The sequence below is a fragment of the Carettochelys insculpta genome, chromosome 15 (genome assembly GCF_033958435.1).
Source record: "Carettochelys insculpta isolate YL-2023 chromosome 15, ASM3395843v1, whole genome shotgun sequence".
Taxonomy (NCBI): domain Eukaryota; kingdom Metazoa; phylum Chordata; order Testudines; family Carettochelyidae; genus Carettochelys; species Carettochelys insculpta.
The window spans coordinates 19740281-19805330 of NC_134151.1; the positions used below are offsets into that span (position 1 = coordinate 19740281).

Here is a 65050-nt window from a genome sequence, read left to right on the forward strand (position 1 = left end):
GGAACTCTCAGAAAATATCAGCCTTCTATAACTTACTACACACTCAGTGAACCATTAACAGCATGCCAACTCACCGAACCATAACACATGAAAAAGTACACTTCAGGCAGTGTGCAGTATTTTATTTTAAAACAGTATTTGTAAAGTACTGGGAGAGGGGGACAGAGGGTCCCTGTCTGAATGCAGATGAAATACAAGCAATAAATTATCAGCATTGGCACTTGTCTTTCATAAGCAGTATTATCACTAGTTGTGCAAACTTTTCTTCTGTTCAAAGGGGAACTAACAGGGAATGGAGGTGAGGGACTCCTTTTTCTGGCTAGCTACGAGCTGAATACATGCAGAAGTGTGTCCCAGCAGAAGCCACACATCATATACCAAAGAAATTTGACTTCTTTAAGAAGCCTGTTTAACTGGGATATGTCCCAAGGAGCAGCATTTACCTCTAGCAACACATGGCATTCAGTAATACCATGTGTTCAGATGATTTAGCAAGATTTAGAGGGTGCCACTTTTGCAGGGACTGGGCATGGAGCAACAACAGTTCTTTATTCAGCAGAAACAAAAATCCACCCTAATTCTGTGGCTGCTCTTGACAAGATTAGCTCTTCTGCTTGCAGGAAAAAAGCATTGCAATTGAAACTATCCACCAATAACAGGAACTTCTCTTGATGGAAAAGGATAGTAGGATTCTAATTATCTGCTCTCTCCTTTTGCTCTGAAAAAACGAGAAGTCCTATGACACCTTACAGACTGACAGACACTTTGGAGCATAAGCTTTCGTGGGCAGAGACCACGAATGCTCAACAATCAGTGCATCTGATAAAGCAGGTCTTTGCCCATGAAAGCTTATGCTCCAAAAAATCTGTTCGTCTATATGGTACCACAGGATTTCTCATTGTTTTTGCTGATAGAGACTAACACAGTTCTCTCTTTGATACTTTTGCTCTGAGTTTCACAAAGAAGCAATTTTATACTAAACACTGGTGATTACATAATCCACGATGAAGAACTGAGGCTCATTTTTGCAGTCAGTTTGGACTTAAGTTATACACCATTAGAGATGCATAAAAGCTTTGGGTTACCAAAAGGTGAAAATCAGCACAGCTATGCCTGGAGCAAAGAAACCTGTACTCATCAATCTGGGATAGACACAGTAACTTTTGCTGCCATTGACGAGTTCTTCTCTGTTTGACTTACAGGAATGAAATGAACCATCAGTTTCAAATTAGTATCACAGATTCATGAAAAGTCGTGTACTCTCCGTACCCAGAGGCAAAAACATCATGTCAGTAAACATACTTCATAGAACACTATTATTCGCTAAAATTACATTTAGATTTGGTAAGAAGTTTCTCTTAGTTAAGTCAATCCTCCTGTATGCCGGGTATAACTTCCATTATAAATACACAAATAAAGCCAAACAAGCCTTTAAGACCCTATAATGTTAGGCAAAATAAAGAAGTACAGTATATGTAGTATTATGAAAACAAGTTCTATCCACCTTTAATATACTGCATTTCAATGTTTAAGAAATGCTCAGTTCCTCATTTTTTTCTGACCTACGGATAACCCAAAGTCACTTTAAAATGTGAATCTGAAGAGTGGATGAAATTGTTGTTTGACATATTTTTGGCCACAAGAGACCACACAGAAGTACATTATATTGAGCTGACTCCAAATAATTTTCACATGAATTACTAAAGTGCCAGAAATGTATAATTTATTAACATTTAAATAAATCACATGGAATAGAAGTGCTTTAAGGTTATCAGTATGAGATGCACAGAATACCAAATTGTAACTAGCAAAAATGGTTATCAAATACAATAGACCAATTGTGTCAGAATTTTACATGAATAAGGCAAGACAGATTTAACAGAAAAGGGGCTCTATCTTCTAAACATATTGAATGACCATAAATACCTTGATTTAAAATATGCTAGTGAAAGAACTGATGTCATAACTGGTCCAGTTCATTTGGATCCATTGCTCTGCGACACTTTTAATTGGAAATAATTCTCTCTGGGGGTCTAACACCACATTTTTCTTCTCATGCACGTACATTTCAGCAGCTTCCACAGACAATGTTTTCTGTCAATTAGCAACCAATTAGTTTACAGTGCACAGCTAAAATAACCTCTTTAGGAGAAATTCTAACAGATCACACATATTCAACTTACTGCTTTCATCTGTGGCTTTTGAATCTTGTAAACAATAAGTGAAGCTTGCAACGAATGGGCTGCCACAAACTGCGTTACAATTATTCCGTTTTGACAGTTCCTATTTCTTACTTTCAATAGAATCAGATACTTAGAAGGGAGACATATCTGCAATTACTTCCATCAACTACTGGATAAACATATGTACAATGTAAATAAAGCCATAACACACCAGTTTCAGGAGTTCAAAATCTAAAATCTACTTTCTTAACAAAAAAAGATGACTTTCTCCAGAAACCTCCAGGAAATGGTAAAGAAAAGAGATACATGGAAAGGCATGAATATAGGATGAGAGAAAGTACTGAGAAAATTTAAAGGACTGCAGATAAATGTTGATACACTATTTGACTGTATGGTGTTAAAACAGGCCTATGAAAATAACGTTAAATTGCAGTTTTCAAATTATTTTTGACATTTAAAAAAGTTTGAGATATAAGTTTATTCCAGAGGAAACATGGACAGTCTTCTCCAGGAAAATATGTCCCAAAAGCAAATAGGATTTAATTCAAATATCTAATAAAATGCAAATTTTTTATTTTACCTCTTTAAAAACATAACCATTTAATCCCTTAATGGTTGTGTGAACTCAATTATAAATTAGCTCAAGACAATGTTCTGCAAAAACATTACCCCACCTACAATGTATTTTGTGTATTTTACCCACAAACATACAACACCCCAGATGTGGCCACAACCACAATTCAGAAAGCCACACTGATGTTTTTCCATGTTTGGCTTTCTCACCTGATGTCTGCCCTATGATCTAACTTCTCTAGAGTGATATAAATCATCCAAATTCTTTCACTTCTTTCCTCAACTACCTTCTAAAACAAAACCACACCTGCTTCCCTCATATCTAACATACACATTTACAATACTGGCCTCACCATGGGTTTAATCACTATACACACAATTTAAACAGTCTAAAAAGATCCCACTCCCATTCCACCACTGATTTAGCAGCTTCAGCAGGTTCTTGTTTGCTACCAGCCAGAAGTGTTCACTTGGTGGTGGTTGGATGAATATCTGTGAAAACACTTGTCTTGCAGGTTTGGCTCATCTGGATGTCCTGAGGAAGAAATTGGAAGAACTGCTAGAACACATGTCCAGCCTGAAACGGGCTGAAGAAAGCACAAATCAACTGATTTAGATCCACATCTAGCAATGGGTGCTGCCTTACCACCTGGATCAGGTAAGAGCAGAGATTGAAAATCACAATGAAACTGGATAGTAACAGAGAGGGAGCCGTGTTAGTCTATATTCTATCAAAACAAAAAAGCAGTCCAGTAGCATTTTAAAGACTAACAAAATAACGTATTAGGTGATGAGCTTCTGTGGGAAAGACCCACTTCTCCAGACCATAGCCATACCAGAACAGACTCAATATTTAAAGGCAACAATAAGAGTGGGCTGTTACAGTTAGTCCTAGCCACTGCCAAAAAAGGCACTGCTATTCTTCTAGACCACTGCAAGATTTACACTGTTCCTTATTTTTTTGATTTGTCAGTGCTAAATACACATTTCACATCACTGGTGTTCTAGGAATCCTGGTTATTCAAAACTAACAGAAAATCCTGACTTGCCTGTAATTAATAGATTTGTCTCAATTTTAAAATTTAGAAGAACTAACTGGCACTCATTTTTCCATTCTGCAATGAGTGTAACTTTTTTGTTTCTATATTTTACAGAGGAGAACAACTGCAGTTTACAGGGGAGTGATGCACAGAATAGAAACAAAAAATTAAGCCAGCTACCCTATAGTGTCAATATAAACCATATTTTTATGCATTGGACTTTTATTGGTATTTTGTGATGATCCGCAGAACCTATAAATGGCAACGCCTTGAGTTACTTATCTCATACTCTTGCTAGTTAGCTGCACATCACAGATCCATCCACCCAAAGTTTTATGGTCATGGTATCTACTTTATATTTAAGAGAGTTTGTCCATCTGTTTAAGAACTCCTCCTAAACAGTACAAGCTAGGACCACCAAATTTGGTATACAGCTTTCTCTTACAACTTAAAGCAAGGCAAGGGTTTGGTTGTGCCACGACAAAGGGATGTACCTGGAACAGGTTTACTTCACAGAAAACAATATAGAAAAGAGACAATCACCAGGCATGTGAAAGGGGCTGGCTGGAGACATGACCCTGCTTCCCTGTCCAGAACTGCCCTTGCCCCGAGCCTCCCACCTCCCCAACTTGTACAGGGATGTTGCTGGCTGTTTGCTTTTGTCAGGGAGCCAGGGAAAAGCACACAACTTCATGAAAAATCTCACACAGATACAGACATCGTCATCCTCTCCAAGTCCAAATGGATGAACATAATGGATTCAAAGTGAAAAATCCATTACAATCACTGTTCTACAGTGAGATTGTGCCACATACTCTCAAAGAAACCCGCTAATCAAGAATGATCTCTCCCAACTAGAGACTCTCATCAATAACCAAGCTTCCGCATAAAGTGCCACATGGTGGGACTTTACTAACACAAGACAAGCTATTTACAATCCTCATTTCACCTCCCTACAGAAGAAAAAGGACAAATTATCTGAATGCCTTCATTCCACAGGCAACGATGCCTGTCTCAACCCACCAGAAAACATTGTTAATCTTTCCAATTATTGACTTAGCTTGGCAGAAGAGACTGTCCTATCTTGGGGACTCTCTTTCTGCCCCACCAACCCTACGTACATGATACAATTCTGTGGTGACCTGGGAGCCTATTTTTGCTGTCTCCATCTGAAAGAATACTTCCAACACATCAATGAACATCGTACTGACCCACTGGATCCTTCCTACCAACACCACAAGAAACATTCTCTGTGGACCCCCTCCCCAGTGGTCATAGTGAGAGTCTGGACTTCTACATTGAATGGTTCTGCAAACGTGCACAGGCTGACATTGCACACGAACACTATGTGACACATAACTTCAGCTGTGCTGAATGCAGCGCTATCCACAGCCTCAAAAACAACTTTTAGAGGGGTAGCTGAGTTAGTCTGTATCTTCAAAAACAACAAGAAGTCCTGTGATACCTTATAGACTAACAGATATTTTGAAACAGAAGTTTTCATGGGCAAAGACCCGCTTCGTCAGATGAAGTGAAAGCTTATGCTCCAAACTATCTGTTAGTTTATAAGGTGCCACAGGACTTCTTGTTTTTAAAAACAATTCGGACATTATACTCAGAAGCTGACAAAGAGGGCACTGTAGCCATGAATAAGTCACAGTAGGAACTGCAGGCAGCCGGGTAACTCTCCAACAGCACATTCTACGGGCCTCTCTTCTCTGATGCCATTGAGGAATACCAAAAGAAACTAGATCATCTATTCAAGAAACTCCCTGCTTTAGCTCAGGACCAAATACACACAGACATGCCCACAGAGCTCCAGCCAGGAGCACTCTATTTGCTACCCAAGATCCATAAACCTGGGCACCCTGGATGTCCTATTATTTCAGGTATTGGAACACTTACAGCAGGACTATCCTGCTATGATGACTCGCTCCTCAAACCCTATGCTACCAGCATTTCTAGCTATCTCCGAGACACCACTGACTACCTGAGAAAACCACAGAATATTCGTAATCTTCTGAAAACACCATCCTTGCCACCATGGACGTATATGCTCTCTACACCAATATTCCACATCAGAGTGGACTATCAGCTATCAGGAACCATCCGCGATGATGCCACAGCACAAACGGTGGCTGAGCTACGTGACTTTGTTCTCACTCACAACTATTTTCAATGTGGAGACAATTTATACCTCCAAGTCCATGGCACTGCTGTGGATACCTGTACGGCCCCCCAATATGCTAAACATTTTTATGGCTGACCTAGAACATTTCCTCAGCTCCATCCCCTAGCAACCTTCTACTTATGCTACACCGATTACCTCTTCACCATATGAACCCAGGGTAAAGAGATCCCCTTGAAGGATTCCACAAGGATTCCCCTTGAAGGATTCAACAATTTGCACCCCACCACCAATCTCTGCCTTGATCACTGCACACAAGAGATCCATTTCCTGGACAACACAGTACAAATCAACAATGGTCAAATTAATACCACACTATTCTGGAAACCAACTGTCTGCTATTCTTACCTACATGTCTCCTGCTTCAATCTAAGACACATCACATGATCCACGGACTACAACCAAATCCTAAAATACACCTGTATCTGCTCCAATCCCACTGACAGGATCAAAAGAACTACAAAATCTTTATCAAGCATTTGTAAAACTTCCCACTGGGGGAAGTAAAGAAACAAAATTGAAAGGGACAGATGAGTACCCAGAAGCCAGCTACTTCATGATAGGCCCAACAAGGAAAACAACAGAACACCACTTTTCATCACCTATAGCCCTCAGCTTAACCCCCTACATCACATCACTGGAAATCTACAACCTATAATGGAACACAATCCCTCACTCTAACAGGCCTGTCCTCTCCTACAGACAGCCACCCAACCTCAAGAAAATACACATCAGCAACCACACACCACACCACAGAAACACTAATCGAGGAATGTATCCCTGCAACAAACCCCATTGCCAGCTCTGTCCACATATCTTTACTAGAGATAACATCACTGTATCAACCACATCATCATATACCTGCACATCCACTAATGGATATATGCCATCATGCACTAGCAATGCCGCTAGGAATTAGAACACACATAAACCTATAGGGGAACACTTTAATTTGAAAGTAGTCCTTCTCCCACAAAAGGCTTTTACCTCAAGATTAGAGAGGGAGATATCTGAATTGTAATTCATTTGCAAATTTAACACATTTAACCTTGGTCTTAACAGATCTCAGTTATGCATTACAAGGGCAATTCTCCTACCTTTGATATTAGCAGGAATGGCACACATCCCACTTAATTTATTTCTTCCACTGGTCCTATTAGTGACAGGTAACACCTTCCCTTTCTTCCCCTCCTTCCTCCCCTTTCCCCACGATATAAACCCTGAATTCTAATTATCTACTCCAAATCTGAAATGGGTCTTACCCACGAAGGCTCATTAAAGATGAACATTTATTTATTAGGTAAGGTGCTATAGGACTCCATTTAAAAAAAAAAAAAAAAGTTTGCTGCATTCCTAACTCTGGTTGGTGAGTACAGGCGAAGGTGAACCTGGACCTCACTCATCTGGGGGACATGCACCCCTGGCTGTGCCCACTGGAGCTGCACTGGCCATGAAGAGGTGCTTCTTACTTAGCCCCGAGCTGCTTCTGCGTGAGAGAGATGGGATTGTCCCCTCTCTCAGTGGCAGCCTGCATATCGAACCTCTCATCCCCAGACCCATACCACAGAGCAATGATTTAAATGAAACATGCACATTTTCATTTTACTTTCCAAAAACCAAAAATGAATTGACTTAAGAACCTGAGCAACACTGGGTACTGAATAAGAGTGGAAAATTCCAAAAGTTTAATATGCAATCAAAAAATATATAAAATGGTATCATTGTTGGAAGAACGAGGATAATTTCTTACACTGACAAGATGATCCTACTTCATGCAGGCAATCACAAACTAAAATTACTACATCAGCTCTTTTTATCAATACAATTTATAAGACAAAAACTGCAAGAACCCAGCTAAATAAGTTCATAAACTTTCATTTTACGCTAACGTTAAAAGAAAAGGCTTCAAACACATTAAAATATTGAAAAAAAATACGGAGGCACCATATAAAAACTGAAAGATCATCATAACCCAGTTTGCTCCTGTGAAGGCATTTTTAAGATTAAATTTAAAATAAAATAAGAAGTGAAATTACTGCAAAGTGCATTATATTTCCTGGATGAACACTGCTAGGGTCACAGAAGATACTGCTTTAAAATATGTTTATCTACTGATAAACATAATCCTATTCTATACGGTTTCCAATAAACTTTTCTGTGCTGTTCCCCTGGGAATAGAATGCTCAAATCCAATTTACAGATGGAGACAGATGAAGCTAAGACACTGACACTTGACAGACACAAATAAAAAGGCTCACTGACAGTGACACTACACTTACCTATGCACAAGCCTACAGTAAGCCAAATGGAGGGAAAAGTCAAATGTATTTGCATATTTTTTAAAGCACGCTCATTCAACGTTCTGTGACCGGACAAGAAGTTAGTCTAACGTGACATACATTACAAGGGAGACATTTACATAATTTGTCATAATTGTGATGCTGGCAAACAAGATGCCAGCTAATGCCAAAATCCCTAGGCCTCAACTGATCATTGACCAATGCATAGCTTGAAACCAGTCTGGCTCAGCTGTGTGTCAGTATTTTTAAAACAGATGCTAAATTTATACAAATTGGTTAGGGTTAAGGCTTTACGACATGCCTTAGAATGCTGAATGCAGTAATCTCATAACTCTGTACCTCATGTTAAAAGGTTATATTGAGTGTTTGTGTTACTTGGTCTTTGCTACAGTTAGGTTGATGAAAAGCAGCTGTCATTCTTGTCAATTTTACAGCTCCCCTTTGCAGCAGGGGGCTCACAGATGGAGCTCTGAGAACACTACTGAAGATAGGATACCCACTACAGGCATGACCTGGTAAGGCAAGTATTTTGTACATACTCCTCATCTTGTGCTCTAAACATACTAGTCACACAGCAAACATGGTGGGATCTTGTCAGAAACATTTTCTAGGTGCAGAGAGGGGCGTGTTCAGTAGGTTTTATGATGACTATTCAGTCATTTACTACCATAACTTCCAATAGTATGTCATTTTTCATTACTACTGTGTCTTATAATGCAGGCAAAAAGCCTGCAAACACTATCTGTTGGGCCTTAATGGCACTTTACTTGGACTCAAGAATGGAAACTAGAAACTCAAGTTATTCAACTTGCCTTTTCCATTACAGAAAAGGTGAAGTACTGGCATGCAAATGTGTAGACTGGTATCCATCTTAAAATGCCAAGTTATTTCTTAAAAAACAAATTGGCGTGGATGAAAGTCAGTGCAAAGCTACAGAGCAGGAATTTCTCTACTGAAACTGTATCTACTCTATGGACCTCACAGCAACACAGTGGTACGGCGATGGGAGAGAGCTCTCCTGCCAGCATAAATCAATCATTCTTAGTATCAATCATTCTTGTCCAGTGCTGGAATAATGGTAGCAAGAGCCAACATCCTGAAATGTCTCTAAAAGACATACTTGTTGAGTCACTGAGGTCCAAAAATTGGTCTCCATCCCCCGCTCTTCTTCTGAGGGAAGAAGTAAGTGGAGTAGAACCCCCTGCCATGGGGTACCTCAGGAACAGGCTCGACTGCCCCCAAACGGAAAAAGTGTTGGACCTTCTGGTCAGGGAGAGTCTTGTGATAAGGGTCTCTGAAGAGGGACGGGGTAGTGGGGTGCATAGGGGGTGGAGTATCCATGTGCCACCAGTTCCAATGCCCATCCATGTGTGGTGATGGCTTTGATACAGATGCAGAAAGGGGCAGAGACGGTGGCGAAACAGTTGCATGGTACTCTACTGGAAACGATGGGTCAGATGCTCAACCACAGCTTCAAAATTGCTTAGAGGGTTGAGAGTAGGACACTGAGACCTGTTGGCTTTGATCATATCTGCCAGAATGTTAGCATTGCAGCTTGTGCCTCTGTTGTTGCTAAAAATCGAGGTTGCTGCTGGGACTAGTCTTCAGGGCGTTGGAATGGAGACTATTGACCCTATTTAGCCAGGGGCATACGCATCCCCAAAGTGCATAACGTTGTACTAGAATCTTTCAAGGCGTGAAGGACATCATCAATCTTGCCCACAAAGATAATGATAATGGTTGAAAGGTAGGTCTTCGATTTTGTGTTAAAGCTCCTTTGGTACCCCCAAAGGGATGAACCACGAGGTATGGTACATGACTACCACCAGGCGGTGATGTGTGGCACTGTCAGTTGTGTCCATGGCCGATTGTACAGCCATACTGGCAATGGCAGGGCCCTCTTTGATAATACTAGAGAGTGTCTGGTGCTGATGTTCAAGTGGCACTGGAACCAGTTCCTGAGGCTTAGAATAATTTTGAAAAAGTCATAATCTGCCAGCAGAAGAATGCCAGAAGAATACACTTTGCAGACCATAATGTCCCATTTCTGGTTATTTTTGTCTTGAGGCATGGAGCAGAAATTTTGTTATGGACCGCAGCCACTACTAATGAGTTAGGTGGGCGAGTAAACAAAAATTCAGCATCTTTGGACACAACATAATATTTTTTATTGGCATGTTTACTGTTGGGGGGCAATGGATGCTGGGGTTTGCCACAGGACTGCTGTCGGATCCAGATGGCCTCATCCATAGACACCACCACCCTGAAGATGGACAGAGGCTGTACCCTATGCAGGAGCTGTTACTGCATTACTGGGACTTCCTGAGTGTCCTTATCCAGAGATTGTGCTACATGGTGGAAAAGGTCCTGGAAAAACCAGGTGTCATCTGTCGAAGGCAGTGACAAGGAGAACACCGCATCATCTGGCAAAGAGGAAGAAGGATGCAGGGGAGAGGCTCCTTCCCCTTCGGAGAGTGACTCCTTGGTGCTGGGGAGCACTGATGGTGGAAAATGTGATGTGAACAGCCATGGTGAAGGCAGCTGTGGTTCCTACACAATTGACAATGCCATGGGTACATCGGGGCTGCAACAGCTCATGCCATGAGGACCACTGATGTTTCAGTTGGGAAGAAAGGTGGGCAAACCATGGAGAAGCTGGTACTGCATGGCGACCAGCACCGGACATCCTGCCAAGGGTGTATAGCGCTGTAATGTTGAGAAGAAAACACATTGGCACCATCAGGCCTGGCACCCAGTGCTGGAAGCCTAGCATCAGAGGTGAATGACAACGCTGAACTGTGGAAACGGCACGGCAAAGCCCGCAGCCTTGGTGACAAGCGGTGCCACCCCAGGCTTCTGCCCCATCAGCACCGGGTCTCTCAGTGCCCATTGGTGCAGCATAGAGGATGTTTATGATGCACTGAGCTTGTGACAATGCCATGCTGCATCCCCGGGTGCCTGAGAACACGGAAGGGTGTCCACAGTGGTCTTATGAGAATGGCACAAGTGGTGTCATTTTCAAGGGGGTGCGGCTGGAGATGCAGACACTGGAGTGGTCTGTCACACCTTAGTTGACAATGGGCTTGCCAGTGCTAAGGGCATCTCTGGTGCTGCTGAAGTTAACGTTGCGTGCTTTTGCTTTGGCAATGCGCCTGTTGGGTTGGTGCTGGTGGGGATGGTTTTCCCTTCTAGTGTGGCCCATACAGACGGCCCTGGAGGCCAGGAATGGGCAGGAGAAGGAGCCAGTACAACAACAGGAGACCCTTTTGAGGCTGGGGAATGATTGAAGTCCTCATCCTTGGCTGCAGCCTGAACCGCTGGCTTATCTGGGACCAGAGGCTGCAAGGGTTTCTCACAGAGGAAAATCTTAAACCTGTTAGCCTGATCTTTATGGGCTCTTATGGTCAGGCTGGAACAACACATGCAAGACTGCATCCGCTGGCCTTCTCCAAGGCATTTTATGCAAGACACATGGCCATCTGAAGCGGGCCTGGCATTGTTGCACATGGTGCACTGCTTGAATCCCGCAGAGCCTGGCATAGCAGTGACACAGCACATAAAAAAAAAAAAAAAAAAAGTTTAAGTTTAAACAACATAGAACAAGTGTAAGTAACTTGGATTAGGGAATGGCTAAGAACAAACTAACTAACAAGCCTTCAACTCTCTTGCAGAGACTAGTGATGCTCTGTCTGCAGCTGTGGATGTTAGAGAAGGAACTAAGGAGCCCACATTGTGCACGGATACAAGAGAGCACATGCAGGTGCTTCTGCGCGTGCGTGAGAAACTACAGCTATAGAAAAATCTCTGAGCACCAGCATGAGGATGCACCGACACCCAGAGTGGAGCACCCACGGGGATACGACTCGAATAAGAAACAGTATTCCAGCAGTCGTCACACTAGTGCCAAATAGGAGGTAAAATAAACTTTCTACTGCTACTTAAGATTTTCAATTAAGCATCTAAAAATCACATCTGGTTCTTTTGGCCACAGCTCTGCACTGGGAGCTCAAGTTCAACTGAATTATCTATGAGGCCCTTCATATATATATATATTTTTTTTTTTAAAAGAGTGTCTTCCCAAGACAGAATGCCCCATCCTATAAGTATGGGTTACGTTCTGTGTTCCTAGATTTGACCTTACATTTGGCTGTGTTAAAATGGAACAAATCAGCAGTTCATGTAGCACTTTAAAGACTAACAAAATAATTTATTAGGTGATGAGCTTTGTGGGACAGACCCATTTCATCTAAAGAAGTAGGTCTTTCCCATGAAAGCTCATCACCTAATAAATTATTTTGTTAGCCTTTGAAGTGCTACATTACTGCTGGTTTATTTTGTTAGACTACAGACTAACATGGCTCTCTTTCTGTTACTGTGGATAAGGCAAGCTTGTGCAGAGAATCCCAGATCGACTAAATTACTCTGTGTTAATGGCCTGTCTACTTCATTTACCACTTATCAATTTTGTAAACTTCAGTGATATGTTTTTTTTTCCAGATCATGGATGTGAAAAAAGACATGGGGCCAAGAACTAACCCCTGTGGAACCTGACATTACACACACGTTTTATGATGATTCCCCATTTACAATTATCCTTTTGGGCCTAGCAGTTAGCCTGACATTAATTTAATGTGTGTCATGTTAAATTTATACTTTTTAAAAATCAAAACATCAGGCAGTATGAAGACTAATGTACTAAAGAAAATGTTATATTTATCAGAGACTTGTCAAACTTTATCAAACTTGTCATAAAAAATAGGGTGACCCATTCTACACGTGATCTAGATAAGACCACATGACTAAGTTATATGATGGCATAATATTCTCCCTATTTTCCACTTCTCCTTTATAGGTCCTAACATCCTGTTCGCTAGACAAATACAAGCCTACCAAACTGGGTGTAGCTACAATATATTTCTTAAGAAAGTGGAGAATACAACTAAAGAAAATAAATTTTACTTTAAGGAACTTCACATTATCAGACCGCATACTTCAGTCAACAATGTGTACATTGGTAACCAGTACCAAGAATTTGACTGATTTCCTTGTACATATTTCATTAATTACCCGAGCTACAATCTGATTGTGTATATTTCAAAAGTAAAAAAAGAACCAATAATTTATTAGCAAAGTTCTAGTCCCACCTTTGAAGAACTTCAAGGCAAAGAAATGCCAATGAACTTAACAGGAGTCCTGCATACATATAAAACAGGTGTGTTTGTCTTTTAATCAGCAATGGTTGAGATATAATGTAAAAAGAGTTAAATGCATTTACCTTCACATTTGTTCCGTGAATAGATTCCTGCATACATCTTGCTTTTACCATAAAGGTTTTAAAGAATACTTCCCTCTTCACCATTAAGTATAGCTGCCACATACTAGAAAGGGCGTTTCTAAAACCCAGGGGTGAGACAGCTATAGATCTGTAAGACAAAAGATCTGTAAAAACACGAGAAAGAGAGGGAAAAAAAAGATTCCTGAAATACGTGCAAGATGATTTCTATTTTTTTTTTTTTTTGCTTAGGGGAAAAAAAACCACCTTTTTTTTTGGCACAACTATTATTTGTTCCAAATCTCATGTCCTAAACATTTCCTTTTCAAGGCCTTTTAATGGAAAGAGGCTCACTCTGTCAAGGCAAAACAAAAGAGCTGAATAGTAAGAGAAGTAGCCGTGTTAGTCTGTTCTCCAACAAAACAGCAGACGTGTAGCACTTTAAAGACTAACAAAATGATTTGTTCGGTGATGAGCTTTCGTGGCACAGACCCACTTCATTAGATCAATATCTGGTAAGGCTCTAAGACTCAATGTTTGAAGCAGTACAAACTAACTCCATAAAACAAAAGGCTTTTTTATTTCTATTATGATAGTGCCTTAAGTCCTGAGCTAGGGTTGGGACCCAGTGTGCAGAATACTATAAAATTGCAGAAAACAAATCCTGCCTTGAAGTACAAGATGAACCTCTCTCATCTGGCACCCTCGGAACCTGACCAGTGCCAGAAGAGATAATTTGACGGATTATCGGAAGTCAATATTTTATAGCACATTACCAACACTTCCACCATTTACTGGGCTCTTAGAAAACATGTAGGGGTAAATTACATCTAAACAGCAGCACAAAAAACAGAGCCAGGACTGGTAGCTGGAAACAAACTTTATGGGACCATGGGAAACTTGGCCACATCCATAAGTGAAAACAATGCTGGATTACGGACGTGGCCAGATGAGAGTTCTGGATTAGAGAGGTTCAACCTGTACTTAAAACCCAATCACAGATGAATGATAGGGTAACTGGAACACAATACAATACACCAGTGAATAAGCATGTGACATGTTTTTGTTTAAACATCTGTCATTGGGGTAAATTACAGCTAAATAACAGCACAAAATACTGAGAAGGAATGGTGGCTGTAAACAATCTTTATGGGATCACAGGAAAGTTGGCCACACCTACGATAAGTGGACATGTGGCTAACTAAAATCCTGCTGGATTACGGATGTTGTTGGGCACAAGAGTGCTGGACTAGAGAGCTTCAATCTGTAGAAATAAAAAGAGAGAAGAGAAAAAGTCATAGCTTGTCACTTGCATGGCCATAGTTGGTAAGTAAGGTTTTGTATGCATGACAGAGCAAATTCTGAGGAGTAATTTGAAGAAGGATAAGAGGAATCCAATTTTTTTTTTTTTGGCCCATGTATAAGGGACAACACGGAAGAAAATGCAGAGGCATTTAATGAAGCTGGCTGATGAGCATTAAAGGCTAGGGTTCGTGGTGGAGACATAAGCTCTGATTAACAGAATGGATCAATAGGGTGAGGTTACTTTGTGACACACTTCTGTTTTATTTATACCGTATTAGTTCACTGATACCATCCCAACTTAGTGATCATCAGGTTATATGCATTTGCTCTAATAGGCTGTGGGGTGTGTCACTCATTCTTAGAATAAAATAATTCTCTACTCACTTCTACTATTAAACCCAACTTCGGGAGCTTCTCTATCCCTTCTAAAGATTTAATACAAATATGAGACCAACAATGATTCTCACTTGGTATTAGACCACTCTTACATTGGTTTTACAATTGGCACGTTTTATCTGTTGTATTTTCAATTGTTTAAGATCAATGGATTTGAATTCACTTTGTTCAGTGCACTGGCACAGGAACATTAAAATAATCAGTTTACCCTTTATATAAAGATGAAATGAAATGCTGTTTTCTGCAAAATGCATATATACTGACAATTTGTTGAACACATTACTTCATACTAGTTCTTACAGAATTGTACCTTCTCTCCAGCTGCTTCAACGACATTTAACTTAGGCTATAAGGCAATCAAAAGCCTGCACAAATAATCACACACACAGACACACATTTTCCAGAATAAAAGTGATATAGCTCTTTTTGTGATGGTTGTAATTTTTTGGAATGGTTCTTCAGTTTTCCAATTTTTTTTTTTAAAGTTAGAGTTATTTGTAGTTCTTTTCTTTTTTGTTTTTGTAAATCTTGAACCATTCCATATTATATCTTTATTGCAAAAAGCCAACATGCATCTTAGAAATTCAGATTGTAATCAATAAAACAAACATTACATATATGAATTTAAATGTATAAACAGTTAGAAATTCAACAATATCTCCTATCTTACTATTACACAAGTTCACAATTTTGTAAAAACTATAGTACAAGTTTACTATACATCAAGAGGAACTTATATTCCTTTTCACATGATTTTGTTAAAAACTGTTGAAACATTTCATCATAAATGGGCAATAGTTTTCAAATCAATCTTTTCACCTTGAGGGCGGTTATGCTTCAGAACTTAATTTGATGATAAAGAAATGAAGAATAATTCTTCATTCCAAGTATTAATGTTTAGCATATACAGTTGTATTGTCTGTAAACCAGGCTTTAGTTCGGCAACATTTTATTTTAAGTTTCCTATGAGTTGCTTGGCATACATATATAGGGTACTGATTATGAATTATGTCAGTTATACTTTCTGAAGGTGTATATTATAATTTCAAAACAAAAAGTTACCATAAAAATGTTCACACTCAGTTACTTAAAAATAAACAATTTAGTATTACCTACTAAGCCCTAAAACACAAGGAGATCCTCTAACTTTGGCATAATGAACATCATTTTCAAACAGCTTTCCTACTCCTTAAATACCAAAAGTAAGCCAGTCACTGTCATGTTGCCCATTACTTGTATTTCCAATAATAGCATGTTTTTAACACACAAGCTAAGTTCAGAGGCACAACTCACTGTTATGATTTAATGCTTATAAATCATGTTTGGGATGTCACTTGAGGATTTATGTAAGGCTAGTAAAGTATATATCAAAGGAAAATTTTATATAAATCTTTCCAAGGCCCATTAAATAAATCTTCCACTCTTGCCTATCTCACTCAACTTAAAAAGCCAATACATATGGGCAAGGCCAAAAGTTTATCTGAACAAAATGTGTCACTCAGGTGTGTCATTTTAGAGCTAAATCATATGAAAAGGAAACCCCATACTATTTAACTGCATCAAAGGCTACTGAAATTTCTCTTACAGCTTCATTCATTCACTGTAATCTTCAGCTTCCAAATACAAAAATACAACAACTCTTATTGAAATCTATCCGCTGGTAGTTTTCAGTACACAAAAAGCAAAATATTTACAAAATTATACAGTTTAAGAAAAAACTCTGTACAAAAAATATATATAAATCCTTTGTTCCCTCTATCAGTTTTTAAACCGTCAGAACTCAAACATTTGCTGTAATGGATCTTTCAAAATATACAATGAGCCACAAACCTTAAGAAAATATGAGAGGTAGTGGGAGAAGAGCAAGGATTATTTTTGTAGGTTCAATATTTTTCATCATTCCTTCATAAATTAAATTTAGACAGCATTAGTAGGAATGCAGTATTTAACTCCAAAGCAGAGGTCTTAATATAAAGGGGAGAAAATACTGAAGGACATATTCCCTTCAAATGACACAAACTTTAAATAACCACATTTTTCCCTCTTATACATATTACCACAGCCAAAGGATACTGAAATAGAGAAGAAGAATAAAAGCGGCAATCTGAAATAACTTGAGTTCATACAGCTAGCTACACTCAGCCTAAATTAAAATTTCTGGTGTATATTTTGTTTATTTTGAATGAGCAACCAGTTGCTTAATACTCTGGGGTACTAAACATGGGAAAGCAATATATGATTTTTAAAGCCAAGAATGCATTCATTTGGTATGTGTACATAACAAAGCTCTTCAGTATCCCAGCAGCTGGTAGAGTATGTCTGCTCTGCTCCTCCAAATTGACATTCAGAATGCAAAGACATTATTTTACACGGACATTTACCTAATAGACAACTCCTACTATACAGAATGTACTGTTCAGCTGCATACAGAATGAAGGAAAAATCTTACTGGACAACTTATTTACGTTCATGAGCAAGATGACCTGCATAACAGAGTAACAAAGATCTCTGGCTCCTGGGTATAAACTTATTAGCCCCATTTCTACCACAATCACCACCATTCTTTGGTGTTTGTTTTGTCTTCAACTAGTATAAAGACCACACCAATTGAAAATTTCATAGTGTCTGTCTTAACTGCTTTTAAACTAAATTGCATATTAAGATATAACTAAAAATAATTTTCCTAAAGTGTGTTTTAAACACTAGTCTTAAAAATATCACTTAAAGTGCTGGTTTAGTATAAACGTCTCAGAGTAGGACATTTACTTTCAATATCCAAGAAAAACTCACCCAACTTTATTTCGAACACTGTGTGGGTTTGGTCTGATTATTAATAAAAGTTAGAGATCTGGTCACATTGTGGAAGGATGGGGAGGGTGAAGGAAGACTGTTTTCATGAGTGATTATTTCAGAACGCTATACAGTTTTACAGGATCAATACTGACAATGCAATAAATCAACAGCCTGGATTAAGCTTGAACCTTGTATTCAAACCGTAGGAAGGAACTGACACTGATAGTGAAAGAATGGAAACAATATGCTAGTGACCTAGATATCAGTGTCACTGCTACTGTTTCACAGTGAAACAGGATTTAAAGCAATTTACAGTGAACTAGTACCAGATAGTATCATATTAATACCCTGTTAAGTATGCAAGAGGAAACCGAAGACAAAACAGTAGAATACAGAAAACTAAGGGTCTTCTACACTGAAGGTTTGTGTGGCTCTCAAAAGAGGTCTTGAAGCAAAAATGAACTCAGACAAATATTTCCTATAATAGCTGACTCCACATGTAATAAAATGCTACTCTTTTGGAGTTTGCAAACATGAAACAATTGACATTTAAAGAAAATGTGTCTGCAGCTCTCTCCTGCATCCTTATAATATCACTAAATAAAACTTGTAACATCTTTTCATTTATATCTAATAAATCAAAACATTAAAAAAAGATAATACAGATGGCATGAAAATAGGGCTTGTCAATATCGATAAGCTTTTTCTTTATAGGAAGACCACCACCTTTGATGATCTTTATAATGCTGTAAAAAGTCACTGGGCCTTTGGCTAACCTAGTACCACAGCTAAGAATCTGACATGTTTTATCATGAACTTGTTGTCAATTTAAATCTACTGTATATTTTGAAAAGAAAGAAAAGTAAAACTTTTTGGCTCATCAACTTTCTTAAATAATTTTTAAAAGTTGTAATTCAAACTATATTCCTAAAACTATACAATTCCAAATCATGTTTCATCTTCTCCAAGAACGCGATTCATTTTCATCTTCATCATCGTCGTCGTCATCTTCATGTAAAAATAAATCCGAGGTTTCAGTCTCCTGGATGAAGACAAAATTGTAGTCTGGTTTAGAGATGACACCAGTGTACTTCTATATGCAAGAAGCAACATATGACAAAACAGGAGCAGCAGCAGGGTCTTAATATTATTTTAGGGTTTGGTTTACACAATTGCTTCTAGATCCTGCTGGAAAGAACTGCCCATACAACATGCATACACAATGCACTGATTCTAAAAGAAGGAGCTACATCCCCTTCTCAATGGCATCAACATGTTGCAAAAAGAACTGTAGCACCCTTTTCATTTACGTGAAATAAAATGCTTTAAGGGTGGAATAATTATGACACGTCTATAAAATTTCTGATTAGTAATATATCAATAGTCCAGCATGCCAAGGGTCAGAAACAGTTATCCAACTTAACCATTGCTTAGTTCAGGACAGCATCCTGGCCTGAGGAAACACTAGATAGATTAAATTTAAAGATTATGTATAACCTTTAAAATTAACATAAAGGTACCTTGCATTGTTTGGCCAGGATGAATACAAAAATTTAACAGAAACTAATAATCAAGAGTAATTATTTCACCTTCTTACTACACTGACTATTAATACTGAATTATAGTCCCTTGCAAATATCTAGTAATTTACAAGTCAAAGAGATAAGATTATCTACATAAATTTTGGTAGAAATAATTGTTGAAGAATATTAGCTCACCTCCCCCATTGTAAGGGAAGAAAAAAGGCAGGAAGGAAACAACCATCATTCATAAATCAAATATCATGCTGCTTCTGAGCAGCCTTTATTAACTATACTTGGTTCTAGGAAATGAGTAGAGGTCGAACCTCTCTAATCCAGCTCCCTTGGGACCTGACGGGTGCCAGAGGAGAGAATTTGATGAATCACAGAAGGTCAATGTTGTCTAGCACATTACCAACTCTTCTATTGCTTACTGGGCTCTTATAAGACATTTTCAATTAAACAGTATAGAACACAGAGCCAGAACTGGTGGCTGGAAACAAACAATGGGACCACAGGAAACTTGGCCATAACCACGATAAAAGGTCATCCTGCTAACTAAAATCATGCCAGATTACGGATGTTGCCAGACAAGCGAGTTCCGGATTAGAGGGGTTTGACCTGTCCTTTAATTTGAAGATCGGGTAAGGCAGGTTTATCTAAAAACAATTTTTTAAGTGCCACGATCAGGCAAAAATAAATAAACCAATAAGCCAATCAAATACTAGCAATAAAGTAATTTATCTTATATTAGAACCTGTGACCGGTAGCTAACAATCAGGACACAGAGAATTCAAATGTTTGGTCCTGATAGTTTACATAGGTGTGCATATTTTACTGCAAAATACAAACTGCTCCCTCAAGAATGCACGTGAAAGTATAATATACAAATAAGGTCTCAATATTTCTGTCTTGTAAGAATCACTGTGAACTTTGGAATAATGGCTTATCCATCTTCAGAGGATTGCTAATATTGTGGGTTTTTTAAAAAAATTTGCTGTGTAAGTTGTCTCAAGAGATTATCACACAGTGCTACAGTACCTCTTCTTTGGACTCCTCTTCCTCAATTTCTGTGGACACAGAAGGTACCTTAGGTTTGTGCCATGATATCTGTAGTCTTCGGTCTTTGAATCTTGATCCCTGGTTAGCAGCCTAAGTTTTATTTTAGAATTTATTTAAGGGAATTAAAAACATATGGTTCATAAAAGTAAAGAAAGAAGGTAAGCAACAGTGAGCTAGCTACTTCAGTCAGAATGGGTGATACGCTTCAGGAGTGTCAGAGTACACCTCCAAAATCTATGCTACATAACTAACTAACTAACTAACTAACTCCTCACTCCCACAAGGGAGCTTCTGAGCAGCAACTTCAGCACAGCTCCTAATTGGGTGAGTCATGTATGCACAGGGGCACACTGGGAACAGCAACACGGCTGACAGATTGCTTGGTTGGAAGATTGTGTGGAAGCTCTGTCAATATTGAGTTCACCCACCATTAACAAATGGCAATAAATATCCACATTGTCCATTACTGTATTTGTCTTTAAACTGACATGGAACACAGCACCCACATAAGTTCAACAAGTATATTTTAGGAGAGAATAAGACTCTTACCCTAAAACCACAGTAAGAGAACCCTTACTGAACTTACATTTTCAGCCTCTGAACGGGACTTAAAAGTCAGAACTACACTTAAAGGAGAATCCTCTTCTTGGAGGTCTTCAATATCTCCAAATTTCTGTGAAACAGATATAAAATAAGAAAAAGCACCATTAAACTCATGTCTTAATAGGATAAACCTACATATTAATACCTACTGAAATCTAAAACTTAAATATGGCTTGATTTGGTGTAAAGGAAGAGATAGCCTGAGGCTAGAATGGGGCCATTGCTTGTACTATTCAAATGTGCTTTATAGCCTGCATCCTGTCTCCCAAAAAAACAGACAAAATTACTTGCAGTTAAAATTCACTGCTCAACTATGGGCATCCCCACTTCACACACAATAAAGGGTCTTTCACCTACCAGACAGTTCCTTCTTCCCCTTAAAATCTATCTCCCATATACATACATCCCTCCCCCTTCACACAACTTCTTCTAATCCCATGAAGTAGTTCCTTTTGGAGCTCATTAATTTGCACAAGGAAATTGTTCAACAACAGAAAGCATAAGTTAAGCATTCTACCACCACAGCACTTTGCTAGAAAACAGAAGCTTGATCAATCATTAACAACAAAATCAATCAGATATTTTCATTTTATAACCAATCCACTCCCTTTAATATGACTATTAAAGTGGAAATTACACTGGATCACAATACCGGAGAACTTGATCGGCTTTAATGTACAATACTGCTCAAATGAAATCAATGTACAAAAACTTTCATACTGTGTCTTCAGGAAGGATATGTAGTGAGTAAGCATTTCTTGAATCTTAGAATGAGCAGGAGAGTAAAAGTTACTCATCTGTCTTTTACATAAAAATTAGAACACAATAAGCTTCTTGGGGACACTTGTATTAACTGAGGCCAGGCATTCTCAAATGTCATCACACAACCCTTCTGACAACAATAATTACTACACCAACTGCAGGAGCAGGGGACCAAAGACTGAGCCCATTTGAGCCCAAGTGAAACGGCTGCTTTGCTTGGAAAAACAGTGCTTTACCTTTTCAGCTATATAGAGGCAAAGGATTGGCTAGCAAATGCCTTTTGTGTGTACACACACACACACACACACACGCGACTGTAAAACACAAATATTTTTCATCTTCTAAAGTCCACATTTACAAGATTTTAAGTGAAGATAGACAGTAATATATGCAAGAGGGAACAGCAAGGAAAAATATACTCATTTTGCCACTTGGGTTTCTATTTTGTTTTTGGTCTACAAACAAATTTATGCTCCTGAAACACTGAAAGCAATACCCGTGGTAATACAATATTCCGACGTAAGCTGTAAGATGAAAGTACAAAAGCACACACATCTGAGAGGTATAATATGCATTTGTTTTAATACATGAAATTCACTGTATCTAAGAAGTTACTTTAGTTCAGGAATCTTAACTGTCAGAACTCTACTGACTGCTGCATCCATATTACACAATGGGAAGATACGGGAGCAGGCCACTGCTCACCTGTGTACACACCCACATTCCACATGAGCTAGCTAGCTTGGCATCTACTTGCCATAAGACATGCCTTTCAACTGTTTGAGTAGAGACAATGGGGGGAAGGAATTTGAACAAAACAATGCACGTGGGCAGACATAACAATTGGAGTCCAGATATATTAGATATAAAAACTTTCCACATGCAGGCTTGAAAATACTACATTTTTAATCAGTAAATGTCAGTTTCACCACACACACACAAGCCAATGGATGAACTTTTTTCAATAATCAAAATTTACAGTCAAATTAAGAAAAATGCTGCTTGAGAACATTTTAATGTAAAATCTGTGATGTATACTTTTGAATTAGACTTCTGACTAATAGACTATCAAAGGAACAACAAAAGTAGGTATGATTTAAGCACAGTTAGTATGTTTTTACATATGATGTTGACTACTCCTGTTTCACTGGTTTATAAAGCTTGACTTTTTGGATATCAACATCTAGTATCATTAACTGTCTCTCCCTCCATAATTCCTTAGAACTGAAAATTTAAAAAAACTTTATAAAAACAAAACCACAGAAATTTAAACAATACCCACCAAAATTATACAAAATAAAAATTGAATTTTTATAACCTTAGTCATATTTAGTAATCCAAATTCCAATTTTGGAAAGCAAAATTACATACTTAAAACTGTTTTGTTTTTGAGATACTGATATGACTTACCTGTACTATAGAAATAAGAATACTCACATCTTCAACGTAACGGAGTAAGGGACAAGATTTATACCTGAAGTTGCTTTCAGTTCTGCCATTGGAAGACACTAACGTAGTGTAAAATCTTGTTTCTGCAGTACAGAATCACAACTAACTTTTTCAATTTAAGTTTTTAATTATCCATAGCTGACTTACAGAGAAGTGTTGTAATAATTCATCTTTCTCCTCTTCTACAAAGCCACCAACAGTTAGAGCTTTGGGGCGGTGATCCACCACCATATGATTCAACGTGCCCCTTCCTCTCCCACCACGACCTCGTCCTCTTCCTCTGCTTTGAACAGATACCGTCTTTCCTCGACCTACAGGCAAAATACCTAAACGGGCTGCCTGTTAAAAGGAAAGGCACATAATGGGCAAAATTATCTTCAGCTTTTATGGCGCTGAAAGCTTCATGTAATAGACATGAAGTACTGGGGCAACACTCCTTACAAACTCACCTCAACCTGTAGCTGACTGAGCTTTTTCCGCAACTCTGTTGTGTCTTCTCCAGAAGACAATCTTTTATGGAAGTCCAGTTCTGCATCTAAAAGCTCCTTTTGTGCCTTAAAAAATTAGGATATTAGTACTTATCCTCTTAACTCCTTATTCCATTTTCTTTAGTAACAAACTTTAGAAAAATCTCTCAGTATCAATATTCCTCACCAAACCTAACATCTGCGCCCCATAGAAGAAAACATGTTAAATGCTGAAGAGAGAAACATTTAAATTCCTGTACTGAACACGTACAATGCCAGGTTTGTAAAATTTCCTTCGGACAAAAACAGATTTCAATCATTTCTTCTCAGTTGACAGCTGAACTATATAGAACAAGATTAACTTTTAAAGAGATATTTTATATTCAAGTTGATGCATTGGCCCATGCTTATTTCTTACCAATAAGAATTTGGTTACAGGAATTGCAGTAAAAATTAATGATTTCAGAGATATGAAAGGATTTGATATTATATGCTGCAGGACAATTTTACTGCTTGCTGAAGTGCCAATTAGTAGTCATTTACATTCACACTAATGTATCTTGGCTTTTAGATGCTGATAGAACTTGCTTTGTCCTTGCACCTAAGGCTTCTGCTCATACTTCTTCAATATGGAAAAAATTCAGACAAATTTGCAGTAATTAAAAACAGTGTTCCTAATGCTTTTTAAATAGCTGTATTACATGTTATTGAATTAGAAAACTAACCAATACTTTATGTATCATTCACGCAGGACAAACGGGCATTTACTGAAGCCAGGTCTACACTAAGAGATAAGATCAAATTAAGATTCGCAAATCCAGCTACGTTAGACGTAACTTGATTCAAACTCTGGCACCATCCCCACAGTGGGGGGCTAATGGGAGAAATGCTCCCATCAACTTCTCTTACTCCTTGTGATTGCGAGGAGTACCAGGGTAGATGGAGAAGCCCTGAACATTTACAGAACCCCCTACAAGATGCGCTAAAATCAAACCCCAGCTGATCAACCTCCAGAGTACTGACCTGCACATATATACAGACATGCCCTAAGTAACATTACACAGTTGTAATTCAGGACTCAAAGAGCAGGACTGGTAAGAAAAAAAAATAATGGTTAAACTACTGTATTACTCAGTTTCATTTTTTCCTCAAAACTAGTGTGATGTATTTGACTTCAGAAAGCTGACATTTAAGCGATTTCTGTAATCAATGGAAGGTTTTAGATATTCTCAGATTACTAACAACAGCTAGGTATACAGTTCTCTATGTATCAGTGTCCTAAAGACTATTAGTGTTCCCCTTTGTTGTATTCACGATTCATTATCCACTCAAAAATGAGGTGAGAAAATAAACCTGAAAACTAGAATTGCCCAGCTCACTAAAATCCCAATAATGGTTTATTTCATATTACAATCAATCACTCTCTTTTTCTCTCTCATGTATACAGGCAGGATAATACACACACCTCTGTCTTGGACTTCAGTTTTGATGGTGTGGAGGCTACAGATGAAGTTTTCAATTCATCCTTTAATTGAGAAATTTTTCCTGTTAGCTCTTTCAAAGTTTTCATTATTTCAGCCCTCTCTTCTGGTTTTGTGGCCTTATTTTTCTCCAGCTTAGATATCAACATCTATGTATGTTAAACAAACAAACAAAACTGAGTAAAAAGATACAATTTAGACAAGCAACCACATTGAATAATTTTGGTGCACATTGGAATCAGAATGCAATAGTTGGAGTACATTCCAGACTCACCTTTTGACATTCTATTTGTTTTTCTAACATCTCCTGCTTCTTTTTCCTCATATCTTGCTGTAGTTTCATTGCCTCCTAATTGAGGAAGGACATACTTTCCATTAGTCATTGGGCATATTCAAGTTAGTATGATCATGAAGAACTAGATTAAACCACACCCTTTTTTCTTGGCTGATATCTAGAGAAACATCCATTTAGTACCACATTTGCCCTGCAGTGAGGCACAATGCTACACTTGACATGAAGATGGATTCAGTAAGTCTTTCGTCCCATACATAGCCCAGGTCAAGTCCTCCAAGCTGCCCAGAAACGATGCAAGGATCAGCAAATCACAGCCCAGTAGACAGAGGAGCTAAAGAGCTATAGCTCAGTTGGCTGGTAAGATCGGGGAAAGCAAAAAATATACCCCTGCCTAGCTCAGGGAGGTGCAAGGGCCAATGCAAACAGTTACAAGGGAACTCAGGGAGCTAAGGAAAGTGCTCGTCTGGCTTTTGGGATGCAAGAAAAGGGCCACAGGCAAGTGGCCTTAGGAACCACAGCTAAAAGGACATGTCACAAGGCTGGTACAGTAAACTCTGTTTTGCCTGGTATTCCTTCAGCCAGAATTCTCAGATAACCAGCCCAAGCACACCGCTTCCCCTTCTGCAAGCAGAATTGAGCACGAGAGTAACCCCCCACCAACACCTGGGGGTTGTTCTGCTCAGGGCTGCCCTGCCTCCCTCCGAGCTGCTGGAGGGAGGGTCCCAGGGCTAGAGCTGCTGGCCGGGCTCCATGCCTCTGCTGACTCCCACCATTTCTCCAGCCCTGGGGCTGCCAGCAAAGCTCTGTGCCCCAGCTGGCTCTCATCCCCAGGGGTGGACTGCCGGAGTTCCCCCTGGAGTTCTCCCAGTCAAGGCTGGCCCCCAGGCTGCTGGAGTTCTCCTGCCCCGGGGCTGGATCCCCAGCCCCAGGTCAGCCGACAGTGCTCCGTGCCCCAGCCGACTCCCAGCCCTGGGGATGGAGATGCTGGAGTTCCCCCAGTCCTAGCCAGCTCCCAGCCCCAGGGCTGGTGCAGTTCCCCCTATCCCCACTGGGGATCCCGCGGTTTTGTCTCTCCTAGCTGCCTGTGCTTCCCCAGACCCCTGCCTGTTCCTCCACCAGCTGCTCTCTATTAACTGACATATTTGAACATCCGGCAGCCTCCTGGGGTGGCTGGATATGAAAGTGTTTACTGTAGTTAGAGGGACTCTGGGTTGGGACCTAGAATAGTAGGCAGGCCTGGTCCCCACTCACAGAGAAGTGGCTAAGTCCTGAGCAAGAGAGTTTTAACTGATCTGCCTCCAAAATAGTGGACAGCTGAGATCAGTCAACTGAGTTCAAGAGAAGTGGCTGAGTTGGAGAGCTGGGGTGACTGAAGACTCAAGGGAAGGCAAAGAGAGTCTTTGGGGAAGAAGCCCTGGTGGTGCTCCTCCAGAGCAGTATCCACTGCAAGCTGTTCTAACCCCAGCCGAGGGGGTCATGATGAGCCCTGTTGAATGGACTAAGGACTGAGTCCAGAGAGACCTACAAGAACAGGCATGTCTGACTGAAGGTACTCTGATGGTCCCTGTTGAATGAACTGACTAAGGACTGAGCCTGAGACAGGCTACAGAATATTACTAAGGGCTTTGAGATAAGCTTTGTTGAACTGTACGCCACACAAAGGGTTTGTGTGTTTTTGTGCACAGACTACATAGAATCATAGAACACTAGGACCGGAAGGGGCCTCAAGAGGCCATCAAGTCCAGTCCCCTGCCCCGACAGCAGGACCGACCACTATCTACACCATCCCTGTGACTTGACTAGAGGGTTGGGTGACCAGAGACTCACCTGTAAAGCACAGTGGCTGACAGTGGGCACTGTGAGCTGAGAAACTGAGAAAAAACTGCAGGCACATGCACTAACCTAAGGGTCATGCTGACTTAAGAGGCCATTTTTTTTTACAAGAACCTTGACTTTTAGAATAGCCATCAAAATACATATTGTGTTACCTGTTTCTTTTTAAGAGCCTCTTGAACATCATGGGATTTAGATCCTGTGCCAGATTTCAGAGACGTTTTTAAGTTTGGAGAATTATACACCATTTTTGTATGGCTTGTAGAAGTAGGAAATGTCTGAAATAGAAGAACATTAAAGTCAATCAGATTATTATCATCGAAGAACATGGTTATAAGCACATGAACAAGCTGTAAAAGTAAGGCATCCTGTTTACAACTCATACAGCATACTTTCTTTTTAGTCATTTGGTATTTCGGTGATGCATGACAACTTACTAGAGACCAGGACTATCAAGCAATTAAAAACTGTGACTGAACTGTGCAATTAATTGCACAGTTCAACCACAGAATACCATTTATAGATTTTTTTTAATATCTCGTTATATTGATTTCAATTACAACACAATACAAAGTGTATAGAGCTCACTTTGATTACAAGTATCTAAACTGTAAAAATGAAAAGAAATTATATTTTTCAAAAAACTATTTCAAGTACTGTAGTGCTGTCTCTATCATGAAAGCTGAACTTAAAAATGTTGAATTATATACAACAAGTAACTACACTCAAAAACCAATGTAAACTTCAAAGCCTACCAGGCCACTCCACCCTCTCTCTTGTTCAGACAAATAAGTATGTATTTAGGGGAGATAATGCTGCCTGCTTCATGTTTACAATGTTACTTGAAAGCAAGAATAGGCATTCATATAGTGCTATTGTAGCCAGCATCACAAGATACTTATGCACTGAAGATTTATATACCCCTTCATATTTTGCCACCATTCCAGAGGACACATTTCCATGATGATGTCAAGTTCTGCTCTACAGTTATCCAAAGCTACAGAGACTGGTGCATGTTTATTTTCGTCATGACAGTTAGCAATGGAAGGTTGATTTCTTTTTAGTAGTTTGAATTCTGTAGTTTCTGCCCCGAAATGCTGCTTTTTTAACATTTCTGAAAGCATGTACTACTCCTTGTCCCTCTCAGATTTTGGAAGGCACCTTAAACTTTTAAACCTTGGATCAAGTGCTGTAACGATTTTTAGAAATCACACATTGGTTCCTTCTCTGCATTAAGTGTTCTGAAATTGAACAACATGTGCTGGGGTCACCTGAGAATGCCAGAACATGACATTTAAGGCACAATGAGGGTAAAACAGAATTCAGCCCCAATTTTAATAGGGACATTTTATTTTTTTTAACAAGCATCAGTGTGGAAACATGTCTTCTGGAATGACAGGTGAAGTATGAAGAGTCATACAAATGATTAACTATCTGGCACATAAATACGTTGCAATGCTGGTTACAACAGTGCTAAGCAATCACTTGTTCTTGCTTTCACGTGATACTCTGAACACGAAGCAGGCAGCATCATCCCCCAAATACAAACAAACCTGTTTGTTTTAACACCTAGCTGAACAAGAAGTAGGACTGAGTGGCCTGATAGGCTTTGACCTTTCACATTATTTTGTCTGCAATGATGTAACAATTTTTTTTTACATTTTTAAGTTGCACTTTTGCCTAAATAATGCACTATAATACTTGTATGAGTGTAATTGAAAAGTACTATTTTATTTTTAGTTAAAATATTTTAATTAAAAATATAAAGTGAGCACTGTACACCTTCATTCTGTGTAATAACTGAAATCAATATATTTGAAAACATAGAAAAACTCCATCAACATACTCCAACATACTATCTACACACATGGATACAAAAATCAACAACATAATTGTGCCCAGATCAGTAAAGCCTGAATGCTTGTCTAAGGCACCGGACAAAAGAAAACCTCTCTCTTTCCCCTATCCAAAGATCTTATCTGGGGAATACTGCAGGGAAAAACTGGAGACAGTGAACCAAAAGGTATCACCATACAAGCTGATATTGTCTGTTACAAAAATCACAGTAGGATCAAATTTATCTCAACTAACCATTATGGAGACTAAGCATAGTATTTCTTCATACATATAGGTTTCCATTCACACACCAACATTATGCTTTCTGCTCAGAATCCTAAAAATGTGATTTCCATTAGAAGAGCAACAGCTGTTCAGCCTAAATCTTGCATGATTCTTCCTTTTCCCCTAAAAATATACCCTTTAGTTACAAGCACCATCTAGCACCACAGCATCAGTGCAACTCAATCTGCATTAACCTGAACTACATGAAATTTGCTATAGAACAACATAACAGTACCTACCCACACAGACTGGTGTACGTAAAGAGTAAATTTACAGGAATAAGAAATGAAATACTGTCAATAAGATCTAATTGACTGTACTGAAGGATCAGATTTGTTAGCTAAGCAAAACCTTTTTAATATTTTTTACCTCATACCTATATTTTAAACCAAGATTCAACAAACATTTCCCTGACATTACTCCAATTTTGCAGATAGGAAATTCGAGCTACAGAGATTAAATTATTTTCATGGTCACAAAGAATGTTAATGGAACAACCAGAAACAGAACCCACAACAAGAGATTTACAGGCACTGATCTTTGACAAATATACCTGAGAATCCTCTGGAGTAGCACTGGACTGATTTAACAAATGTGCTGCATCTGCCTGATTTCCACCTGCTCCTCCAAGGCGACGTTTGACTGAAACCTTATTAAGGACATAGGCACCTGATGCCAGAGGTTTAGTTATAACCTGCATATAAGTACATACAAAAAGGAAAGATTTTATATAGTTGAATTTTAAAATCACTGTCCCCTTTGAAGCATCACTGATCTTCAATGCTCTGACAAGTCTGACAAAGCAGTCTCGTTTTGCATTAGAGCAAGTATACCTTAGACACAATGCTATGTACCGTTGCAGATGGAGGTTGGGCAGCCAGCGTTTGCTGTTGAAGATGAAGCTGGTGATGCAGAGATTGTGGTGGTTGTTGCTGGTGATGGTGCAAGTGTTGCTGCAATGGTGGCGTCTGTTGCTCACCCTCCCTATGCCAAAGCACCCTTATAAACCGATTGTTTAAAACTGCCTCTGTGCTGGAAATGGCCTTTCTGGCCTCATCATTAGTTAAATATTGAATTAGAGCAGCTTCAGGATCATTCTTGAAAGCAACCTAAAACAGAAATTAAGCATATATGAACAACAGCTGCTGATCCATATTGCAAAAAAAACAACACATCTCACACGACATGTAAAACTGTATTTGACAAACATTCGCCAGAAAGAAGGGAGCTGTATTTTTCCAAGCATGGATTACAAAAAGATGACACACAAATGTCCTTTGACTTACATAAAATCCATGATCTCTGCTCTGTGAAGTATGTAGTGAAAGACAGCACCACTGTTCTATTTGCTATCATCACTATTAAATATTCACTATGAAGTGAGACAGGAAGAACCACTGACTCTATACAAGACTGAGCATGCAATGTATTTACACCTTTGGGTTACAGAAGCAAGGAGGATTCTGCACAATAACCCAAACAAGTCACTACAATGCAAGTCACAAAGGTTTACTCCATTGTTAGGAGAAACACCTCCTAATTCTATGTGATACATCTGAGGAAATATGTTTTATTCCATATCAGTATCAAAGTCTAATTTTATTTTCTAGTGCCAAAAAGGTAATTATATTTTAAAATACTAATTTTAGAGAGGAAAAAAATTACTACTAATAGAGAAAGTCATTCTTAATAGATAAAACATAGATATTTTCACACTAATAATGACTTTACTCATATCATTCAACTCAGAAAAGGCAGATTTTCAGTGCTCACTTTTTTGTTCAGTTTTTCTATCAAATGGCTAAACAAAACCAAGCTAATGTTGCAGCCAAACAGTGGAAAACAACTGAACAAGATTTTAGCCATACAACTAGAGTGTTCTTCATTACATATAATCCCAAGGACCATCACTTCAAATGGTAGTCACCCTCTGTGGTAGAAAATGGCAATAAACTGATATACAGAAGATTTTGGAGAAAGATGCTTGGCTAAAGCTCTTAATTTACCAGAAAAATTATGACATCTTCAATCCCAATACAAAACCAGGAAGGGTTTTTTAAAAACACTTCTTCCAAAAAGCAAGTGTAAGGTGTTCAATTAATGCTGGAATTTCAGACCTGATGCTTATTCCCACCCCAGCTTCACCTGAGTTTTGAGAATTTAAAATGCACCCGGGCAGTCAGAAGCTACTGCAATACTTCAAGCAAACGGAGACAATAATGCAAAGTGCACAAGAGGTTTCTGATTCAGTACTTTGCCTTGCTCACTATGGCTATGTCTATACTAGAGAATTTTGTGAACAAAACCTGCAGTGTCCACGTTTCCAAGGCATTCTGTCGACACTAAATGACTAGAATGCGGAGCATCCATACGGGTTTTCTGTTGACAAAGGTGTTCTGGCTCTAAGGGGAGCAGCAAAACACTGTTGACGGATAGGGCTTCCAGGACACTGGGGAGTCCTGTCTGCTGTGCTTCCGGTTGGTGTTCTATTGAGAGTTCAGCCACTCTCTGGCTGTTTCTACACATGCATGCTAATAAATGGCCTGAAATATGCAAATGAGGCATGGATGTACATCCCTGGTGCCTCATTAGCATAAGGTCACATGATTTGGAGTCCAGAATTTTCAGGAAGAAGGGCCCTCCAGAAGCAGGACTTCCTTCCCGAAGCTCCCTGAAGGGCCGCACTTCTACATGCTGTTTTGGAGTCCTGAAGAGCTTCTTCCAGACTCCAAAGCACGTGACCTTATACTACTGAGGCACCGGTGCCTCATTTGCATATTTCAGGCCATTTATTAGCATGCCACTTTTGAAGAAAATGGCATGTGTAGAAACAGCCTCTGTCAATAAAATGGATCGCTCTTTCAATCCGCTTGGCAGTCTGGCTGTGATCTGTTGACATGAGTTTTGTCGGAAAATATCTTCCAACAAACTTCTGTTGACAGGCTGTATCTACACTAGAGTGATCTATCTATCTTGATTTCCCAGATGATACAGTATGGTTGTTTGACAAAGTTATTGAAGAGACATCAGGGAAAAAAAAAAAGTAATCTTGGTTTTTACCTGAATGTTAACAATGGTTCCAAATTTGCTGAAATGTTCATTGAGTCGTGTAATATTATTCAACTCAGGTGGGATTTTTCGAACTTCAAGCTTGGTGTTAGTGTACTGATTTTTTTTCAGAAATCCTGGTTTATTCTGGTTATTGGCTTGCCTAGAAAAAGCAAGAGCAAGAAAATATTTGCGAGAAAGATAATTAGGCCTAAATTACGCAGTAAAACCTTGTTTCATACTAACTATGGGTGGAACCCCTGTGACCTGGAAGGTGACAAACAAGAGAATTTGCCAGACCTAGGAGGTCAGTATTGTCTAGCAAGGTACCAACATTTCCACTTCTTTCCAGGCTCTTAGAACAAGGGTGAGCAAACTTTTTACATCAGCTCACACTTTTTGTCCCTGCAATTAGCCAAGGCCCCGCAACCCGTCTAATAAGATCCAAACCAACTGAAATTTCTGTTATGTTCACATCAAAAAACAAAAACCAACCAAACAAAAAAAACCCTTTTGGCATGTGCCAGTCTACGTGAGGCAGCAATATAAACTGCAATGGTGCAGTTGGAGAGAGGATACTCACTATATGGATAGAGGCAAAGCACGTTTGAAGAACTACCTTACCTAGCCTCCCAGGCAGATATTAACACTAACACACACACACACACACACACACACACACACACTCTCCCTCTCTCTCTTTTTAAAGAGTGAACCCCACTTCAGCAGGGAGTTATCAACAGTAACAACTGTGCCCTACTGTTTAAAGAGTCCCCCTGCTTTTCTAGCCCTTCCGGGCAGCCTTTTAAAGTAAGCAAAAGACCTAAACAAAAGATCAACCTACTTACTGTAACCACACTTAAAAAAATAACTCTTGGGGAAACTGAAACGAGGGACTGTGCTGGTAAAAAGCTTTATACCCAATTTAGCTGCCACTGCAAAATGTGAGGGAGGACCAGAAATGCTGGAAGAGACTGTTGGGGGCAGGCAGCTGAGCCAAGTGAGGCTGCAGGGAGGGAATGTAGGGTCGCTGCAGGCGAGGTGGAAAGACACCGGAAATGAAGCTGGACCTCAACTGGCAAGGAGCATATGAGCACAGCTTCTGTGCACAGCTTTGCTATGGGGAGGCACTGGCGGCCCCCCACATGGGGGCATGCATGTGAATGACACATGACTGTGCTGCACCCACCCCTTTTGAAATTTCACACCTCCCCAGTTTGCGCTCCCATATCTTAGAAGGCATTTAGTGATAAATTACAGCACAGAACACTGGGAGCCAGGACTGGTGGCTATAAACAAACTTTATGCGACCATGGAAAACATGGCCACGCCAGTGGTCAGTTGTCTGGCAAGCTAAAATCATGTCAGATTACAGATGTTGCTGGATGAGAGCCTTCCGGATTACAGAGGTTCAACCTGTATTTAATAGCCTATTGTTCAATATTTAATTTTATCCTTCTATAATAAGGATATATGACAAACTCACAATTTAATAAGACTATTATACATAACATTTAACATCTGTATTCTCAAATGGCAGGAGCCCATTCACTAAGTCCCAGAGTCTTTTGAGAGCTCTCCATCTCAGACAGTTATATACAGAACACTGAATGAAATCCATTTTACATTATCTAAATGTAGGTGACTAATTTTGCCAATCCCTTCTGGCCTTATACTGCGACTTATCAGGTCTTACTTTCCCATCCAGGGTTTCTTTACAGATGGCCCCTCTATGCTACTTGGAGGTCTTTTCCTGTTGTCTGGCTCAAGCACTACTCTGGTTGCACTGCTGCTGTTATTTGCGATAGAAATGGGAGTTTCAGTCTGGATGATAATGTTGGCAGCTGGAGAAAAAAGAAGCATACTATTTTAAGTTCTCTAACCTAGATATGCCCACAAAGAATACTTAAATGGCAAAAATGAGTGTAATATTAAAAAGCAGACTTTTGTTCAAAGAAAAACACAAGTATACACACTACATATAGGTATGTTCAGATGTTAAAAATCAAAAGTCTCAACAAGGTGGTCAACCTTTTTATGGAATTACTTCAGTGAATGCAAATAAGTAGCTTAACATTGAGCTGACTAGTGGCAAGAAAAAATCTTTTTTAAAATTGACTTTGGACAATCAAATTAAAACTAGAGAAAAATCCTCCACTTAAACATCATACTTCAACTTACAAAGTGTTAACCTATTTAAGTCACTTAAGAAACATGATGCTTTAGCTTTTATTTGTGGATGTCTGTTCAGACCACTATTAACTGGCTGGCTCTCTTGGGGTGAAGAACAAGACAGAAGTGATAAGTTGCAGAAATGCTGGAGGGCTGTAGCTCGCTACTGGCTGCAATTAAGAGAATTAAGGAGGTTAGGAATACTTGGTACTTGCTTGCATCCTGCCTAGATGCTGCCAATATCATAAGTCCTTCACTTCCCACATGCAAAAGAGTCATTCCCCTACAGAGAAGCTTGTGGAACAGGACATCATTTTGTATGCTTTGTATAACTACTGAAGACTTTGGTAACACCTAGGCTACGTCTACATGTGCCCCAAACTTCGAAATGGCCATGCAAATGGCCATTTCGAAGTTTACTAATGAAGCGCTGACATGCATATTCAGCGCTTCATTAGCATGCGGGCGGCAGCGGCGCTTCGAAATTGACGAGCCTTGCCGCCGCGCGGCGCGACCACACGGGGCTCCTTTTCGAAAGGACGCCACCTTCTTCGAAGTCCCCTTATTCCCATGAGCTCATGGGAATAAGGGGACTTCGAAGAAGGTGGCGTCCTTTCGAAAAGGAGCCCCGTCTGGTCGCGCCGCGCGGCGGCAAGGCTCGTCAATTTCGAAGCGCCGCTGCCGCCCGCATGCTAATGAAGCGCTGAATATGCATGTCAGCGCTTCATTAGTAAACTTCGAAATGGCCATTTGCATGGCCATTTCGAAGTTTGGGGCACGTGTAGACACAGCCCTAGTTATACAAGTGAGAATGTAGATGTCTTCTTAAATATATAAAATCAGATTCCAAAGTAAGTTAACCTTTCTTTAGCCTGGGTAAACTTGAATAGATAGGACTAAAACAAAATTTGCCAATAGTGTTATGGATTTTCCCTATTACTGAAATGCATTCTCAGAGAGGAATCATTTAAAGATTGCACTGAAGTAAATGCTGTATTTAAGGCATCACAATCCAATGGTATGGAAATGGCACACAAGAGGAATGCAAGTGTGAACACACCCTGAGTTAGAGAGACATTTGCATCTTTACTTCCCAGTTTTGCTGTCTAGCAAATATATGAAATACAAAGTATCTAGTCTGTATCTTCAAAAACAACAAGAGTCAGGACTTCTTGTTTATGAAATACAAAGGACTTCATGGTCAAATTTGATCTCCTCCTCATGTGGGAGTTTCTTTTTTAAAAAAAACGCAGAAAAATATTAAAGACTTACAAGTCATGTGTGTAAGCTGATGGTTCTCTTTTAAAAAAAAAAAAAAAACACATGAGGATTAACCTCTCATTTAGGCTATATCAGCTCAAATGATTAAAGGCAACAGTTCCAGTTCCACATGCAAAAATATGTACAATTAAATGTGTGATAGTCTGTTTCAATTAAGATAACTTTCTTAAAATAAGCCAGACCCACAGATGGCCAAGACCTGCCACAACAGCTCCTTTGCGATCACCCTCGCTTCATTTGACAGAGTATAAGGATACAAGGTGGCTTGGATATGCATTCTTGTGCCCCCTCTGCCACAGCCAACCTTTGTTGCATCAAAGCAGTGCTTGGGCTGGTAAAGAATTAGTGGGTAAAATTTTACAATTAGGAGGCTCATGGCCACCTTTTTCGCCCCATCTCATCTAGCTGCACTAAGACCTTGTTGAGTGCATTTGAAAATTAGAGGGAAAAGTGATTTGTATTTTGAATAGTGATAGTGAACTGTGAAATGATAAGGCAGATTAGAGAGACTATAAAAATAAAAAAGCCCTCAATAATAAAGAGGTATTGCTCTTATCCCCATATTCACAGGGTACAGGACAGGAAGCAGAGAAAGTTTCTTGGCACCTTCAATGACTGCTTCTTGGAGCAGTGAGTTCTGGAACCAATGAGAAGCAGTGTTTGATAAGCGGATTGCAGGATCTGGTCTAAGAGGTGAATATACCTGGACTATTTGGAAACAGTGATCATCGTATAATTAAATTGAATATCCCTGTGGCAGGAAAACCATCAGAGCAGCCCAACAGTGTGGCATTTAATTTCAGAAATGGGAACTACACAAAAATGAGGTTAGTTAAACAGAAATTAAAGAGTACAGTGACAAAAATAAAATCCCTGAAAGCTGTCTGGGAACTTTTCAAGTACAACATAATAAAGACTCATCTTAAATGTACACCCAAATTACAAAAAAACGGTAAGAGAACCAAGAAAATGCCGCTGTGGCTTATCAACTAAGTAAGGCTATGGCTACACAGCAAAGTTATTTGGAACTAACAGCCATTATCTCGAAATAACTTTGCTGTCACCTATACTACACACACACCATTTCAAAATACATTGAAAATAGCTGGTGCATTTTATGTTGAAATCTGTAAACCTCATTGCGGAAAGAACAGTGCCTATTTCAAAATAGTTGCTCTCAAGGGCTAAATCTACACTAGCCCAAAACTTCGAAATGGCCATGCAAGTTTACTAATGAAGCGCTGAAATACATATTTAGAGCCTCATTAGAATGCCGGCAGCCACGGCACGTCAAAATTGCTGTGGCTCGCCGCCGCATGGCTCATCCAGACAGGGCTCCTTTTCAAAAGGACCCCGGCAACTTCGAAAACCCTTTATTCCTAACTGCACTTCATTAGTAAACTTCATTAGTATTTCAGCACTTCATTAGTAAACTTCAAAATGGCCATTTGCATGGCCATTTCGAAGTTTTGGGCTAGTGTAGACACGGCCAAGATGCGAGATAGCGCTTATTTCAAAATAGCTATACCAAGTAACAAAAGACTCAATTTTGCTCATAAGCACAGCCACAGCAGTATCAAGAAATCTTTCTTACCTCTTGGATTTGAATCGACTTCCCCAGATGTTAGTCCAATCAGATTTGGCCGCTGCGTTTGTGTTCTTGAAAAGAACTGTCGATATTGAGATCTACCAGCACTGGTAATACTAGGGGCTTCTGGGTTATAGCCATCTGGCTCATACGTATCTATCAAGAGACACAAAAGGAAATAGGAATTCCCAAATAATTCCAGGTTAACCAATTTGAGGAAAATTATCTGAATGCAGCACATTTCATATGCTAACTGAGCACGCAGTCCTTGTCACAAGGAAAAGACTTTAGTTAAAATCATCCTGAAGATCCATGTCTCTTCCCACCTTGACCTGTAAAATCATGTTGCAAACCAAGAATTACAGGAGAGGTGGGGAATCCCTGCTTGCCTAGATCCAGACCCCGATTCACAGGGCTCCCCTTCCCCAGCATCTGGGCCATGGCGGGTTGCAGAAACCCAAGCCTTGCGAGCCAGATCTATCAAGTTGACTTCTGGCCCATCAGCTCAGCCAAGGGCAGTGCCTGGGAGCAGAGGGAGAAGGACCAGAGCCAGATATAAGCAAATAAGGCTGCACCCTAAATCCCCCTACACCCTTCTTCTATACCTCCTCCCACTTAGATCCACTATCTGCAGGCTGCTCGTGCACCCGCCTCCTGCATAGACCCTGTACCCGCAACCCACTTCTGTACCCCTTCTATGCAGCCTGCTCATGAAACCCTTCCCCCTCACCTGCAGCCTGCACCCCACTCAGTCCAGATCATGCACACGCAAGCCCACTCCCTCTAGTCCAGACCCCAAAGCACTGGCCCTCCTACAGTCAGGGAACATATCACTGAGGTTTTTTTTTTGCTTCTCACTTGTGTAGTCCATGACTGATCTGTCTATGGGCCAGTGGCTCCTGAACAAGAAAGGTTCCCCATCAAGTCAAAACCTGGTTTGGGTGGGGAGATGGGACTAAAACTGGGCACAGAAAATACAACTGGTCTGCAATCTGAAACACCTGAGTAATATCAGTGAACTATGTAGTAGACCTGTGTTCTACTTTGTGTATCACCTTGGATAGTCTGAGATGTGGTAATAGTTCAACCTTTTTCATGCTGGTTCTCAATTCAGAATCAAAGGAAGATTTAAGCCATGTCGGTTATTTTTAGTAAGTAAACCAGGCAGTAGGGTTTCCTTATAGCACTTTTTGCTAAATTTAGTTATATTCTAGTGCCTGAGGGGTAGCAAAGAAAATAGCCATATATTTTTCAGGGAATTCTGCAAAAATTCATTTGATACCAGGTACCAAAAAATCAAGCACACCAGCTTTCACACAGCCAAGAAGCCACTGAAGAATCCCAACGTATACTTTAAGTTTTTTAAAATGAATTCTTTCAAAAAAGAGCAAGAGTGACAAATGCTTGACCTTTGATTTTTTTAAAAAAGCAGTTTAGCTTTGCAACTTGTGAGGACTCCAGCTAACCATATGTAAATTTTACTACAGTTGCTCCTTTGTTGTATCCCATCTGATTTCAAGGGGAAAAATCAGCAAGTGTTCCAGAATTATACAGGATCAAAAACATCCTAAGAATTAAATCATAATTCATGAAGAAAAGTCCTGCACCTGAAAAACAATCATGTGGGGACAACACATGGTTCACAGTGAACTCTTTCATATCTGGCAGCCCCGGGACGGGAAGATTGCTGTATATGCAAATATTCCAGTTACAGAAAGGCACAGGTGGGAATCAGACTGGGCAGGAGAGCGGAAGAGCCCACTGGCTGCACACAGAGGCAGCACAGAGGGACACAGGACAGACGCTGAGCCATCTTGCCCCAAGGGGCGGGGCCTTAATCTGTAACTCACAAACCCCAGCCCTGACATTGCTTCTCTGTGCTTCTCTCTGGTGTCTGCTGCCCAGAGCTTCAGTTGTGAGTTATGCTAGTTATTCAAGTGTGCCAGTTACTCAAATAATGAATATGAAAGAGTTTACTGTATTTGGAGATAAATGAACAAAGATTTCAGCAACATAACTGCAGCAACACAATAAAACTAAAGCAACACAAAAGCCACCTATGTGCCCTTCAAAATGTGGAGAATCACTCACATACTGAAGAAGGAGTCTGAACTGTGTCCTACACATGCACACCCCACCTTCCCATGCACCACAAGTATTTTTAAAAAAATAGGAAGGAAAGAAAACTAGAGGATACTAGAAAATGTGGAAATGCCAGCTGACTCTTCATTACAGGCACAAGAGTGTAAATACTGAAGTTCTAGTTCACAGTGTTAAGGAAATAATTTCTGGATGAAATCCCACTTGAATGAGTTTCACATTACTAGCTAAGGGAATGTAGCAGCTTCTCCATGCCACCTAGTACATGGAGCACTAATCAAAAGGAAAGCCATGGGATTGGATGTTTTTGCATTTATATATACTGCAAGAAGGTAAACCTAATTCCCATTTGTAATACACAACAGTAACACACTTGAATTCTACTTTCTCTCAGGAACATTAAGAAAGATTTGCTTACGTTCTGATACTGTATACAGTAGGTTCTGGGGTAACGGAGGAGGTAGTCTTGCTCCCACTGGTGCAAGACTGGGCATTGCCCCTGTCCGAGACTGGTCACGGTTATTCATCAAACTTGACTGTGTTAAGGGTGGTCCTATAATGACAGCATTAAATAGATCACTATGACTTCATAAGACCTACAGATACTGAACACATGTGCACAGAAATATTTAGGGTACGTCTACACTTACCGCGGATATGGCTCTTCCAAGGTTTGACTTAGCACATCTAGTAGGGACAAGCTAAATCAAACAGGGATGCTGTCCCCCTCGACCTGGCCTCCTCACAGTTGCAAGGAGTAAAGAAAGTTGATAGGAAACAAACAAACAAACATTTTCCCGTCATCCTCCCACTGTGGCGATGGTGGAGAAAGTCAGCCTAAGGTATGGTGACTCCAGTAACACTATTTTCATAACTGGAATTGCGTATCTTAAGTGGACTTTCTCCCCTAGTGTAGACCTGCCCTTATACTCAGAACCTTCACTATAACCATGTTTCCTGAGATTGCAATTTTTTCTCATTTTAAAGCAATAAAAACATTCTGTATATGAAGCTCCACTTGGATCATTTACTCAATGATATTTTACCAGAAAGAATAAAGCTTTAAACTAAAAGGCACTTTTCTCTTCCCCTGGTGACAAGAACTGTTATTGTTAGGGCTTATATTTGCTAGAGCAAGTCCTTTCTGAGTTCCACCAGGAGAATAAAATCCCCAAGAGATCACAATAATGCTGTTTAGACAACAGGTCTAAAACTCGAACTGAAAGGGCAAGAATTAATCCTTTTGTGGATGGAAGCATGTTTGTGTTTAAGCTCTGAGTTATTTTACTATGCTCTTTCCTACTTAAGTACAGTAGAGAACTGAGAAGAGTTTTGACTTTGTCATCAGCATTTTAAGGGACTACAGAACAGTAGCTGAGTAATTCCATGAATACAATAAGGCAGAAATGGGGAACTTACAGCTTGCCTGGGTCTGGGCCATGAGGCTGGAGGCTCTCCCTGCACATGCACACACTCACACTGCTGTGGGGTAAGCCAGTGCCAGCGCTCCAGCCATGCCCTGAGTCTCCAAGTTTCAGCCTCTCCCACGCCAATGCCTTACCTCCTGCCCAGAACCTGCACCTTTAGCCTGTTCTCCCCAGCAGTCCCCTCCTGTATAATGAGTCCCTCCTTTTTTTGCTCCCAGACTCTAGAGAGTCTCACAAAATCTACTATCCCCGAGCCTCAAGAAAAATTAATCTGGCTCTGGTGGGAAGCTGTGAGCCTTTGCACTTCACCTCCATGGAGCCTGAACATGAGGGGAGTCTCTCTTGGTTTTTTTTCCCCGCATCTCAGTTGGGGGCCACTTCTATGAACATTTTTCCCCTCTTTTCCATCTCACTTGAAGGTCAGTGAGTGTTTGTACTTTTTTTTTTGGTGTTGGGGGGGTTCTTTTGTGTGTGGTTCTCAACTGAGTTTTCTGTGGGTCAGTGGCCACGGATGAAAAAAAAAAATGTTCTCCAGTTCTGCAATAAGGTTCCAACTATGATCAAACTACGTTATAATCTGCTTTCTAACAAACAAAGAAAATTATGGTAAGCAGCTCCAAGCAGTTTTTCTGATGATCACATGTATTTGTTTAGGCAAGAGAAGTATTTTAAATTTCAGTCCCTTACATTTTAAATATATTTAACTTTTGTGTTTGTATCATCACACACAGTTCTTGAATCCTGAAGCCCTTTCAGAAGTCTTTATATAAGTTTTGTACACAAGTTGGTCAGTAGTATTTCTTGTGGGGGAAGGCTAGCAAATTCAATCCTCAAAAAGATTGAAGTTTATAATCCAGACACATTCATGCTATTTTCTGAATATCACTTAACCAAACGGGAGGCCCAAATGTTGAATTGGTAGTGAGTTGTGATGGAGCACGACTATTCCTATTTCTACAACAGCTGGTTGATTAGTCCACAGAATGACACAAGCACTGTGTTGATGTAATCAATACAACAGTTCTGGGACACAATGTCCAAGTTTCTACCATTCTGCAAAATTCTTCTCACAGGCACCCTGTATGCTCCAATGTTTCTCAAAACCAGCAAAATGCATTGGGACATAATGGAGAAATGGCTAGGCAAACTCAGTCACCACTAACACAGCAAAACCCCACAACCCACTAGAAGTGTTAGACATGTTAAAATGCAGCCTCTTTCTTTTTGGTTTACTACAGCTAAAAGGAAATTTTGAGAACTATTACTAAGCATGAGATGCTTGATTTCCAGGGGTTGTAAAACAACCACAGAACTGAAAATCTCTGGCCGTAAGCTATTTCAGTTTGGATGACAGCACACATTTGCTTTAAAATATAGGTTATTTGAACATTATATGATTGGTAAGTGGAATCCTACAAATTTGTGGATATCTGCATTCATGAATATCCTAGGATCACTTTTGCAGATGCAGATGCGGACACTAATTTTGTACCTGCACAGGGCTCTCCTGGTAAGGAATTTCAAACTAATCTAAAAAGGTCATTTAACAAATGGTCCCCAGCAGTAAACAGTAATATTTGAATAGCTGCACTTATTCCGTTTTATAGAACATGCTTAAGCCCTGAAGATGTACTAATCAAAGGGATCTATTATACTGAGTTTATAGTGCCATTTACTAGAGAGAGAACCTGGTGAAGTGTGAAATACATGAATCTAAATGCTCAATCCTACACTGGTGGACAGAGGAGGATAAGATAGTTTAGTGAATCTTTTCCTCATCAGGTCTCTAATTTCTACATTAGTCATTTACAGCACACATTGGACCTCTTTAATCTGCAACAATCTTGTCTCGCAACACCCATAATCTGACATAATCCCGTCAGCTGGACAACCATTTATGGGTGTGGCCAAATTTCCCATGATCCCATAAAGTTAGTTTACATCCACCAGTCCTGGCTCTCAGTGTTCTGTGCTGTGATTTAGCTGTAATTTACCCCTAAATGTCTAAGAGCCCAGTAAGCAATGGAAGTGTTGGTCACATGCTAGACAACACTGACCTCCTGTGGTCCAGCAAATTCTCTCACCTGGCACCCTCACGACCTGACTAGTGGCAGACAAGAGAGGTTCAACCTGTACTGTGAACGTTACATTTTTAGAACTACCTTTCAAGTGTGATTTTTGTAATATTTTGTACACCACACAGATGGCTAAGAAACCAGAACACCCTATTTTTTTGGTGTCAAGTATCGGGGGGGAGCCGTGTTAGTCTGGATCTGTAACAGCAACGAAGGGTCCTGTGGCACCTTATAGACTAACAGAAAAGTTTTGAGTGTGAATGGCTGGCTAAATACAAAAGCAGCTTCCCCTCCCCTGGTGTTCACACCTCCAGATCAACTGCTGGTAGTAAGCCTCACCCTTGCTGACTGAGCTAACTTTGTTATCCCCACCCTTGCTCTGTCTTATTTATACCTGGCCCTGCAGATTTCCAAGACCAGCATCTGATGAAGTGAGTCTGTGCTCATGAAAGCTCATGCTCAAAACTTTTCTGTTAATCTATAAGGTGCCACAAGACCCTTTGTTGCTATTTTTTGGGTAAATATAAGTATTTCTTTTAACAAGAGCCAAGCAATTCACATTAGAATTACAAAATAACCTACCACAATATTTTAACTTACTTGATACAACAGGAAGCACAACAGGAGGTGGTGGCTGAGGATGTACTTGCGGACCCGGCATTCTCATATTGTGAGCGGGGCCTGGCAATGGAGGCATTAGCATACCAGGAGGAGGGGGAGGAGGAGGGAGTCCTGGGGGTGGTGGTGGAAAAGGAATCATGCTTGGCAATGCAACTTCATCCACTACTAAAGGGTCATTTCCATGATCAAATTGGCAAAGGTCACCAAGTACGCAAAATCCTCGCTCTACAAGAAAGACAGACAATTTCATTACCGCTTGTCAAGAACTCCAAAATTTTCTGAATTTAACATTTTGCTTTTACATTTTACACTATTAAATAAAATTTCAAATTGGGGTTCAACTAGGAATTATATTAATCCAGAGTTAAAGAATCTAAACTGTTTCCAAAACCTTCATTAGCAACTCAAGGAGTAGGTAGGTAGGTGAGATAGAATAATCTCATTTTCAGTAAACTACTATAATCTTACTGAAGAATTTGCCAAGACATACATGTAGAATTATGAACAACTTTACATGTTCTTGCCTGTGCCAAGCATGGTCTGATTTAAAGTAAACTGCTTCCAGCAAAATTAAATCTTATCCAAGCAAAATGCAGGCTCATATACACATCACTGAATTCCACTTAACTTTCATTTACTGCTTCCATTTAGTAAAGACTTTAGTAGAGATATTTAAAGATAAAAGAATGAGACATTAAGAAATCAAAGACACTACGGAGGAAGTTTAGAGCGAAACTGATAGCTTCCTTACCATCATAATCTCGACATCTTCTTTTAGGCGGAGGGTTTCTGCCAAATGAATTGGGAACATTGTGATTGTTATAGTAGTTTGACCAGCTCTCTGTTGTATTCTCAGGGTGATGAGCAGGTGCAATCACAGTAACAGCACTGGGAATAGACTGCGCAGAGGAATACTGTTCAGTAGAATTACTCGATGACAAAGACACTGGGTTATATGAGCTCTCTGTGTCAGTCCTTTCACTTTTGAACTTTGCTCTTTCCTTGTGTTCTGCTTTAATGAAAAAAAAAGAAAACAAGCAAAATAAATCAGGTAAGTTTCTGTGCTTCTGTTAGATATATCAAAGGCTTGAAGAAAGGAAATGCAAGGATAATTAGCGGACACTACATAGTAATGCAAACGTACTTATTAACCATGAAGAACATAGAATGTTTATACTGTTTGTGTAAGATTGCTTTTCTTAAAATGCTGGAACTGTAGACCAAAAGAATCACAGAAGTTTCCATCTCAGAAATTGGTCTTTGCGCTCACAAAGCTCACATTCATCCAACCATTTTCCTTTCCTGAAACTTAAAGCAACTTCTTCCTCTAATGTTTACTCAATGACAAGCACTCCTTAACATAATGTGAAATCCACAACACTTCATTCTGCCAATCAGTTCAGTTCCTGGATTCCCTATACAAGATCAATAGGTAACATGATGCCATCATTCCATTAAACACAACCCCCGCCCCACCTTCTAAAACTGAATCATCTTAATACGAACAAATCAAATTCTGAATAAAAAGATACTGGCATTTTGGAACAACAGTATGTTTTATCAATAGACAGCATGATACCAGATGCAAAGATCCACTGGAATACACTTATGAATAAATTAAAACTGATTTTAAAAAACCTAATTCCCTAGACTATGCCACTCTACAGAACAAGCCCTTAATTGGTTCATTTATGTAAACAGCATGTACTTCTTCAAGCCAATTCCATAGTTAGTGTCCTTAACTCACAGGCATCCAAATTCTGTTTAAACATTTTACATTAACCACTACAAATGAGATGTTCTTCCAGTTCAATATACTGGCTACTCACCAATATTTCTGTTTGCATCCCGGTCTTTGGTTCTACCCCCACTGCGGCTGCGACTTCGGCTTAACCCTCTGCTTTTACTACGACTTTTACTTCTGCCTCTTCGCCAGTCATATTTGTCTCTGTATAAATCATTCCGATCATAGTATCTGTCATAGTCTCTCCATTTGCCATCATCTCTCTTTTTTTCTCTGGTTCTGTAAGACATGCATGAGCCATACATACTGAGACAAAGACCCATGTAGTAAGTTTGGAGCCACAAATGTCAAATATTCTTTCTGCCTTACTTCACAGAGAAAGCAAGACGCACAAGCAAGACTGGATGGGAACAGAGGCACAAGAAAAAACATGTTCCTGAAATGGATGATATCATCAGCCATTGTTCATATTGTGCTTAACGTTCCAGCACTCCTTGACCCCCACACTCCATGATCATCTTCAATATTTCAGAAAGAAGAGAGGGTAGAATAGATGAACTCTTAAATAACCCTAAACACCAGCATGTGGGACACTTTGCTGTTTTCTCAGAGGAGGCTATGTTCTACGAAAGAGTTACTGGAGGCTGATGGCAGAAGGGGAGGGAAGACCGAACAGGCATTCTGATAAAAAATGGGTGTCTCAGGAGGTGAAAGTTTAAAGTTAAAAGGTCTGGCCAGAAAGCAAAGGAAAAGATATTAACTAACCTTTGCTCATTAGAATCTGAACGGTTTCTCTGAGGGCTTGGATGCTTCTTTTTCCTGCCATCTCGTTCTTCCTCAAATGACTCTTGAACTATCTGTTTAACAAAGAACACATTATTAAACCGAAACAGCTTTTAAAAAAATACAAAGAAATAAAAAACAAACTTAAACAGCTAGCAGCTGTTTAAGACAATAGGACAACTGTGCTAATCATTGCATCTAACAAAAGAGCAGAGCTGAAAATATTCTTTTAAAAGATTTTTAGTTTCCCTTTATCATTTCAGCATTTCCGAAAACAGGACACTATTTTGGGTTAAATCTACATTGGGCAGGTGGTGTTGGGCTTAAAGAAAAAAAGCGTGTCATCCCCTAACTAGTTGCAGGCTTCCTTACTGCAAGCAAATAGGATCTTCTACGTATGATTTCTCAAACAGAAACTTAAAATTATGCAGCTTTGCAGACCTTGTTTTATTTGTCGTTGCATCATCAATATAAATTCTGGATATAGTCAATACCTGTAAGTGGTAAACAATTCATATATTCTGATAGTACTATACAAGTCATGCCTTTTACAAACATTAACAAAAGCCAAAAACAATTTCACTGGTGCTTTAGTCAGTTCCACCATAACTGCATCTGTTAAAAAAAAAAAAATCCCTCATACTGCTGCTAAGTTTATATGCATCCATATTGTCCCAAACAGTGCATCACTTATAAATGACTAATAACTTTGATAACAGCAGAGGTAGCAATGATCTTTTACACATGCTTTTTCTAATCAATTAACAAAATCATCCAAAGTGTGGGATTTTGTGGTAATTGGGGACTGTTAGCTAACCAGACACATGCTGGGAAACTAACACAGTGAGACAAAGACTATCCAACAAGTTCTTGGAATGCACAGAAGACTATTTTTCATTTCAGAAAGTGGAAAAAGCTCCTGGGGAGAAGCTGTTCTATATTTGATTTTAACAAATTGGGAGGAACTGGTTGAGAATTTGAAAATGGAAGGCAGCCTGGGAGAAAGTGACCATGGAATCATAAGAGTTCATGATTCTAAGGAATGGTAGATGGGAGAACAGCAAAATAGAGACAATGTATTTCAGGAAGGCAGATTTTGGTTAACTCAGAGAGCTGGTAGGTAAAACCCAAGGGAAGCAACACTAAGAGGAAAGACAACTGAAACGATCTGGCAATTTTTCAGACAGACATTATTAAGGGCCCAAAAAGCAAGCTATTCTGCTGTGCAGGAAAGGTTGAAAGTGTGGCAAAAGACCACCTTGGCTTAAGCAGGAGATCTTGCATGATCTCAAAAATCAAAAAGGAGTCACACAAAAAATGGAAACTAAGACAAAATACAAAGGACGAATATAAGCTAACAATACAGACATGCAGGGGCAAAATTAGAAAGGCAAAAGGCACAAAATAATATCAAAATAGCTAGAGACAAAGGGTAGCAAGAAGACATTCTATAAATACATTAGAAGCAAGAGGAAAACCCAGGACAGGATAGGCCCACTGCTCAGTGAAGAGGGAGAAACAATATCAGAAACCTTGGAAGTGGCAGAGGTGCTTAATGACTTCTTTGTTTCGTTCTTCACCAAGAAGTATGATGAAGGAATGCCTAACACAGTGAATGTTAGTGGGAAGTGGGTAGGTTTAGAAGATAAAATTAAAAAGTTAAAAATTACTTAGAAAAGTTAGATATTTGCAAGCCACCAGGGTTTGATGCATCCTAGAATACTCAAGGAGCTGACAGAGGAGGTATCTGAGCCTTTAGCTATCATCTCTGAGAAGTCATGGAAGTCTGGGGAGATTCGAGAAGATGGGAAAAGGGAAAAATACAGTGCTCATCTACAAAAAGATAAATAAAAGCAACCCAAGGAGTTACAGACCAGTCAGTTTAACTTCTGTACCAGGAAAGTTAATGGAGCAAATAATTAAGGCATTCATCTGCAAACATCTGGAAGAAAATAAGGTGACACGTAACAGCCAGCATGGATTTGTAAAGAACAATCCATGTCAAACCAATCTGATATCCTTCTTTGATAAGATAACAAGTCTTGTGGATAAGGCACAAGTGGTGGATGTGGTATACTTAGACTTCAGTAAAGCATTTGATACGGTTTTGCATGATCTTCTTATCAATAAACTGGGCAAACACAACTTAGATAGGACTACTGGAAGTTGGGTGCATAACTGGCTGGATAACTGTTCGCCGAGAGTAACTAATGCTTCACAATCACGCTGGAAGGGCATAACAAGTGGGGTTCCACAGCTGTCTGTTTTGGGACTGGTTCTGTTCAATATCTTCATCAATGATTTAGATATTGGTATAGAGAACATACTTAGTAAATTTGCAGATGATACCAAGCGGGGAGGGGTTGCAACTACTTTGGAGGACAGGATCATAATTCAAAACAATCTGGACAAACTGGATAAATGGTCTGAGGTAAATAGGATGAAGTTTAATAAGGACAAATGCAAAGCACTCCACTTCAGAAGGAATAATCAGTTTCACACAAACAGAATAGGAAGAGACTATCTAGCAAGGAGTACTGCAGAAAGGGATCTAGGGGTCATAGTGGACCACGACCTAAATATGAGTCAACACTGGGGGATGGGGGGGCAAACATGATTCCAGGATGCATTAATAGGAGTGTTTTGAGCTGGATATGAGAAGTCATTCTTCTGCTCTGCTCTGATTAGGTGTCAGTTGGAGTACCATGTCCAGTTTTGGACCCAACATTTCAAGAAAGAGGTGGAGAAATTAGAGAAGGTCCAGAGAAGAGCAACAAGAATGGTTAAAGGTCTAGAGAACATGAGCTATGAGAAAAGACAGAAAGAACTGGGCTTGTTTAGTTTAGAAAAGAGAAGACAGAGGGGACATGATAAGGGTTTTACAAGTATCTAAAAGACTGTCACAGGGAGGAGGGAGAAAAATTGTGCTTAGCCTCTAAGGATAGGACAAGAAGCAATGGGCTTAAACTGCAGCAGGGAAGTGTAGTTTGTATATTAAGAAAAAACTTCCTAACTTTCAGGGAGATTAAAGATGGGAATAAATTGCCTAGGGAGGTTGTAGAATCTCCACCACTGGAGATATTTAAGAGCAGCTTAGACATACATCTACCAGGGATGGTCTAGATGGTTCTTGGTCCTGCCGTGAAGGCCCAGGACTGGACTCAATGACCTCTCAAGGTTCCTTGCAGTTCTAGTGTTCTATGATTCCATGTAACTTGTAAAACTAATGGGGTTACTTCAAAACAAGATGTTAAAGATTTCTCCTTTGTCTGCATTATTTTAGCCTGTGTCATTCATTTACAGCAGGCATGTCCAACCCGCGGGCCGCATGCGGCCCTGGGCAGCTAGTAATGCGGCCCCACAAGATCGTAAACTTTTAACATTATTATGTGATTTATATACATTAACTATATTATATATTTTATATGCGACCCAAGACAATTCCTCTTCACTCAATGCAGCCCAGGCAAGCCAAAAGGTTGGACACCCGTGATTTACAGGAATCCTGACATCTTCAGATGTGCAGCGAATTATGTTTCACAGTGAGTTTAAAAGACACTCTGATGTACATGGAACCCTGTGTAAGAGCCTAAAATTCTCAACTTTAGACCAGAAGAACAATGGCAATTTTAAGATCTGTTCTAACATGAATTATTAGAACTAAATACAAGTTTTGTGGCATCAATAGAAGTGGTAGACTTGTAATGATGCAATATGATAAACTTCCACTCAAGATTAGATAGTATTTCAGAATAAGAATTCTGGTATGAAGATAGTCCTTAGATACAATGATGAGCAAAAGCCACACTGCTCAATCCAGAAACAGCTAGACTGAAAATCACAGAGAAATTTCTCCCTGTCCAAAACCCACCATGACATGATTATCTGTTGGCAGTCTGAATGACATTTCACAATGTGTAATAATTTACTGTCTCCACAACCTTCAGCTGATTGCCGACATTGCAGATGGGAGAACAAAAGTGTAGTAAGATATTTCCAGTACCTATATGCAGACTCTCAGACAACAGCAGATCAGTGAAAAATCCATTTTGAGTAACTTTTCTTAAGCCTTGTTTCCTCAACTGTTCAATTACCAAGGAAAGATATTAGAAGGGAAACTTCTAGTACTCCTAACAGTACATGATATACATGCATATGAAGTGCGTGCGGTGGGTCAGAATATCATATATCCCATTTGACCTTATCTAAATATAGCTCGCTCTTTTCTGTAATAAGTACATCACTTAAATCAGACTTGTGAATCTCACTGAACCATGATGACAGTACATGCAGAGAATAGAAAGTTATTTGTGTTGCATTCTCTACCAAACACCCCAATAAAGATAAAGGCACCACGGTGCTAGGTGTTTTACAGGCATGTAGGAAAAGGTGACCTGTTTAGAGAAATTCACAACCTACGAAGAAATTTAAACAGAGGTAGTGGAAACAAGTTCAATATACAAACAAAACAAGCGAGTAAGACTGATGATGGGCACTCACTTTGATGCCTCTATTTCTAAACATTTTATTTTTATTATTATGAGCAACAATGAATAGAAGTATAAAAATTAGCTGCCAAGAAATGAAGGCTGTATTATAGCCAGGGAAATTTCTTATAAAAAAGATGCTTGCTAACAACTCTCCTGAAAAAAAAAAAGCCCATTAGTTATGCATTTAATATTGCATACACAGTATCTACTCGTGTAGTAGTGGTATTTTGGAAATATAAATTTATCTTCTGAGGTACTACCAAGACCCTTACATCTTTCCCCATTTTGTAAATCAGCCAATTGTGGTGTCATTTCTCTAAGCCAAACTGGACTGAATGAGATTTCAGAATGTTATTACTCCAACACTGACCAAAGGGAGGTGTCTAAAAAAGAACACAAAATGTTCACTAATCCAAACAGGCAGAGCACACCACTTTTACAGCATTCTTGCAAGCTGAGGAAAGGTAGGACAGACCATTACTCACAGAAGAGTCTGTTCAGCGTGTTTTGTTTTCATAGCAATGTTCTACAAAAGTGCATGGTGGAGGGATTACTTTCAGAAGCTTACAGCAACAAGCAGGTGTGAAGTTAATATTACCTCCTCTTTGATTTCTTCTTTTTCCTGACCTGCAGGCTTCGGTTCTAGTTTTGATGGTTCAGGGGAGGGAAGGTAGTTCTTTGTGTACAGACTTTCAAAAAGTTTATCTACAAAACCTGAAGTTTCTAGGAGAAAGATACACACAAAACTTGATTATCTATCTTTAACTTAAATCTACTGTCAGGCATATATTGACAAGACAATTCCTCAAAATCCAACCTCAAGGATTTTTTTGAGTAACAAAATTTTATCTTATGGAATGACAGCCCTAAAGAATTATGTTTCTATACAAGTCTCAGAGATGGCCATGTTAGCCTCTATCTATAAAAACAAGGAGTCCTGTAGCCTTTTAGAGACCAACTTTATTAAACTTTTATGATTGAATACTTGATTTAGTCAATGGCTCATTTAGTTTTTGCCCTCTGTGTTTGAAGGGAATGCTTACAAAATGAATTTTCTGTAAGAAGCAGCCCTTTTTAGTCAAAATTCTACATCTACCTGAATTTCACTCCATAGTACACCCACCTCTAATTATTTTAGAGATTTTTTTTTGCACTTGAAAGGACAGTATCAGTTTTGGTACAACTCTGCTTCAGTTAATGGAGTTATAGCTAGGATAAATTTATTAATCTCCAAGGATAGGGGTACATAGCAAAGTTATTTCAAAACAACAGCCATTATTTCAAAATAACTATCCAAGCATCCACTATTCAGAAATAAATTCAAAATAGTGATTGGCTTATTTTAAAATAGGGTAAACCACATTTCACGTGGAATAGCGCCTATTTCAAAATGATTATTTTGAAACAGGGGCTAAGGCAGGGAATGGAGCCTATTTAGACACAGGCTAGAGCGTGTCCAACGGCTGCATTGTGAAATGGTCTCTATGGCCACATCTACACATGTCCCTCCCTTTTGGAAAGGACATGTTAATGAGGCACTGACATGCATATTCAATGCCTCACTAGCATAATAGCAGCCAGTCATGCTTCGTTTTTGGAATAAGGGAATATTGAAGTGTGGGGTCTATTTCAAAGCACCCATGTATATACAGCCAGTCTGCATTTCAAAAGCAGCCCACGTGTGTAGATGCCGTATTTCAAAATAGCTACATGCTATTTCAAAATGCATTTTGGTTCTTTCTATACATGCCACTAACAAACAGTCTGAAATATGGTAATGAGGCATATATATAAACTCCCAGCACCTCATTAGCATAAGGTCAGGTGATTTGGAGTCTGGAAGATAGTCTTCTGGACTCCAAAACGGTATGTAGAAGCGCAGCCCCCGGGGGGGGGGGGGGGGGGGGCTCTTCTGCAAGGAAGTCCTTCTTCCGGACGCCCCTTTTTCTCAAAAATTTTCAGGAAGAAGGGGTCTCCGGAAGGAGGACTTCCTTCCAGAAGACGACCCCACCCCCCACCGGCCGTGCTGCTACACGCCATTTTGGAGTCCAGAAGGCCATCTTCTGGACTCCAAATCGCATGGCCTTATGCTAATGAGGCACCAGGAATTTACATGAGCACCTTATTAGCATATTTCGGGATGTTTATTAGCATGCAACTTTCAGAGAAAGAGGCATGTGTACAAATAGCCTTTGTGTGCAGCAGCATTATTTCAAAATAAATTATTCTGGTATAGGTCTTCCACAGTATCTTATTTCGAAATAAGGCTGCTGTGCAGACATACCCTAAGACGCTACAGGACTGCTTATTACTGGTCCTGAAATATCAGTCTCTGCTCTTAGGCTACAAAGATGGCATGGGTTCACCATCAGCAATAAGGAGGAGGATTTAGCTAGAAATGGGAGTGAGCTGGCACCTTTGAGTCCTGAATTTTCCATCTATTATAATAAAATGGTTCCAGCCTATAGAAACAATGGTGAGAAACTTCAAAACCTCCAAACGTCATCATGAGAAAGTTTGTCATCTCCATTACTCACATTTAAGAGTAATCTCATCTTACACATACTAATTTGACCACTAAAGGTCAGATTTCCAAATTCTCCACATTCTTATTTAGGACTGGATTTTAAATGGGAACTGAGCTTCCATTTTGACACAAACAAAGCCAGATTCTCAGAAATTCTCTATATCTGACATGTTTCTGCTATGAAATTTATGGTCCAATTTTATTTTGTAAATCTGGCCGTGAAGGTTTAAGCAAATTAAGGTGGAAAAATACTAACAGGTTTTAACTCAACTGGACTTTTTTAGAAATCGTGTCTTGGAATCTTTGACCCTAAATTTCTTAATAAGAAAGGCTAAATATTATGAACGCAACATAATTATATATAGGAAGAGTAGGCCCCAAGATAACAAAATAAAGTTCATATAATCCTTTCAAAATTTAAATCATACTCTCACATAACTACCATCCAACCAAATTACTGCATTTAAATTTAATATATCATGTATAATATTAAACTAAATAGTGACAGAGAAAGCACAAAAAGTACCTTTCTGCAGAAAGACGTCTAGCTGATCAGCACAGAAAGCCTTCAGCTCTTTCTCCGGTTTGTCTTTCTTGACTAGTGCCACAACATAGTTAGCTAAGGCAGAAGGGTCTGCATCACATCTGACGAGGAGAGGAAAAAAAAAATTAAGTTGCTTTTAGCAACATAAAAATTGATTTTGTTAAACAGTGGTGAAAAAGCTTTCTGGACAACAACAGTTGCAACAGAAGCATCATCAAGGCAAATTTCTGGCAATGTGTTTTGTTGGACCTTTAGAAAAATATCCTGCAATCCAATAACATCATAGTTGCACCTAGCTCTAATGCCACAAAATGGTTTCTGCTATTGTTGCATGACAGTGAGTTATTTTGATTTTATTTTGTGGTCCATTAACAACGTCAGAAAAAGCTTCCATGTCCTGTGCTCATTTTTGGCTTTAATTGTGAGAAAAAAAAAAAATCTGGACAATATTCTCTTACCACAGGAAACCCTTGCCCGATCAATAATGAGAGAAACTTCCAGAAAAAAAATTATTTGGAAAATTATTGCAACATTTCAACTGCTGAACAACCAAAATTGACTACCCAACTACATCTGAAAACAGAGCATTACATACAGTTTCATCACACAGCAGCACAAGTGAAAAGAATGAAGACAACATGCAAACCTTCATCCTTTTGTTCCATGTAGTCTCAAGGTAGCCATCTCACTAACTAAAAGCGCTTCTGTTACCATAAACTAACATACTATACTCACAGCCCAATAGCGCTTATTTGACTACGTAAAGACCTAATGAAACACATCCTCCCTTCGTACTACAATAGTCTGGGTACCACTGAAAATTGAAGGTTACTTTACCTTATGGTGTTCAGCCATCTGAAAACGTTTAAATACCAGAACTTTCCTGCCATTAGTGAAACATCACACAATGCTCCTTTATTTTGTTAAAGAGCATTGCAATGGGCTTCACCATAACAAATACAGTAGCTATGTGAACAGGTGTAGAGGAACTGAAATAGCCAAGAGTGTGTATTTGTTTATGTTCTAAACACTGTTTTTTAGAAAAAAAAGATTCAACATGAACTTTGACTGGTAACATTTGCTTGCTTTTGGAACCGTCACTAACAAAAAGTTTAGAGACCTTAGAAGATGACCAAAAATAAATTAATTTGCTTGAAACAATGCATTGATAAATACACAACTTCACAATTAAATATTTAATTGGTTCTACACCCTATTAATGTGCTCACTTATTTCCAGTGTTTAATGGCTGCATGAAAAAAATATTTTGTTTCAAATGGAAGTATACAAATACAATAATGAAAATGATTAATCCACCAAAAAATGGCAGGTCAAAGTCTGTAACAAAGTGGTTGGTATGTTCCATGCCAAGTCCAATGTATAATAAAGATTTGGGGGTTACAAAAAAGGGAGAGCTTTCTTCCCTTCCAAACATATTTCTTGGTTTTCACCTTTATCCCTTCCCTTTTGCATCCCAATTTCTGTCAGGACGACCCCCTGCGCACAATCTAGCACTTGCTTATCACATAACAGAAATTTCCATAAAGTGCTTATTATGCCCTGGAAAGGATCTTTGCTGTACATTGACTGCTCATTGATCTCAAATGTACAACCACTACCACAAAGAAATTCTAAACACTGTTTGCCAAGAACCTAGTTTCCAACATAAATTCATTCAGAGTACAGCTTTCGTACCAGATGCGTGAAAGCACTCAGGTTAGAAGGCAAATCAAGTCCTGCGGCACCTTTAGACTAACAGATTTATTGGAGCATAAGCTTTCATGGGCAAAGACACACTTCATCAGATGTATGATGTCATGCATCTGAGGAAGTGGGTTTTTGCCCATGAAAGCTGATGCTCCAATGAACCTGTTAGTCTAGTAAGGAGCCACAGAACTTTTTGTTGTTTTTGCAGATACAGACTAACACGGCTACCCCCCTCATACAAGGCAGATCAGAATCAATAATGAAGACAGATGATCGTCTAGCATATTACTATTTGTTTTAATAACAATATGATACTGTAATGCTCAATTTAAGTTACATTATCAAAAATAATTAGAGAAAAATAACTGCACACTAAGGACAAACATTATACTTAAACATTGTTTTAATCCTCTCTCTTATAATTTAAGTAATTCTGAGCTGTGGCTCAGACTTTCATCTTAAATAAGCCAGCTATCGTTGATAATTGCAAGAGTTTTCAAACATCCATTGGTAACAGGAAACGAGGACAAGTCTCAATCTCGGTTTCTTTGCTGTTATAGGTTTATGAAAACCTCTCCTCATATTATATTTTCACTCTGCTATATATCAATGTTCATTTATTTTAATAACTACACATGAGTTGGTGAAATTACACTCATCTGCAGTAAGTGTTCAAAAAATGCCTGAAATAAATATTACAATGTATCTGTAATTCAGCATAATGGATGAGTCAAATAGGAGATGCAGATCCGACAGAGAATGGGTAGTTTGTCACACCAATCTACAAAACTAAGCCATTCCGCACTGGACAGGGAAAGATGGAACGAAATAGAAAGGGAGGTATCGGACACCAAAAGGTGCAGAATCCATGGTTGCTGATGATGATATCGATGTAAACTGAACATATTTTTACAAAATATGTGCTACTTCACAGAGTGTAGCCAGAGTCATTGTGGGACCTAACCAAATCTTCAAATGGACAAACACAAATACAGAATATGTTCAGTGATAAAAAGCAGGTAACTCATAACTTATAAACTCCACAATTGTGAATTCACAGAGGTCTCTATTTTTTCTCTATAGAAACTAAAAATTCTCCTTCACCTCCCATTAAGCCCATCTCCCAGCTTTAATTGCCAGGAAAGCCCTGTTATTGACAAAACATTTTATGAAGCAAGTGTGCATATAGCATATTTTCTAAATATTTACCCAGGACATGAGGAAATCTTTTCAGAACTAAATTTATTTATTAATTACATAAAAATGGCACATTATCAAAATCCTTCAGACTTTTGACTGGGAAGTTTCCTGTAGATCCCCAGAGATCCCCCAGATCCCTGCAGATCCCCATGTTGCACAGTTGAAAAGTAAATGCATACTGAAGCCAAGAACTTCCAAACCCTCAAAATACGGTGCAAATGCCTCTCATTTCGCCTGCAAAGCCCTGTGCAATGTTAACCAATCGATCCTTCACGTTTGTGTTAGAAAAATAAGCATTAACCCCATTTTGCAAGAGGACCAAGGAGATGTAAATGATTTTCCCAAGGCCAGAGAGAGCATAATTAGCAGAGCTATGACTGGGACAGAGGTGGTCCCTGGATCCTTATACTGAAAAATATAAGCCAGCCCAGGGTAATCCAGAAGCAGCCGCTTGAACTGGTTAGCAAGGCCCTGTCAGTAACCCAGGGCATAGGCTTCACGCCTCCTCCACTTGGCCTACCCCCAGTCCGGATGCCAGGGTTGGACCACAGGGCACCCTGGGCGCCAGAGAACTCGCTGGCCGAGCCCAGAAGTTTATTTGCGGGCCCGATGGGGGGCTGGAAGGGGGCAGACCAAGCGAGGCATATCAGCTTCAGGGACAGCCAACCCGCTTTATGAGGGCAACGCGCTTCACACCCCAGCCTTCCGCGCCCCCCATAACAGCCCCTTAGTCTCGCCTGTCTGAACACCACGGCAGCCCCCAGCCCGCCCAAAGCTCCCCAGATCCCTCGCTTACCACCCCTCCCGGCCCACACACGCCCTCAGCACCCCCCGGCAGCGCCCGCTGCCCGCCGGGGACCTCCGCCCCTCACTCACATCGGCTCCAGTAACTTGGCCAGCCAGGTCTTAAGAGCGTCCACGTTCTCAATGATCATGATGCCCCGCGCTACTCCACCCAGCGCCTCCGCTACACGCTGGACACCATGGCCCCCCGCACCGTCTAGGACCCCGCTTCTCCCAGGCAGTTACTCGCCAGCAATCCCCTCCCCCCACCAGGGCCTAGTACAGGAACTAACCACCCTCACACAACGTAACCTGCTAGTTGCCGGCGGGGCGGGGCGGGACTCTTCTGCCACCTACCAATCACATAGCTGGGTGGATAGAAGACAGCCAATCGTAGCCGACAAAAGCAACTCGACACTGGGGTCACCGGGGAGAGAGCAAGTTAGGTGGCGCTAACATGTGAACTCTTGGCGCAACATGGTTGAGGGGGGCGTTTTTAAAGAGACAGGCACTTCTATTTGCCACTCACCCCGTCCCAAATGAGTGAGCAACAGCGTACTCCCTCCCACAGCCCTGCCCCTGTGTTGGGAGAGACCCCCCCCCATTGCCAGCAGCACATCCCTGCCCACCGAGCAATGAACTCCCCACTCCCTTGCCTATGAGGTGGGTGCCCCACCTTCCAGACAACCCCGCACTGGGGGTATCCCACAGGAAAAGTGTCCCACGTTCCTGACACCTCCAACGGAGTCAGTTCCTGAATTGTCACTCCAGAGCCCTAGGGACGGAGCGCCTTAAAGAGCGGCTCCCCGCCGCGTGCAGTGCAATCCTATGTACACTCTTACTGCGACTCCTCAGCACAAAATGGCTTTCAGGGTCTCCTACTGTCAGTACTCAGTCGCACGCTTGGTGTTCAAGGTGGGGCCTGCAGGGGGCAGGGGATTGATTTCTCAGCTAGTGGCCTCCAGGAGAAAATTAAATTAATAAAACCATCAGGAATACTTGTTTACAAAGTCACTTATAATTTAAAATCCTTCCAGTTTCATGTGCTTCAGTTTCCTCTAGAAGGAATCCCCGCAAGGGAACCCTATTCCAACCTTTTATGAAAGACTGTTATCTTTATTAAGGCATAAAAAACAAAGAATCATGTTATATTTAAGAGGACTTTGTAATGACCTGACGTGTTTATGAGTCACATTTGTCTTACCAGATTGCATAGACCAAAAAATAAATTTGTCTTGCAAGTGTGAACATGCACAGGCCTTCTAAAATATCTGTGATTATTTTGCCCTGTAGCAGCTGACCCACAAACATTTTACAGACCATCATAGAATATATATACTGCAGATTTTCTTGCAGCTCTCGTGTGAATCTTCTTTCAGCAGTGTTAAGAGGCCTAAATCTAGACTGATCCAGTTGACTGTTCAGTGTATGGAAGAAATATGACTGAGCTATCACTGACATTGATTGATTAGATGTTCTGAAAAATTAAATCCATTTCCACAGTCACAAATACAATTGTGATTCAGTCCCTGATTTTGGAGGCAGTAGGTGCAACTGCCATGTGATTTGCAGCAGTGTAAGTAGTTCAAAGTGGATCATACTTTCCATGGGAATTAAAAGCTGCTGGGATCTTTGGTTGAAATCTTAATGACATGTTTCCTTGAAACACTAGTATTCTTCCACCTTGTTCACCATTGATCTTTGGGGGAGAACCCTGAGACTTTGAATCGTTGTGCTGCAAGCCAGAAAGGTTTTCTGGATTTAAATCATACTCTGTTTATCTTCTAAGGACAATTCATATCTCTCCCGCTCACCTCACCCACTTCAGATCCATGTATCTGATTTGTCAGTTTTTATTTCATTTTTTGAACCACTTTGCTGTATAACTCTCGGCCTGTACTGGAATTCTATTGATCTGAAGAAGTGGGTTTGTCTCACGAAAGCTCATCACCTAATAAATTATTTTGCTAGTCATTCAAGTGCTACATGACACCTGGTTTGTTTTGTTAGAATACAGACTAACACATCCACCTCTGTTACTGTTTATCATCTAGGTCTTCATGTATTAAAAGATGTTTGTTCCTTCAACTATGATGGAAGTTCTATAGAATTCTGATTGCTTGAAGAACTTAAGGTGGGTAGATTTGCACCAGTACAGGAAGCCACAACTGTGGGATAGATGCTACTGTCTCAATAATGATCCTCGTAATAGAGAATAAGATGAGAATTGAAAAGTGATGCATGGAAGGTATATGTCCAGATGGGTGAACAGTACTTTGTGGTAGAATGGACAGGGATATATAAAGAGGTCCAGAGAATTTTCCCGTTAGCTCCCCAGGTCATTCCTGCCAGTTTCTGAATGAGATTTATCTACATCTTTGGCCACGCATATCTTTCAGGGGCTGTTGATCAATGATATGTGAGGGTTCGATCTAATGTCACACTAACACGTCAGGATGGGATTGTATCTTAACTGCTCATCACAGAATCCATGAACAGCTTTACCCTACCCTTTGATTGAATAGATGAAATGTTGGAGCAGGTGATGATCACCTTTTCATGGTCTTCTCTGCCCTATTACCAGTTAGGGCACAATCAATGTAATGAAACAGGCATTTGAGCATCACTCCATGAAGGTTTTGATCGAACAGCAATAGGAAAGTTACTCTGTTGGTAATGACCTTGGTAGTAGGAGGAAAGGTCCTGGGTTTTAATCTGCTGACAACTATGAAGTCTGTGACTGTGACTGTGAAATTCAAGATGGCAAAGGAGTAGTTTCATCTTCCATCATTGTCATTAGTCTACAGCGTTATTATCCCCTTTGTGTGTCCTAAATGGTGGGCATACCCTGGCTGTTGAGGTCTGAAATATGAAAGCGCAATAATGAAGAGGAAAACTACTAGATATTACAAATATTACTATGCCCCCTTTTTGTCTCAAGAGATGGAGGTTAGCAGTGGCAGTGAGGATATATGGGCAGTGTTTGAGTTTGCAGCTTCTCGCATGGCTTATCCATCCAAAAACATGTAATGCTGACAGACCCGCGTTGGCCAACCCTAGGTATAGAACCTGCAAGTAGAGGGTCTAAAGCCCTGCACTCTACCACATAAGCTAAAGGCCAGCTTCCTCTCAGCCAAGGCTGTAGAGCAGAGACTTCACTCACCCCAGATGAGGTCTGCCCTCTGGGTACTACAATTGCACGGTCAATTGCAATAACAGCATGTCCGTCTATTTCCGAATTCTTGAGTCTGAGAGTTTTTTCTTCTAAGACAAAGTTCTTTTGTGTGGCTTGCACATATACTATCGAAGGATGATGTGCCCTGTCATAGCAATCATCTCCAGGTATTTCTATCTCATGCTGTAGATTCCCAGGATTTTGAATCAGTGTTGAATTTTTATTTGGTGTTTTTGCATATATCCTGGAATCTTAGCTTTGGTCTTCCTCTTGTTCTCAACCCACATGACGTTCACTGAAGAGGATTTCTTTGGGAAGATGTTCATCATCCATTCTTCTCACATGACCAAGCCATTGTAGTCTTCTGCAGTTGAGGATCGCTGTGAGGCTGGGTGTGCCAGATCTTGACAGGACATCTGTATTTGAAACTTTATCTTGCCAGTTGCTATTCATAATTCTGTGAAGGCAGTGAAGAGGGAAGCTGTTCAATTTTTTCTCCTGGTTCAAGTAGGTGTTCCATGCCTCAGAACCATATAGCAGGATACTCACTGCACATGCCTGGTAGATTAGTATCTTTGAACTGAACATCAGAATCAGGAAGGCAGCTACTATTTTTGGCAGACTTACAAAACGAGCATGGAACAATCCTAAGCTAACAGTTAAAGCAAAGGCTGTGGCCACACTTGGCCAAAACTTCGAAATGGCCATGCTAATGGCCTGTGATGGAGTGGGGGGAGTGCATGTGTGAGTCAGGCTGGATGTCTGAGGCAAGCAGCAGCTCCCAGTGGCTAAGGATGACCCTGGGGCTACAACTGGCAGGTAACACCTCTGCCTGAACAAAGAGGAGGGAGGAGCTGAGCTGAGTTTTGAATAGGGGGCGGCAGTTAGGAAGCGGGGGGGGGGGGGGGGGAAGAGGAGCTGGAAGGCAGCCAGCGAGAGGAGGGGGAAAGCTACACCCCAGAGGGGCACCCCTCGGGGTCTTCTCCCCAGGACAGGTTGGAAGGACTGTCTCTGGCTGCTGTGCTGTCGCTTCTGGGAGAAACTGGGCATCTGTTGCCTAATAAACCTTCTGTTGTACCTGCTGAGTGAGAGTCAATCCTGCCAGCAGACGGGGTGCAGTGCAGGGGGACCCCTGAACCCCATCACATGGCCAAATCGAAGAATACTAATGACGTGATTACTTCCAGCTGTAGCTCTTTGAAAGTGCCGCTTTTGAACACGCATGGCTTGGCATGGCTACACGGGGGTCTTTTGAAATCCCCTTATTTCCCCACGCATTTTGAAATCCCCTTATTTCTCTCAGCTGAAGGAGTGGAGATATTATGTTCCTGATATTTCTAAGATTAAAAACTACAAGTAGGACAAATTAAAAGACTTTAGGCCTTTAAAAACTTTTAGACTTTTGGGCCTACAAAGAAACATAAAAAGAACAAACCTAGGTTTTTTTAACATCCTTTTGAGATCCCTTTTAAAATAAGAATAGTCATTAGAAAAATTTAAAACTGTAAAGCTAATATAATAAAGCTGGTGGGATGGTAGCTTTAAAAACACCAATGTCCAGAGTCTCCTCTGCTTTGCATCTTGTGCACTCTCCGTTCTACTCATATAAATTGTCGCACAGGTTTAAATGTTGACACAGTACTAGACAGTGGAGAATCAGACCCCAAGTTTCTGTAATGAATACAAATTTTAACAGTTAATTATTGGAACTTATCAATACAGCTCATACAGAATTATAGTATTCATTATCGCTAGGGGCTTGAAAGGGTCAGAAGCACTTAGATTGTAAGCTTTTCAGAGCAAGGACTATCTGTTTTATGTTTGTACAATGCTTAGCACAATGGGTACTGATCCATGACTGGGACTTCCAGATGCTGTGACAATAAAATAATAAATAAAATTAATAAAGCATAAAAGACAGACAAATTCTTATCAAATAGAGATTTCAAACTCTTTGCTGTTGAAGGTGATAGAGCTGCACTGATGTGTACACAGGGAGAATCAGGTCCACAGAATTAATAATTGCAACTTGCAAATAGAAGCCACATGATATATAAGCTTCACATTTTACAGATCCCCAACACCAGCAAAAACAGCAACCCACATATGAGCCCTGACTTTGTAAAGGGTGTGCTGAAGAAGTCACTGAAAATGAAAATGGTGTTCTATTTCATCTTACAACATGTAAGTAGTATAAAAAAGATACTGTGTTTCCTCAAACTACTGGTAATAGTAAAGGACTTCTAGTTAAAATACAAGAAAAAAAAGTACATATAATTGTGGAAGAAAATGGACACCAGAAGCAGCCTTCAAATCAGAAATACTAAACATTCAAAAGGCCCTTATGCTGTTATTTTAAATTTTCTAAGCCTGTCTACAATGATTATTTTGTCCTTTTAGATTTTGTTTGAGCAGAGCATTGACCATTTAAAGTGGCTTTTTCAAAGGTTTGTGCCCATGTAGACACAGCCAAGTTGTTTTTTCTTCTGGAGGAGGCAAATGATGGAGCTCTCAAAGAACAGCTGCTCCCTGTAGATAGGCTATACCCACCTCCCCTGGCTTATACCACTGAAGCTGTGTCTACACGTGCACGCTACTTCGAAGTAGCGGCACTAACTTCGAAATAGCGCCGGTCGCGGCTACACGTGTCGGGTGCTATTTCGAAGTTAACTTCGACGTTAGGCGGCGAGACGTCGAAGTCGCTAACCTCATGAGGGGATCGGAATAGCGCCCTACTTCGACGTTCAACGTCGAAGTAGGGACCGTGTAGACGATCCGTGTCCCGCAACGTCGAAATTGCCGGGTCCTCCATGGCGGCCATCAGCTGGGGGGTTGAGAGATGCTCTCTCTCCAGCCCCTGCGGGGCTCTATGGTCACCGTGGGCAGCAGCCCTTAGCCCAGGGCTTCTGGCTGCTGCTGCGGCAGCTGGGGATCCATGCTGCAGGCACAGGGTCTGCAACCAGTTGTAGGCTCTGTGTATCTTGTGTTGTATAGTGCAACTGTGTCTGGGAGGGGCCCTTTAAGGGAGCGGCTTGCTGTTGAGTCCGCCCTGTGACCCTGTCTGCAGCTGTGCCTGGCACCCTTATTTCGATGTGTGCTACTTTGGTGTGTAGACATTCCCTCGCAGCGCCTATTTCGATGTGGTGCCGCGCAACGTCGAAGTTGAACATTGGCATTGCCAGCCCTGGAGGACGTGTAGACGTTATTCATCGAAATAAGCTATTTCGGTGTAGGCTTCACGTGTAGACGTAGCCTGAGAGTCCAATCAAGGCCATTAAAGGGGGCTGAACTCTACCTAGGCCTATGAAGGGCTGCTAGCGGGCAGGAACTGTGGGGTTGGTTAGGACAGGATTTGCCTAGCAAAAGAAAACCACAGTGGAGTGTAATTAAAACCAACGATTGCTCCCCTGGAGCAAGGGGCCAAGTGCTCAAGATGTCCCTGATGTTGCTTCTCCAGATCGTGGGGCAGGAGCAGAACTGGTCAGAACTAAGAAGCTGCCCAGTGGTGGAGCTGAAAACTGAAAGGGAGCCCTCATTGAAGACTTTTTCTGTGTTGTTTACTTGTTTCCATTGAGAAAATGAACACCTTTGAAAGAGACAAGGTGTGGCAGTATGTATCTGGAAATGTGACAAATGAGGCAGGGTGGGGCATGGGCAGAGCAGAGGTAGGAGAGGGAAGAGCACAACTAGAGCACGCAGTGGTGGGAGACAGGGCAGAGGCAGATGATCAGTGCCCACCCATCCCCTTCCCCCGGAAGCCCTGCACCACTTGCCTCTGTGCAGTGGATATGGGAAATGATCACAGATTCTCTTTATAGCTGCGTTTAACATATTTATCCTTACCAGACTGTCTCCAGTTTGTGCTAGCAAGCAGTCTTGGAGCACCTTAAAGACTAACAAATTTATTAGGTCATAAGCAGTTAGGGTCTTGTCTACACTGCCACCTTCCTTCAAAGGAAGGATGATAATTAGGGTGTTGGGAATTTACTAATGGAAGTGCTGCGGTGCCTAGGCAGCATTTCATTAAGCAAATTCTCCCCTGCAGCAACTTCAAAGTTTTAAATTTTTTAAAAATTTTTGAGAAGTAAAGGGACTTACAAGTTGCCCCAGCACTTGAAAGTACAGGCGGGTGAGCCATGGCT

At 40.2% G+C, this 65050-nt stretch overlaps 1 protein-coding gene across 3 annotated transcripts; it reads right to left on the reverse strand.

Annotated features, from left to right (window-relative positions):
• Positions 1-14982: 14982 nt before the first annotated feature.
• On the reverse strand, positions 14983-57962 carry RBM27 (RNA binding motif protein 27). 3 transcript variants are annotated; one of them, XM_075009748.1, is made up of 21 exons: positions 57827-57962; positions 54026-54144; positions 51571-51695; positions 46465-46556; positions 45785-45978; positions 44707-44964; positions 43935-44180; positions 40251-40385; positions 37739-37888; positions 34388-34535; positions 32704-32854; positions 30477-30752; positions 30197-30337; positions 27678-27800; positions 25669-25743; positions 25379-25543; positions 23896-24000; positions 23594-23785; positions 21219-21305; positions 20612-20722; positions 14983-19092 (listed from the first exon to the last, which is right to left on the reverse strand). In XM_075009748.1, the coding sequence occupies exons 1-21, from the start codon at positions 57883-57885 to the stop codon at positions 19006-19008; spliced, it is 3039 nt and encodes a 1012-aa protein (XP_074865849.1). In that variant the 5' UTR covers positions 57886-57962; the 3' UTR covers positions 14983-19005. The 3 variants fall into 3 exon arrangements, with proteins under 3 accessions (XP_074865849.1, XP_074865850.1, XP_074865848.1); XM_075009749.1 differs by having other exon boundaries at positions 30498-30752; positions 44707-44967; XM_075009747.1 differs by having other exon boundaries at positions 44707-44967.
• Between the last annotated feature and the right edge of the window lie 7088 nt (positions 57963-65050).

Bases quoted from the DNA above. Each gene is read 5' to 3' on its own strand.
- RBM27 (XM_075009747.1), bottom strand. From the start codon at position 57,885: ATGATCATTGAGAACGTGGACGCTCTTAAGACCTGGCTGGCCAAGTTA. The intron at 44,968-45,784 runs GTGAGTAGCCAG...TTTTCATTAAAG, and splicing joins GGATGCAAACAGAAATATTG to CAGAACACAAGGAAAGAGCA. The intron at 37,889-40,250 runs GTAAGCAAATCT...GTCTCTTGATAG, and splicing joins ACTGTATACAGTATCAGAAC to ATACGTATGAGCCAGATGGC.